The sequence below is a fragment of the Ornithodoros turicata genome, unplaced genomic scaffold (assembly GCF_037126465.1).
Source record: "Ornithodoros turicata isolate Travis unplaced genomic scaffold, ASM3712646v1 ctg00000850.1, whole genome shotgun sequence".
NCBI lineage: Eukaryota > Metazoa > Arthropoda > Arachnida > Ixodida > Argasidae > Ornithodoros > Ornithodoros turicata.
Window position 1 is genome coordinate 675,759 of NW_026999405.1, and position 72,089 is coordinate 747,847.

Below are 72,089 nucleotides of genomic sequence, written 5' to 3' on the forward strand. Positions count from 1 at the left end.
ACCAAGAAATCCGCTCGATATTGCAAATGGAACTGCCCAAAAAAAGTCCCGAAATTGAGGAGGAGGAGGAGGAGGAGTGTCGTTGGGAGGAACCCGAGAGGTCTGTCTGCCTGATTAGGCGGCATGTTTCTCGGGAAGGGAAAGGTGGTGGAGAGGAGGATAGGAAAGGGTGAAGTGGAAGACCGAGCGGAATCCGCTCGGGGGGAGGATAGCTGCGTCCATGGGCCGACTTCAGGGGAACTGTGCCGGCATACGCCTATTACACATCTGAGGGAAACCCAAGAAAAACCCCAGACGGCACAGCCGGCCCGCGGATACGAACCGCGGACCTCCCAGTCTCCAAGCGCACGCGTTACCGCTGCGCCACCGGAGCTGGTCCCGAAATTGAGGCTTCAAAGTTTCGGGTATTCAACGGCGCTCGAAATCAGACGCAGATATTGGGGGCTCCGGCCCCGATGAAGGATAGAAGGTCGAAAAAAAAACAGGGCGGGAAAAAAGGGGCGGAATCATTTTTGTTTGCCGCTTATCAACGTATGGTGGAATGTCACCTGCCTTGTTATCGGCGCGCCTTGTGCTGCACGCCGGTCCGGCGATAAATTGGTCTAGCTTCATGGGGGCAGGAACATGTCCTGCCCTCCGCTCATCTTTGCGACTGATTTGGTGCGCTGTTGAATACCCGAAACTCTGAAGCCTCAACTTCAGGACTTTTTTTTGGGCAGTTCCCTTTGCAATATCGAGCGGATTTCTTGGTGGTTCTGACTAAGTTCGCTACGGGCTCTCTAAAATATATGGTATTTAGGCCATATCGTAAGACTGTTTCGTTAACAGATTTTAATATAGTTATTGCCGGAACAACAGTTGAACGTGTCGACACCATTAAATACCTTGGTGTAATTTTGGACTCCCACTTGCACTGGAAGCCACATATAGAAAATGTATGCACTAAATTATCAAGAGCAAATGGAGCACTGTTCAGAGCACGTCGACTGTTCCCAACTGCTGTCCTGAAAAGTCTGTATTTTGTGCTCATCCAATGTCATTTGCTGTACTGTGTAGAATCGTGGGGGCACACGTATCAATCTTATCTTAAACCGGTTGAGGTCTTGCAGAATAGAGCAGTTCGCATTATATCCAATACATATAACAGACAATCTTATTCATGCATATATAAGACGTTACACATTTTACCTTTCAATTTACTACGCTTTGAGCGAACTGTGTTAATGGTTAATTTTTGTATAATAAATGAGGGAATAATTGATGGTATCAAGTTAGTTTCCGTTACTCGCACAAGCCGTACTGTATTGGAACATCACTTTATTGTACAGTGTTTCTCAAACATATATGGTAAGCGCCTTCTCCAACACCAAGGGGTCATAAAGTGGAATTCCTTGCCCCTTGATGTCGTTGTAGCCAAACACTTCAAATTAGCCGTCCGGAGGTTTCTGTTCGATTCTTATTGAATATATCGTTATAGTGATGTCAGTAAGAAGGATTGATGACATATATCTATATTTTTGTTATTGTGTAATCTTAGCGCTTGTATAAATGTGTTTCCTCAGCCAATCTTTTTTTTCTTAATGTAACTGCCGCGTTTGAATAACTAAACGTTGAAAAATATTATCGGATCGCACTAGCTTGTAGCTATGATCCGACTGGTATATAGTGCCTTACCATGTATATTACGATGTTGTCAGTTCAATAAAAAAATAAAAAAAATTCTGTAAAAAAAAAACAAAAAAAAACGCTAGGTTGACTTGGGAAATTTTGAAGTTCAGTTAAAGAAATTCAATTTCTTCTAATTAAAATCAAATGAAAATATTTTTCCAAGATGCAAATTCAATTGCCACACAAGTGCCGTTTACCCCGTATTTTTCCGTCGCCCCGTTTTTTTATAAAGTCCGAATGACACGTTTTTTGAAACACCCTGTATATGCCGCACTTCTCAATCTCTAACTCCATGTCCCGCAGTGCCCTCCTTCAGGTTAGGTTAGGTTGGGTTAGATTAGGTTAGGGTTCGCTCCTTCTTGCCGTGAAGTACTTCCGACGCCCTTACGGATAAGGGAAGTAGAATAGTGCGACCGAGGTACCTCAGTAATGGAAAACCTGAAACGGTGCACTTCAAACGAATGTCACCTCTCTGGATAATAATTTGAAGCACGCAGATGAAGGATTCATCTCATATCTAAAATGAACATGAAGGAAGATTGCCAGCAATTCTGCTCTTTCTGTTTCTCGAAAGAAAGAAAAACAGCTTCATAAAAAAAATACATCTTAGTGAATTATGAAAATTAGAATGTCGAAATACCTTGCAGATAAGGTTTACCTCCACTCGCATACCGTAAATGCGAAACTCATGTACAGGTAGTCCTATAGTTGTTTTATTTTAAAAATTCTGTATTAAAAAGGGCTACGACCACGAAGTATGCATTTGTGGCACGTTCCCGCCTATTTTGTGTGTGTGTGCGTTTCAGCTTGGACAATTTTTTATAAAAAAAGCCACGAGAGCACGTCATTTTCACAGTTGAGTTCTACGGTCAGGTGCATATCTTTTCCAAGAAAGACTATAACGACTAATAAGGATGACTAATTAATGAAATTCATTAATTAACTCTTTAATTAGGACGTCTTCAACAAAAGCCAGATACCGATATGGGAGACTGCCCTAGTTGAAATCCACACCGCGTTTAAAAATTTTGAAACACACACGTGTATTAAAATATCCATCCCTGAATTTTGACATGCAAATGGGCCGAAACCGAAACCGTGGCAACCACATTTGGGGTGGTGGTCTTCACGGTACGAGATCTGTATACAGGGTGTCCCAGAAAACGTGTCATTGAATTATAATTAAAAAAAACTACGCCACCTAGAATCATGCGGTCAACAGCATTTGTTCTTATTAGGTTTTTGCCACCTCCTAATGTGAATGTCATGTACTCAAAGTTTAATTATGTAAATATTTGCGAACTGAACTCGAAAATTTGCCGAGTAACGGTCACTTTTTTACCCCACCAATATGAAGAGCGTGCCGAATTCACTCAAATTCATGATAATTCACAGTGATATTCACGAGCTATCTCATCGGAAAAAATAGCCGAATATCATGCTTTTCGGATCACCGGACCATAGCGCGCGATGACTTTTTGAGCGCAATCGCCCTCAGTGCGGCGAAAGGAGGTTCCGAAGCCAGCCCACAGAGAGATAGTAGACAAAGTAACAGTTCCTAAAATTGGGAGAGGGAAAGCATTATTCCAGCGAAAGTCGGACATGATAAGCCGTGCCTGTTTTATCTCTTTCTGCGATGTCGGGGAGGGCTGGGTTTCCAACCTCCTTTCGTCGGACTGACAAAGGTTGCGCTGAAAAATTCATCGTGCGCTATTCTGTGCGACCTCCGTAGAGCATGATGTTCGGCTATTTTTTCCGATGGGATAGCTCCTGAATATCGCTGTCAATTATCACTAATTTGACTAAATTAGACACGCTCTTCACATTGGTGGGTGTAAAAAAGTGACCTTCACTAAGCAAATTTCCGACTTACGACGATGTGGTAACATCCACATATATAAAGTTTTAGTCGACGGAGATTTGCTGTTTTTGTACAACCTTCATTCTACATTTCTTTTGTCTCACTTAGCATGCCTGAAGAAATGTTCTGATCTTCATCAAGATGACAGGTCATTGTTCGATCTGCAGCATTATTGTTCCTGTAATCTTTTCACCAACAGAGAATACAAAAGTGAACAAATGGTAAAATATAACTAGCTCGTTAAATTCAAAAGGGAAAGACAAAACTGTTTATACTTCTCTCGTTTATTTTGTTGCAGGTTTTACAACTCTATCAAGTACGTCTAAACATCAGAGGGCAGGAAGTCCTACTCTGTTTCCTAAATCCCTGGACAATAAAAAAGAAAGATATAGTTTGAGTTGTGACAAAACGTTGCTTCTGCTCTTATATTATATTTCAATCAAATGCTATGATGCATTTGTAGTGTACACTGAAGCAAGTTTCAATTTGCAGGGCTGTCAAAATACTTTACAAAACTATTAAAACAAAAAATTACAGTAACAGAGAACTTATGCAATAAATTATTTAGCCATTTTGGAGTACTATGCACACCAATGGTGCATGGTTAACTTTGAACCCAGATCAAGGGTTAATAATACTTGAAGTCAGCCCTCAAGTCCTTCTTTACAAATGTTAGTTGGTGACGTGATAATGAATCAGATACAAGTACTCCGTTTGGCAAAACAGAGTTAAGTGTTAAATCCCAATCTTGGTTCAATTATTAGTTGACAAGGATGCAACCCGAGGCAGGGAAATAAACAACAAACAACAATTTCCTCAGTCCTGTTGTTTATTTCCCTGCCTCGGGTTGCATCCTTGTCATCATGAACCAGCTTGTCTGCGCCCTCTCTCTGTTGTCGATTAGTTGACATCTGGAAACGTGGTCACTAAGAAGTATACTAAAAGGTTATGAACACAGCTCAGCTGAATGACACTGATGAAAATTATCTTACCTACTCCTCACATATACAATTGAGGCATGAGTATAACCTACAAATACATCTATGCCCACAGGTTATTTAACCCTCCAGGAACAAACTAGTAATTATAATATGCTGTGACAGCAAACAAAAAGCAATGAGAAAAGCTTGCAGCAAACAAGAAATGAAAATCTGCTGATAACATTTCTACAGGTCAACGCACTGATGGGAAAGCATCCCTAATAGCATGCCAGTGGGGGTACTTTCTATTGTATTTTCTCGGATCATATCCCTATTGTCAATGGCCGACAGGTGGTATAACGGAATTTCCTGCAGAAATAAGGGTTTTCCGTCCAGTTTGCTGTTCAAGTAGCGCGTGAAGACAACACGGCGCCGCCGTGTATGTTGCCATGCTCTTCGGTTTCTCGGATGTATGTAAAAGACACTTGCAGTACTTCGGTGTCAAGGCACAGTATTTCGAAATATTCGTTAGTTCTGATGCAATCGTCTGTCTGCTTTTCACACGCATTCTCTACCTCTCGGCAGCAAAAACCGTAGTATCCATCCGTAGTATCCGTCGGTTTGCATTTCACACATGAACACCTGCACGACGAAAAACCAGCGCTTGTTTCGGCTTACACAAGTGCTTCTCCCTGATACATGGAAATTTCACAAAGCAGTCCATGTTCACGGCACGGTGAGCTACTGCTGAAGACGAGTGTGACTCCGACTAATCTCTGGACGAGGAATCTTCTGCTGCGAAGAACACACTTTCCAGCACGCTAACGCACGAACAACAGTTCTGTGTGAGCGACAGTTCTCGAATGTGAAATTCATGCGCACTCATGTTCAAGAGGCTCGACATTCTCGACGTAGAAAGTGGTCACAAATGCCCACTGCCATTTTCGTTTTCGCCGGATTAGCGCCCGGAAGTGCGCGTATTACATGCGTCCTCGACAGATGGCGCGGGGTCATGCAATTGTTGACAGACTGCTCGGTTTCCTACTAGGTCCCTGGACATGCAATTATGGAAAATTCGATTACAGAAAAACTACAGCGACTTCAGCGGAGTTCTTTGATATTCGAACTTTTGAAGGGTCAAGCTTTTCGCTGAACATAAAGTTTCGATAGGTTTGTATTCACTTTTCGGTCCCTTTAAAATGGGGGAAGTGGCCCTGGGTTGCAACACAATACTGCGTGCGCCGTGCCAACAGGCAGCCGAATGAAAAGGCAAGCGATGGCGCGCTAGGTCACGTGCGCTAAGATGGCGGCGCCCAGATAACTCTGCTGTAAACAGGTTATATAATAAGTGACACAAAAAAGGCGTGCTCCGAATCTTAAGTGCTAACCCTACCATTCGTGACATTGATTGGCGCAGAGCGTGGAATGCGGTCAAGTTCTGCGGTTACCTCACAGTTCGAGACTGGGAGGTACCCGGGTTCGAATCCCGGTGCCGGCTGTGCTGTCTGGGGTCTGGGGACGCTTTCAGACATATGTCGGGTCAGTTCCTCTACAAGTCGGCCCAGGACGCACATTCCCGTAACGTTGCCCACCTCTGTGAGGCCTTTCACCACCACCACCTGTTATTACAGTGTTGTGGTACGGGCCCTTAAAGGTGAAAGCGGTAAAAAAATCGCACAGCCCCGAATGCGTGTGCTGTGTGCACACCCGCATTGTGCCCGCTCCAACAGTGCATTTCTACGGATAAATAGCAAAACTGCTCGGACGAAACTAGCTCTAGCGTACGCCCTAAACCTAACATCATAAAATTTAAACCTAAAACCTAGGAGCCCTAAAACGATGGCCCAGACCTGCTTGCAATGCCAGTGACAAGTAAGTAGGGTAAGGTGGGGCAAGATGAGACAGAAATCTGCAATTGAATATGAAATTTTTATTTTTCGTGTTTTTCAAGAAAAAAACTAGCAGTAGGCATATTCTCAGGGGTCTAGAACTCCTGACCCGTAAATGGAGAATGGGCTTAACCGATCTAAAATAAGCGCAGAACAAGAAATTCAAAAATGCAGATTGTCTCATCTTGCCCCAGACATCGCGTGGAGCAAGATGAGACACGCCGTGATAATGAGCTATACAAATTGGTTTTTGCGATCCAAGCAGGCAAAGTAAAGCCCGTACGTCCCTACGCAACTCCCTTGAGCCCACCGCCCACATGATATGCACTAAAACCACACAGGAACGGTACTACTATTTTGCACTGCCGTTCTTTGCAAACACGACACCGCAAGTCTGTTGTGTCGCTGGTCGCTCGCTTTTGTGTGCGTTTATGCTATGCTCGAAAAGCCTAGGCAATATGCAAAACAGAAATCTCTGATGAACACGCATAAAGCAACCTAATAGTTGGCTTATCGGTTTCTAAATTACATTAAATTTAAATTGCATTAAATCTATATTACATTACATTGAAATTGCATTAAATTTAAATTACATTGAATTGTCGCTCTTGCCCGTGCACATCATTATTATGAATTATCGGATGAATTATTTTTTTTCTCGAACACCGGGTAACCAGGGCCCATACTTGCATATATCTAGATCAATTAAGGAATAAAGAAATATGATGGAACTTACATTGACGAAATAAGCCTGCGAAACGCTTCTGCACAGATGACAGAAAAAGGAATGCAGAAAATCGCACCTTTTTTTGCCTGTCGTTACACTCCAGGCGGAAGTAACCGATTGTTTTTCTCTTGAACGCAAACAGCAATCCGGACAATTCTCACGTGCAATAAAGCGGACATGCAGAGCCACATATGAGTAAGGTTTCATGCGCATGGAGCAGCGAGTCACTGAGACAGGCGGCGTCGACCAAAAAATGTCGTGTCATGCCCCGTGTCTCATCCTGCCCCCCCCCGCCCCCTCCCCAGTCAATATCTTACACTTTACTTGCCTGCACTCCCAAATTTTATTCCAATGCCGAACCAAAAAGTCATTTTAATGCGATGCTTTATACTGTAGGCAGCAATGATATTTTATTTCTTTTCTAAATTCGCCGGTTGAAAAACGTGAAACCCGCTGCGACAGACTACAACGCCGTCAATGGGCGCGTTAAGCAGGCTCCCGAGCGCCATAATCCGGGTTCTCATGCAGGGCCGGCGATAGGTGTGGGGGGCGAGTAAGGCGACCGGCTTAGTCCCCGCAGTTGCATAGGCCCCGCGCACGAAGCCCTCAACGAGGGATTATTTTTTTAAATATCAAGTATGCACTTAATCGTGTGAAACAGGCCCCTCGATGTGCCTTTGCCTGAGGCACCGCACACCCCTAGCACCGGCTCTGTTCTCAGGGGAACGTATCCTTGGTGTCCTTTGTGCATATTGCGTTTGTGAGGCTATCCGGAGGCCGAGCGCCACAGCCGCTGAGCGCGCGCCACCTATCGAGCTTTCTTCTGTCGTCTGCTTTTAAGTAAACACAGCAGTAGACCATAGCAGTCCTGTGTAATCGTATCACTATTTACCACCGATATCCGATGATTCCGAAAACACAAAGAGCACGAGCGGTTGCAACGTGTTGCAACGCTTGCGCCATTTCGAAATTCAGTACACCGGAACACGCGTCACGCTCCGGAGCTGACCTCGCTCTTTCCCAGAGTTCCCAGAGTTTCTCCGGCTCCGAAGAAGGGGTGCCCAGGGTGCACCCGGGAACGTGCACCGGAAGTCACTCTGGAGGTGTTAAGTGATCCCCTCAAAGAGGGAACGTTCCCGGAGCACGAACCTAACGCGCCCAATGCTCTCCCGACGGGAGGCCGGAAGAAAACAAGAACCTGACGCAACTTCCGTTGATCTCCTGATTGGTTGAGCACGTGCGGAATCCGCCAAAAAGCGTGCACAGCGCGGTCGACGAAAAGCGGCCGCCCCGCGCCGCGCTAGCTTTTCCGCGCACATTCTCCGCATGTGGGTACGCGGCTTAATTATGTAAGGCCGCGTACCCACATGCGGAGAATCTGCGCGGAAACGCGAACGCGGCGCGGAAAACTCTTGCTGCTGTGCGGGAAAAGCCACCTTCGCTTGCCGCTTATTGGCGATGCGCAGTGCACGATTTTTAGCGGCATCCGCACATTATCTGCCAATCAGACGTTGGCGGATGTCGCGTCACACTGTTTTCGTTCCGGTCTCCCATGTGGTCTGGAGCACATTGATGAGCACGTCCTCCTGTTGACGACGCTATCAGCATGGCGTAGCGAAGTGAACGCTTTCCAACGGGCGATTTTATTGCAGAAATCAGATCATACCCGTGCTTGTACGATAAATCAATGCCAACGTACAAGGATACGGTGCGAAAGAGGAGTATTTGGTCCGAAATCGGACTAAAATTTGGCATTAACGGACAGTAAGAAAAATTGTTCTGTGTGGCTGGTGTCAGATGATATAGTTAAAAACGAAAATGTTATAGGAAAGGAGTGTGAAAGGAAATGAAAGAACTGTGTGAAAGGTCGTTGTGTTAAGCATCAAAGAAGCGGTGCTGGAGCACCAAGCTGGAAGGATTAAGATTTAGTGAAAGGCTTAATTGGAGTTTCAGGGAGTATCCCTCAAAGGTAAGAGATACACAACCGTAAACACAGAAAAGAAAACGACACTGCTGACGGGTTTGTGCAGTGCACAACCCAATTATACAGGCTAAGAAATGCATTCATCCAGAAACTCATTGCTGAACTTGTTTCAGCATCACAACAAACATCCCGGAACGTAGCAGGTATGTTAATATGCAGACAGAATTGTCCTTCCTAGACAGAGCAGATAGGAAATGCACAAGAAAGTTTCTTTCACAATTTTGCAATGTACAAATATTCATGCTCTAAATATATAGAGTACCTCTGCCGCATCAAGCTGTTCCAGCCCCAGCACTAGCACAGCAGTGGGAGTTCTCAATTCGATGCGAGTTGGAGATTTTGGATGTTGCCCAGGTTTGCAAAACAAGAACGCATCACGCAGGATTCATATGTGAATGTATTGCACATCACCTTTCACAGAAATGACAATCACTCTTACTACTTTTTTGACACACCTCGAACATAATATGCTTAAATGTTGAGACATGATTCCACAACAAAACAAAAGAGCTGTAGCACTAATCCAACTATTTACATGGCAACCACTGGGGAAGAACATTTGTAAAACGTTGTGTGATTATCCAGGTATGAAGATGAACAGTATGAGAAGGTGTTCGTGCAGCCTGGTGCCGTTCTGCTATCATCACAGGAAGCAAGCGTCGCCGAGTGAGTGTGTTCTTGGGTGCTCGTTATTCACCTGCATGGCCGGAATAATTAGCAATAACAAACAACGTTGGGCTAGTTGGTAAGCATACGACATGGTAGAAAGCGCACAAAGACACGGACTATCAGAAGACGACAACACCATCGCAACTCACAACTCAATTTTAATGTCACCAAAAGACACAATCGGGCACATCGCGACGCCACCTACGGAAGCAAACTCATCCCAAAGAGAGATAAGTGGCCTCCATGCGCTGCTATCAAGGAAGAAAATCTCCCTCTCCGATAATGTTACCGACGACTGACTGACGCACTTAACGCCCATCTTACTGATAGCATAGGCCTCTACTATTTCTCTAGTCAAGGCATGAGATGACACTGCAACAACTACAGTGTCTTGAAAAATCGGGTTGCACCCATATCTACTACAATGCAGCGCAAGATGAACCAGAGGGTACCACCCTCTGGTTCATCTTGCGCTGCATTGTAGTAGATGTGGGTGCAACCCGATTTTCTTCCTTGATAGCAGCGCATGGAGGCCACTTATCTCTGTTTGGGATGACCCTAATTGAGGCTGTTGCTTCCGTAGGGTGGCGTCGCGATGTGCCCGATTGTGTCTTTTGGTCGCATTAAAATTGAGTTGTGAGTTGCGCTGGTGTTGTCGTCTTCTACTAGTCCGTGTCTTTGTGCGCTTTCTACCACGTCGGAATAATTAGTATGCTTGAATCCATATGATGCTTGAATTCGATGCTTGACGCAGGGTGCCTTCAGCTGCACAAAAAAGGCCACAGGAAAGCTGTAGTGCAACAGGCAGGTATGTACAACAAATTGTGCTATACAGTTCCATTTAAATTGCAAGAAATTAATCCACGCCTCAGCGCTTCCAGCAAAGTTTTGCTTGTTCTTACTTCCAGGAACAAGAAATCAAAACCAAGCAACCCAATTGACGAATCTATAGAGACGTTCTTAGATGCCTGTTCTCCTAAACTGCAGAGCATAGAAGCCGACAAAGATGAAAGCTATTACGTCTGTCAGTTTTTAGCTATGCGCCTGCGCGAACTAGACAAATCACAAAGAAGAGAGGCATTCCACAAGATAGAGGAAACCATGTATGAATTGGAGCTCAGGAGTGGCAATTTTTGAGACATACTTATTACGTACTTCTGTCCTCTTTATGTGTCTCAGTGTTCTGCATAAACTAGATCTGTTACAATATCCAAGTGGATAAAGTGGATGTATCTGGTTTGTCAATAAAAATTACCTGGATTTATATGTGGTTATCTTGCCACGGCACTTTCCCCTCTGTTGAAAAGTACAGTGCAAGTCTGTCACGCACTTCTGCAGCTGTCCTGTAATTAGATTAGTTCACGTGTTACACACTCTGATTATTTTGAATTCACTGACCTTTTTGAGTGACAGCCTACTCCTCCGAGGTCGTGCAGCGATACCAGCTGGCTGCCATCCCTTCGCCATGCGCCTTCACGTACATTTCCCATCGAGTCTTCGTAGTCAGTGTATCCTGAAATTGTAACAGCACCCTTGCCCTAGGAAGAATATTTCTTTTAGCTGAAGAAATATATTCGCACCTGGTGGGTTGTACAGCATGGAGGATGCAGGCGATGTCTTTAACACAAAGTTGTGGAGGACGACGCAGGCTTTTATGATACTCTCCACATTTTCCGGCTTTGCCTTAAATGGTCGTCTCAGTATTCTCCAACGACTGGCTAAGATGCCGAAAGAATTCTCTATGAGCCGTCTCGCTCGAGACAGCCGATAGTTGAATGCCTTTTGTTCATAACCACACGCAGCTGAAATGTCAGGGGATGTTGCATTCATCACATCACGTAATCTTTATGCAAAATATGGTGGGACACAGTCTAAGAATGTGTAACCAAAACACATTTTTGTTCGTTGATCTACATACCTCTTCTTGAGTATGGCCTCATTAAAGACGTTGAGAGGGGAAAGGCCTCGTCCCCAACTATACAGTGATGAATTGGCCTAGCCGACCCAACATTCCTTGGTCCAGGGATTACAAATTAATTGTTCTGGAGCACTTGCAACAGCCGTGACCGAGAAAAGATGCCTGCATCGCTTTCACCTCCGAGGTGCCCCATGTCCACATATGTAAAGCTGCAACGAAGAGCAGAGTAGAGACACTTAGCCCATTGAAGAGAAAATTGGGTCCGTTTTTACCGGTACTGCGCATCACAGAGAGCGAGGAGCACGACACTAAATGTCCCCTTGTACACTGTAAACTTTTTCACACCTTTAAAGGTGTGCGCTATGCACATTCAACCTGGTTGCGTAACATTGCATCTCCAGGATGATATTTTACAAAATTCTGAAAGCATTACTAAAGATCAAGTGTCAGTGCAAATCTTGCTTTCATTATGTATTGGATATCGTAGGTACGAGGTATGCATATATGCATCGCTACCGATAATCGAGCACGCGCCAGTGTCTACAATACTGTTCAACAATGTTGAGATGTTGCAAGACTGAATTTTTGGAGGACAGACAACACTCGAGTAAAGAAAAATTGTGCGAAACCGTGCTCCGTTATGATGTTACCAAAATTACACCGAAAAAGGCGTACGCCATGCACGTTATTACACCTTTAAAGGTGTGAAAAGATTTAGAGTGTAGTTATAATTTCTGGAGCCCGAGTTGGCAGGGCTCTCAATCATCACGTGTTTGCCATCTATGCAGCCGATGCAGTTAGCAAAATTCCACCTTCTCTTCATATCCAATGCAATCTGAATGAAGTTGAGTACTAAACTGAAGAATGAATGAGTACTAAAATCAGCATTTCTTGCACAATTCTACATGCATGCATGGTACAATAAATTGATTCATATTACCTGTCTCCACTCTTCAGTTGTTGAGGAAAAAGCAAGGTACTCCCCTTGAAAGCAATTCCATATTGCTTCCCACGTATCACGTACGATCCTGCCAACTGTGGTTCGTCCTACAAGGAAGTTGAACGAGGTGCTTCGGAAAGTGTCTTCGTTGGCGAGGAACCTACATAAAGGACACATCTCATATGCTCTGACAGGACATAACTGTCATGCTCTGTCTTTATGTCGATATATAACCTTGAGTTTGGGGACAAAAGAGACAACCACGCACATGAAACTTAGAAGCAGCACTGGCTTTGAGTTTCGTGTGCATGGTTGTCTCTTGTTGTCCCCAAACTCAGGGTTATTTATCTGCATTGTGCCTCACACCAGCACGCTTGCCTTATCATCATGTCTGTCTTTTCTGTGTCTAAAACCAATTACACAACGTCCCAAACATCCTGATGATATGACTGAAGTTTTCACGGCACACAAACAACGAAACCCCCAAAGTCACCGAGAGTAATTTTCACGTTAGGTGCCTTGCTCCACAATACCACAATAGTCCTACACATCGTGGTTGTCATCATTGCCAAATATTTTATGCTGATTTGTAGAACTCAAACATGCCTGAGAGTCAGCGCCAATCGTTCACTTGCAGGAATCGCTCTCCTCCACCGTGCGTCCATCCGTTCGATGCTGCCTCGAACTAGCCCAGCAAAGTGTCAAATGCAGCAGGCGTCATTCGAAGGAAGCTAGTTGATGTGAAAAGAGAACGCCGTGTTTATAATCACGAGCGCTAGCAACTGAAACTTGTGGAAACCTACGTTCCCACAACCTCGGGGCGTCAGCCCGTCCGTTCCGTGCGCGAAGGAACAACCAGCACAAAAGCAGATTCAAACGAACATACCAGGTTTATTCACCTTCAAACAGTCGAGTAACCAGAGCAACGAGCACTTCTTGGGGTGATTTTACCCCGGCCAAGAATGACCTACAAGGCCAGGCTGCCTGCCTTAAATAAGAAAAAGGTCACGCCCCCGAGTTCGTAGCACGGGATGCCGGCATATCTGCCAGATAAGAAATCTGCCACAATCTTCCCCTCCCCTCCCCCCACTACAAGTCCATGAGGTCATCAAGGAGATCCTTTTCTGGGGCCGGCGGAGGTGGTGGCCCCAGAGGTGGAGGAGGACCCTGTGGTTTAGCAAGTCCGTGAGCCAACCCAGGATCGGCTAGCAACTCTGGCCTAAGCAGTCTGATAGTGGCGAGAGCAGCGTTGACATCATTCGTTGTGCGGGCGGCCTCGGTCCGGGCTTGGTGGAGGGAGCCCCGTCTATGTGTAGTTCGGTGCACCCCGGGGACCAAGCAGACTGGGCACAAAAGCCTTCTTTCTTCTGCCGTCAGTGGCTGAAGCGGGTCGATAGGGTGTCGTTCGGCAAGAGTGTGGCCCAGAAATGGAGCTGGTGTCCGTGCCAAGTCGTCAACCCTTAGTGGTCGGGGCTTGCTGTTCCAGCGCGAGCACGACGCCCAGGTAACGGGCTGTCCGTTGTGAATTATAGTCCAAGTGGCCACAGAGTGACCCTGCGGGGCAGGACCGGAACTGAGACGAGGGTCCCTACGAGAGGCGGAGCGGGAGGCGGAACGGCCAGGAGAGGCACGAGACTCCAGAGTCCTCCACTGTCGACGATGTTGCTGCATCTGCGAGAGAAGAAAGAGGGAAACGGTAAGAAGGCAGCTTCAAACCGTGGGCGCCTGAGAAGGCACCCCCCTAGAACAGACAACGGAAAACTGTGAAACAGAAATCACTAATAAAGCACTAAATCACAAGATGGAGATAGTGGCAGCTACGTGCGCCGCCTGCGGGGACGCAAGTCGTAACGACTGGACACAGGTCCGGGAACGGGATACAGGTCCAGGTCTTGGAGGAAGGGTGGTTGCAAATCGGGCTCCTCTCCGTCAGGATCTCGGAGGTGGTAAGACTTCAAGTCCGAGATGTGAACTGGCCCAGTCTCTTAGCCGGTGTCGCAGCGGCGAAGCCTGTAAGTGAGGCCGGAGGAGCACGCACTTACCTCGAACGGGACATCCCACCTATCTGCAAGTCAAGCTGCAAAGCCTCGTGACGCATCACTTAGCGGGTGAGTCCGTCGAATGACGAGGTCACCAACGCTGTAGGTGAGGTCCCGACGTCCACGGTTTTACTGGTAAGCCTGGTCCAACCTTGCGACGTCCAGGTTCTCCCGAGCCGTCTGAGCTGCAATGTCCAGTCGACTCCAGAGGTCCTCAGCAAACCTTGAATAAGGACACCGGGTAGCACCATCCCGGAGGCCCAGAGCATTCTCCACAGGAAAAGGGGCTCTCGTCCCAAGTTTAGGAACGCCGGGGCGAACCCTGTAAATCTGTTGACCGTCGTCCGTGTAGCGAACGCCAGTTCAGCCAGGCTAAGATCCCAATCACGGTGGTGCTGACTAGTAAAAGCAACCAACATCATTTTCGGGTTCTGATTAACACGTTCGGTAATGTTAGCCTGAGGGTGATACGAGGAAGTCTTCTTATGCTGAATGCCTAAGACAGCGCAAGAATCTGAGAACACCTTACTTGTAAAGTAGGTTGCGTTGTCGGTGATCAGCTGTGCGGGAAACCCGGACCGCCAAAAGGTGTCGAGTAGTCTTTCTCACACTCTCTGGGAAGTCAGCGCCCTGAGAGGAAACTGCTCAATCCATTTCGTGAAATGATCAGTAACCACGAACAAATACTGGTTACCTCTAGGACTACGGGGAAATAGTTCCATCACATCTGCCAGGGTCTATTGCTCTGAACAGGCTGTAAGCGTCCAGGGGGAAACCACCACGAGGTTTTGCTCTCTGGCATACGGGACAAGTACGAACATACTTTGTTACATCCTGCCTCATTCCTGGCCATGTCGCAACACGACACAACTTTTCATAAGTTTTCCTGCCACTGCTGTGACCTGCCAAGGCCGAGTCATGAAAGTAACGTATGAAAGACTTACGCAACTTCCGTGGCACCACGACTCTGAACGGGGATGAAGCGTCGTCCTCATCCGCCTGGGGCATGTATCTGAACAGGATGCCATCCTCGCCCAGCAGATTGAAGTCGTGCCGTCCGTCAGTCGTCCCGGTGTCCGCTAGGCCTTGCTCAGCTATCCACTGCGACACCCGCTGACAAAAGCCGTCCGCTCTCTGAGCGTCTAGGAGCTGCTCTCTGCACACGACCGTGCCCCAAGCCGAAGATACGTCTCGTGCCATTTGTGCTGCTGCCAGAAGTTGAGAAGGCGCCTCGGTGCCTTCCTCTTCTCCTCCGGGCAGTGATTTTGTTTCGTGGATTTCGAAGATGTTCGAGCCATGGACGAACGCCTGAATGAAAGGTAAGCAGACAAACGTATGATGCATGTCAGTGATCAGACGTTTAATAATGTCGCACAACTGTGTGCATGGAGGTACGCCTTGTCCCGTATTACATCACTTGCTGCCGGTTATCAGTCATGATCTGGTTGATGATTCTGCGTGGCCTTACTTGTTGCGTTTTGTTCCGCTATTTGACTCTGTCTGATGTTTAAATCAAGTCGGAATAAAATGACGCTATAGGTTCAATCGACTCGTATGGGTACGACCGTCACTTTAATCCTAATGACATTGCAGGGTATGAACTGCTTACGCTACTCAGCTAAGTTGGAATGGTAGACAAGCTGTCCTATTCCAGCCGAAACTCCATCGTCATTTATGATTGTTTTCACATACTGAAGTCCTCTGGCGAGTCAAAATATCACACCATTTCAAGAACAGACCATCTCCTATAACATATTAAAAATCTGCTGGCGTATTTATTCTTAAACGGGAAAAAACTCTAAAAAAACTAAACGGGAAGAAAAGCATCCGCTCTGTGGGGTACCATAAAATTTTTTCTTTCACTGCTTGCTGTGGATCTTACTCCGCAAACTGACCAGGCGTCAAAACGTGACGTAACAGTCTTTGGAAACCTTTTCTTAAGGTCTCGCGCGCACTTCTCCCACAACAGAAAGTAAAAAAAAAATCTTTATTTCACTTGAAGTAGACGTTATTGCTGCACATACCTGAACAGAAGATATAGGCTCAAAGTAACAGTACCCGCCAGTGTCATGGATGTCTGGATGCCCTGGATGTCATGCCTCATTGTGCTTCACGTGCAGTGATTTCTTCTCCAACCGTATGTCCTCGGCGGTGAGCCCCAACGTATGCACTCTCATCCAGTTTTCTTTCATCCAGAGGAACGGGTGTGCGGGTGTCATAATATCTACATTCAATAGGGGGATGCAAGCTAACCCTAGAGCTGCCTACCTTTTAAACCGTACTGCCACAGACGTCACATTGCCGTTTACCACGGGATGAGGCGAAAAGTGCTACGTGGACAAATTCACGCTTGTAGAGGCAAAGGTTAGCAATTGTATTTCCTGTTGTTCTATTGAGACGCGCTATAAGAGAATTAGTACAGTTTACCAACCAGTTTACCAGTTAGAGTTGATCCAACGCTCGCTTTCCGCATGCCACGAAACACCTCTCGTCAAGATGCTGCATTAATCCACCGAATGCGACTCGATGTGGCCTTTACCGCTCAGTGGCGTTGCCGCTTGAGACAAGTTGACTCTCCCACCTGCTGCCACTGTGGTGCTCTTGAGGATCTGAAGCATATTCTTCTTCATTGCCCCCACTGCCAACCTTCCCGAACCGCACTCTCCGAGTCCCTTAGTCAGTTGGACTCTCGCCCCTTATCCCTATCGAAATTGCTTGGTCCCTGGCCCAATCCAGCCCAGCAACGATCTGCGCTCAAAGCACTTTTGACATTTCTGGACACCATCGGACTTGGCTCGTTATTGTGAACGAGCTCCTTATTTTATTCCCCACCTCCCCAGCAGCAATGGGGTAGAGTATCGCCTCTGGCGATGAACCTCCCCACTCTCCATCTCAAAATAAAGATTGCTTACGGAGATTGCTCTAAATAAACAAGTGGCGAATGGTGTGTACCGTAACTACCGTAACATTCTCATAACTCATGAGTCAGGCAACCAGAAACGACGACGAAGCTGGTACGAAGAGGCGGCTATGTGTACTCGCTGTAGAACTAACAGTAGAAGGCGAACTTCCTTCAAAGTGTGGTAATGGTACAGTGCTGGACAAAAGTTTACGGAACACGCTCCCGCGCATTACCTAAGTTGCCTAGGTTACCTAAGTACATGTCTGAAAGTTCGGACAATCCCATTCGCTGCTATAGCGTGTCACTCGGAGGAAGGAATGCACTGGAACTTTATTCCAGCACTGTACCTTACCATGATCTCACTTGTCTCGCGACGTAAGCCACAATTATTATTACTGTACCTTACAGATGGGATGTGAATGCGCTGACGTTTTTTTTTTTTTTCCCCGCCTGGGAAAATACACACGTGTCGACTTTCAAAATGTTATGAAAGAGGGTGTTGTCCACAAAGGCACATTTATTTTACTTCCTAGAAGACTCCATGACAGGCAAGCCTGAGGGATGGGCAAAGACATATAAACAAAGCACAACACGATGGCTGAAAAGCCTCAAACGCTCAAAAGCTTTTAAGCCATAGTGTTGTGTTTTGTTTATGTGTTTTTAACAATTGCACAGGCTTCCCTGTCATGGAGTTTATCCACCAGCTGGCCTGCATCTACGCCATTCTGTCTGTTCCTAGAAGACCTCCAGCTAACGAATGAACTGCAGCAGAGTATTGTGACGGTTTTTGTTTTTCTGTTTGAAGGAAAAAAAAAACACCTGTAGATTTTGATACGTTATGTGGGAGAGGATCTGTCCTACAAATGGCGCGACTTCTGTCACTTCCTAGACGCCCTCAGGTATGCGGAAATACTATCTGAAAAGTGTCATCTTCAATTTTTTTTCGTGAAGCGAACCTCCATATAGTAGTTTATGAACATAAATAATATCCGGCTCCTGAAATAATTCTAAATTGCCATAAAATTATCGTAAACTTGACCAATGCGCTCCGTTCTTAAGCTCCTATACGACATCACAGGATTTATTCTCGTTCCGGTCTTCGGGAAGCTAGATGGACCCTTTCCCTCTAACACCGAACAAAGACAGCGCAGAAATGCCGTCTGTATGCGTCAGAAGGGATGAATGGCGCGGAATGGATAACACTTTTTCATGTTTGGGCCAAGTTCGAGGAGGCCCCCATTGCTCAAGAAAGCAAAGTCCCGAGGAAAAACGTTTATATCCTACACTCTTAAAAATGAACTTCACCACATAGCACGCTCCTAGACAACCACCATCCCGAATTACAACGTTCTCGCCCCTGATTTGTTGAAAACGGGAGGAGGAGCCTATTTTGTGTCGTGCATAATGGCACAAAATACGCTCCTCCTCCCGTTTTCAACAAATCTAGGGCGAGAACGTTGTCATTCGGGGTGATGGTTGGCTAGGAGCATGCTATGTGGTGAAGTTCATTTTTAAGAGTTTACATGCACACCCATAAGTACGAATTACGCATACAATTTGCAATGTAAAGGATAAATGAAATGTATATATACATTGTATATATCTTGAAAAGTTGGAGTTGGGCCGGACGGCTACGTAATTATAGTTGAAATAAATGGGAGACAGAAGACGAAAGTAGGGGAAGTAACAAAAAAGGGTTTAGTAAAACTTAGAAATTATAAAAGTTAGGGAGGATGTCAACGTTACGCGGAAGCTCCGCCTTCTTCGTCACGAAATAGATAATGGCCACATAGCTCGTGGCCACATTTAGCTATTTCGTCCCGAAGAAGGCGGAGCTTCCGCCGTAACGTAGACATCCTCCCTAACTTTTATAATTTTTAAGTTTTACTAAACTCTTTTTTGTTACTTCCTCTACTTTCGTCTTCTGTCTCCCATTTATGTCAACTACATTGTATATATATATATACATATATTATATACTTATATATATACGTACAATACAATATTCGCATGCATTTTTGTCAGCGAAATATAAGATGGTCGAGCTGCGCCTCTGGATTGTTTCGGCTGGAACGGCTCAGCTGCTCTTTCGGTTGAGTATTCGCAAACACAACGTTCGTCAAGTACGTGTGTGGTAGAGCGTACAATCTTATCGCGAGATTCAGACAGCAAAGGTGAAAGGAACGAGAGGAATTTCTGCAGGTGCGCGATATAGTTTTGCTTACTGTTCGGAGTCGAATTTGTCAGCTATTTAAGTGAAAACTACAGCTGCTCCGATGAAAGTTTAAAGCAAATATAATGTGGAATAGCCACCATGTTTTAGGACACCATCATATAGAACTTGGATTTGTCATGACATGCATCAGCGTCATCTTCTCAGTTATTCTCAGTATACTTCAGTTCTTCATACTTTTCTGCTCTTCAGCACTGCTAAAACCTGGATGGTGGCGACCTTCTACGTTCGCCCGCAAAAATTGAAAGCCCGCCCCGGATTGGCGGTCAGGCGTCACGCGACACTGAACTACGCGTAACGCATTTGTCACAGGTTGCTAATCACTATTACAATCTGTTTTGAAGAATAAAAGCCACTCTTGGAAATTGCGGTGTAAACATTTGTAACGTGTGAGAGCCGTTCTGGAATATCTGCGCGATGTGCGCCACCTGTCGGCGTTCCTCTCTCTTCGCGTCGTCTGCTCCTCTGTCATTAACGATCACGGAGTGAGTAGAGTGACCAGAAGATGGAAGTCGTGAAAGCCGCTTGGTATCATTTCTGTGTGCAAAACCTCGCATTCAGGAGATTTCTATGGATGTCCCATTTACGTTCTAGTGTTCCGGGATCAGGGGCGGATCCAGGATTTCTCTGAGGAGGGGCTGCAGCCATGGACAGCATACTATAGACACGCGATCTAGGGTCAATTAAACACTATGTGAAGGCAGAAATTGAGGAGGGGGTCAGGACCTCTGGAACCCCCTTCTAGATCCGCCCTTGTCCGGGATGCATAGCCGAGCCCCTTCGTCGATGAAGCGCACGTTGCAGCTGCACTCTAAAAACAGAACTTCACCGCATAGCACGTAGTGCGCCAATCATTGTCGCGAACGATAGGGTCATCGCTTCTGATTCGAGGAGGGGGGGGGGCGTACGCCTTTTTGTGGCAATTACCATATAGCCAATTTCCCACAAAAAGGCGTATGCCACTCTCTCTCCTTGAATCAGAAGCGATAACGCTATCATTCGTGGTAGTGGTTGGCTATGCAGTGTGCTATGCGGTGAAGCTCTGTATTTAGAGTGTGGTCACGACCTGCCAAATAACATAACTAGCCTACACTCTTAAAAATGAACTTCACCACATAGCACGCTCCTAGCCAACCATCACCCCGAATGACAACGTTCTCGCCCTCGATTTGTTGAAAACGGGAGGCGGAGCCTATTTTGTGCCATTATGCACGGCACAAAATAGGCTCCTTCTCCCTGTTTTCAACGAATCAGGGGCGAGAACGTTGTCATTCGGGGTGATGGTTGGCTAGGAGCGTGCTATGTGGTGAAGTTCATTTCTAAGCGTGTAGTTGTTCGAGATCGCAATAGATCGCCCGCGCCGTCGCCTCACGAATGCAGCATCTTGGGGTCCACAAATTTTGCTTGGCGCAGCAGTTTATTAAAATTAGAATGCCCAAAGATATACTCAATGTACAGCAGAGCTATTACGTATCTGAAGCGCCGAAACTTTCAGAAAATCACACAATTTTCATAGGGTGTATTCGCATGACGTCAAACGAAAGCGCTTGGCCGCAATCGTGGTGGCCACTTTTACAGAGCAGCTGCCGAGATTATCTAAGGTTTGCTCGAAAACGAAGCCTAGAATTCTAGAATTGTGTGTTGAAATCCAGTCGCGTCCATCCCCTTCTTTTATCCCGAAGACATATCGTCATTGTCGTTCTCACGTTTTCTTTTGCTAAAACTATGGTTGCCGCATGGAAAAATCGCGCAGTTTGTCATCTTCCAATACACTCTTAAAAATGAACTTCACCACATAGCACGCTCCTAGCCAACCATCATCCCGAATGACAACGTTCTCGCCCTTGATTTGATGAAAACGAGAGGCGGAGCCTATTTTGTGCCATTATGTACGGCACAACATAGGCTCCGCCTCTCGTTTTCAACAAATCGGGGGCGAGAACGTTATCAATCGGGATGATGGTTGGCTAGGAGCATGCCACATTACAACGTGACGTAGGTGAATACACTCAATAGGTTCGCCATTCACTTTACAGTCCTTCAAGTGACCGTGAGTGAAACAAAGAAGTTCACTCTTTCAGATGCTTTCGTTGTGGAAACTGGCGAATCTACCGAGAGCCTTAAAGAAACGCTAAACTGCAAAGATCCCGGCAAATGTAAGATTCCGCATCAACACAAAAGAAACGCCAGTCATTGCTTGTGTTCGTTCGTGACTTTTGAGCGAAGGATGCCCCCCCCCCGCCCTCCATCTCAAGAAGCCCGATAATGCGAAGGGGCATCGGATTGGTCCTCTCAAACAATGTCCTGCGAAGATTGGACAAATCGCACGCGGAGGGGAGGCCTATTAGAAGGGTCTCCTCACTGTTGGTTGGCCTTCTTAAGAAGGGGAAAAGCGTAAAATGCAAATTTCGGCATTTTTCATTCCGGCGAGGGATGTAGGTTGTTGGTCACCCGAGAGTAAACGAACATATTGCCACCCAGCAGCTAACTCACTGATTCATTTCAGGAGAGCCAAAATTCCGGGATAATTCGTCGCGGTCAGTTATGAAACCCTAGTGCCGGTTTACTCCGCGTTCATGTCAACGCCGAATCCGACGCGAAATAGTGAAGTTCTTCTTGTGCAGTTTGATGTAATGCATGGCAACAGCAGACGACTGACGTTGAGTGTATTCCGGAATTCCCTCTTTGGAAGCCGGAAAACACGTCACTCGGACAAGGCTAATCAGTGAACGCCCTTCTGCGCGGGCAAGTCCAGTCAGGGAGCAGCTGCAGGGGCGTCCGACCGACAGACGTGAAGGACGGCGTCTGCTGGACACGGAGTGCGAGACCGTATTCTCACTCAGCCCTGGGGGATATCCCTGTGCTTCGAGGAACTCTTCCATTGATTTGGCAATGCCACTCCCTCACTGTGCGTACAGGAAGCGCTGTCAAAGCTACTGTCCCTGGAAGGATCCCTCAGGGCTGACTGCGAATATACGACAGTCTGTGAAATGTTGTTTCTTGTTAGAGTCGAACATGTCCGCACAGCAAGGAGCAATGCCGCGTTCCTTGTAGCATGGTCGCGTCTTAACTCACAATGGGGACCAAAAGTCGGCGTATTTACCGAGGACTTCTTACTTAATATATCTCGGTGCGAACGCGAAGTAGACGACCTCGGAGACAATCGCCTGCGCTGTGCTGCCATTCGTGTGCCCTGCTGGCGTCATATTGGTGTTACGATCGCTGTGGCTTCCTTAGCCGCAGAGGAAGTGCGAATCTTTAAAACACGTTTATTTAATATGTAAGCTGTTTTCGGAAGACAAACCTGGCCAAGTTGACTGTAAAGGGACGAGCGAACATTACCTTATAGGTATGACACACACGTTTTCGGATGCGATTCCAAAGTGCAAAAATTGTCTATTCGCGGAATGAAAGATGCATTTTGCATATGCATATCCAGAGGAACCTCCTGTTTTGAACAGGTCAGAAAGACAGAGCCATATCATTCTGAACGACCTCAGACGATGTTATACGGTCAAGTACTTTTCTGCGCAGGTATACCAACCATTTCCCGCACAGTCTTACGATTTGCGGGTAGAAATGCAGTGTCGCTGTAGGTTGCGGGTAAACTCAGTGCAGTGCGGGTAATCCTGCTTTATGGTAAAGCAGGCTTAGTCGTGTATGGCTGTGGCTATGGTTAGGGCTATGGCTATGGCGTCTATGGCTATGGCAGGGTTCAAATCGCTGCGTGAATGCCTAGGTGTTTTTTTCTGTCTGTCAAAGATCACTGTTGGCAAAGCCCCTGTGAAGTCAGCCCAGGGCTTCTAATCTCTTTTCCCGCAGACACGTTAATTTGAAAGCAAATACCAAAACACGGGGAGGTACGATTCATAAGGACCTCAAACTTCGTGATGACGCTTCAGTTCTCACATGAATTATCCCAAAATAAGGCGAGCAATGGAGAAATGTCAATTGTGAATGACATCATGCAGCTCGTATGCGAAAGACACAAATGTCGAAGAGCCTGTAGTTGCCGAAGATGATTTATTGAAGTTCGAACGTGGTGTCGCCATACAGGGCTCCCGTCAATAGCATTGGTGCTCACCTGGAGGTTCTGAGGTCTCTCGAAGGCTCAGGACCAAAGTCGCTATGTTACAGGACCTTCCGGATGTGCACAGTGCAAGTTTAACACGTCTTGGCCTTCGACACTTGTGAAGAAACTGTTCTTTCACGTACCACAACCCGTTACCAACTGGAAGGTACGTGGACGAGAGAATGTTCAAAAAAGGGGCTCATTATTACGTAACGACGACACCAGTACAAGGCTTCATCACACTGATTTAAATAGAATGGGCGTCTTCTAGTAAAACCAATGTGACGAAGGAATGCTGTTGTTTGAGCCTTGGATTGGTGTCGTCCATACGTAATAATTGAAGATTTACACGTAAGGTAAGGCCGCCCATATTTGTGTGGCTACGAGTTGCACGTGCCACAGGGTAAGACTGCGGATCATTTCGATCACCTGGGGTTCTTTTGACGTGCGCCGGAAATCTCTGTGCTGGAAGCAATGTTTCCATCTCCCATATTGCTACCGTTGTCGGTAAGGATTGAACCCGCGATGTAGTCCCCAGCAGGCCAACACGTTACCGACTGAGCTACCCGGGACGGCTATGTTGTCCTCTCTCCCATCTTGGTTTTGTGCACAGAATCAGGCATGCGCATCATGAAGGCTATTGTACCATTGCTTTGTAACTGTGCGCTCGATTGCTAAAAAAAACTGCAACTATATTTATCCTAATTATTCGTTCCTTCAAGGTATTTATCGTACTCAGATACTAGAATTTGTACCCTGTATTTCAATAATTCGTTTACAAAATATCCAGCCCATCTACGTAAGCACATAAGCATGCTTACGTTCATCCTTGTGCACACCTTTGTCTGTTTTTATTCCATCTGCGTATACTACGTAATTAGAATATTATACCATCAGTCGTACCTGTACCAACCAGAGGTTCTGCCGTTATGCGGCTTTCCCACATGCCGCCTTCCATCCAGGTGGCGTTTAAAAAAGTGGCCCCGAAATTTATTATGTTGGTGGTCACCAGGGATACTTGTTTCAATGGGGACTCCCAACATAGAAGGGTGAAATATAGCTTTCCATAGTATCGAATAATATCGACGTGTCATAGGCCAGACAAATCAAAATTTGGTGGAGGATTCGCATAGGGTACCCCCGCGTCGCGGAATGGACTGAACATCCCTTACAGTCTCGCTCAAGAGGTCGAGGGTAAAGTCGCTATATAAGGTTCTACTTGAGGGCTTTCAAAAGCGCATCCGTACCACAAACCTCTCTCACGCCCTACAAGTGTGTCACGACTATTCTATTAGTGCAACGCTTGTAGTTTCTGGAGCCGCCCCAAAGAAAGGACAAAAGAAACAAGGAATTTAATGTGCGTGCTGCGTTCGCTGCTTCTTCGACAAAGCTGAGGGTACCGTAATTTGAAATCATCGCAAAAAAAATGTACAAAATGCAGGTATACCTCCCTATGTTCCCGACAGCTGAGCGTTCGAGTGCCGACCGAAGAAAGTGGCTTACTTCATCCTATGGGGGATACGGCCGCCAATGCATCGAGGTAGGGAAAGCACGGGCAGACGAGAAAATGGACGACACAGACATCGCTGACGCATCTGAGCTGTGTCTCTGCCGTACGTCCTCCATTTTGGCCAAGTCGAGGCTATCCCCATCATGCGGCAGTCAGCTTGGAGCCACCATAGACCAGCTGCCCTGCGTCTGCGCTATTTCATCTGAATACCAGTCTAGCAGATCCGTCACACCGCAAGAAGATTGGCAACTTATTTGTGGTACATAAGTAGCGCGAGAAAAATTTCGTACCAACTTATTCAAATGTGCCATCCTCAGGGAGGGCAGGTCGAAATCCACACCCGTTCTATTGGGAAGGGGATGGAGAGATCAGCCCCGCATTTTCGCAATAGCACAGCGGAGAGCGTGCAATCAGCGCTTTTGTTTCGGTTAAAACCAAATTCCTGAAAACCCCCATGTTCGTCTTTCATCTTTTTGCTTCTTGATGAGGAAAGCATGATTGCGCTACCTCCTCGGAAATTCCTGTGGTCTGCGCCAAAAACTCAGCTGGGACGTCAGATGCCCCCACGGGAACCGTGGCCACAGCAGCGTTTACGGCAGACTGCTAAGGTGGGAGGTAGGGTGGGCCTACCGACACGAACAAACGATGATTCCTGGACTTCCCATGTTGGTTCATAGGGTTTAGGTCCTTTTCTCACCTAGAGCTACACAGGGTGTCCCAGGAAACGTGTCATTGAATTCTAATTTTAAAAAACTACGCTACCTATACGCTACGACCTTATGCGGTCAACGGCATTTGTTCTTACCAGGTTTTTGCCACCTCCTGATGTGCATGTCATGTAACGTTAGTATAATTATGTAAATTTTTCCGAAGTGAACTCGGAAATTTGCCAAGTGTTACTTTTTTACCCTATCAATATAAAGATCGTGCCCAAATTGCTCAAATCCATGATAATTCACGGTGATATTCAGGGTGTATCCTATCGTTAAAAATAGCCAAAAATCATGCGAAAACGCGCGAGGACCTTTTGAACGCAATCGCTGTCAGTCCGACAAAAGGAGGTTGGAAACCCAGCCCACACAGTGATAGTAGAAAAAGCGACAGTTCCTGAAATTGGAAGAGGGAAGGTATGGTCCCAGCCGAAGCCGGACGTGATAAACTATGTCTGTGTTATCTGTTTCTACCATGCCGGTGTGGGCTGGGTTTCCAACCTCCTTTCGTTGGACTGACAATAGAGTTTTAGCAGACCGTTGATAACGTGGCTTGCGTCGAACCGTATCAACCGGAACGAATCAGTGGAGAAGATTCTGAGTCACGCACCACTGCGATTGGTTCCGATAGGCACGATAACTTTATCAACAACATACTGAAACTCATTAATGATGTCGCGCGCTATCCTCTGCGAGCTCCGTAGAGCAGGATTGTCGGCATTTTTTTCCGATACGATATTTCCTCAATATTCCTGTCAATTATCATTAATTTGAGTAAATTCGGCACGCCCTTCACATTGGTGGGGTAAAAAAGTGACCTTGGCAAACTTCCGAGTTCAGTTAGAAAAAATTTACATAATCAAACTTAGGTTACATGACTTATAATTAAAATTAAATTCTACATAATTAAACTTAGGTTACATCAGGAGGCAGCAAAGACCTAGTAAGAACAAATGCCGTTGACCGCATGATTCTATGTGGCGTAGTCTTTTTTATTAAAATTCAATTACACGTTTTCTGGGACACCCTGTGTATACATCGTATGCATGCCAGCAGGAATGCTAAATGATACGCAGACGACGAATGTACAGTGCTGGACAAAAGTTTACAGAACACGCTCCAGCGCATTCCTTCTTCAGTGTGACACACTAGCAGCTAATGGTACCGTACGGACTTGCAAACAGGTGAGTGGCTTACCTAGGCACATGCCCGTAAGTCCGTACGGCCCCACTCGCCGTTAGCGTCTCACCCTGAGGAACGAATGCGCTGGAGCGTGTTCTGTAAACTGTTGTCTAGCACTGTACAAAGAGCAAGAGAAGGGATTTATTTGTAAATAACCTATATGGTTGTTACAGTACAGGGGATGTCTTCATTTTAGCTCCTGACGAACGAAAAACTTCCGCTGCAACATAGACAGTCTACTTAAACTTTTAACTCAGCTGTAAATAAACAACCCCTTCTCTTGCCATTTGTAGCTTCTGCTGGTCGGTTCACGTGTAATCCAGTATAAACTGACTATTCCCACATCTTTCTGCTTTGAAACGAACACTTTCCTTTTTCTTTTTTGTTGTTTTTTCGCTTGGCGGCTTCTCATTTTTCCTCTTGTTCTATTAGGCTAGCGCGACCTTGCAATCAACAACAACTGCGTACCGGCGTAGAGCCGCAGACGCAAGTTGTGATCGTCTACATGCAATGCCGGCTTGAAGCGGGAGTCATCGCTTAAATAATACCAACTTCGCCCGCGTGGCGGCGACACCGTAGCTGAAAGTTGCGGATTCCTTTACTTCTGTTTGCATCAGCAGGGAGACTCAAAATTTTTGAACAGACAAAACTACAAGGCAAAGAAAATGACCAAGGAAGGTACAAAAAAAAAGGAAATGAAGCAACAAGCAGCTGACAACACAAATTATCAGACAACTGCTTCAAGGCCGTGTAGATTACGACAGAAAGGGCACAGACTGGATGGGCAGGCGTACCTTATTTTGCACCTTGTCCTCGTTTCCTTGCCTTGTCGGTTCAATAAATCATTTGTCTAGTTTCAGCTGTTCGTGTCCTGTTGTGAGCTTCAGCACGTCATCCACAAGGACATGATACACCAGCTTGCCTGCGCGTATGCAGTTTTATCCTTTAAACCGACAACTCAGAACCTTAGTTACTTAAACAGACGTCTAGGTTACAAGTGCAATACCCAAGAGACGTGCCTACTGACATGAGCATCCTGATGCTCAGTCAGTAGCGCATTGGTAAATCCCTGAGGACTTCCTGGTACGTCGTATTAATGGCGCCAGTTTTCGTGCACGTCCTGTTAAGGGTATGTTACTACGCTACTTCGCTCGCACCAGTGGACCGATAGCGCAATAGGCATAACTACTAAGAATCTCGGGAAACTATGAAACACCCTGAAGAAGCAGTCATGGGCCACAAACAGTTTCCTCTTTATGACAATGCCTCAAGCGATTCAACCATCGTGGTAATGTTCAGTCACTTCTTCCTCATTTGTTTCCGTCTGTTCGTCCGCTGTGCCTTGCTCGTCGACGTTCCTTCTACAATCCATCTCTCCAGTTGCCCCCCTGACGATTGTTTCCGCTTCTTTCCTCGCCGTCGATCTCGTGATGACCGTCTTGCCCTGAATGGTCCGCTTGGTGACGGCCTTCAGGCGACGTGCACAGGCGAGTGTCTTGTCCTGGGTCGGTTTTGTACTGGGATCGCTCGGTGGCGCGCTGGACTGTTCCTGAAAGGACTCTGTGCACTTTTGTGTCTCGGCTACCCGACGTTTTGCCGATCCTTCTACCCGTCGTGAGAAATTGGTGTCGTTGTCGAGAGATTCTTCGTCGTGCCGCCGTTCCACTCCAATGATGACCTCATTTGTTTCGTCACGGTCGAAGTTGTGGTATCCTGGTGAGCGAATGGTCGAAGGACACCTGTGTGGTAATTGAGGATACATAAGTTTTCCTGTTTTCGTCGTAACCCATGGAATACAATAAAAAAAAGGGCAATGACCCAAGCACATAGCCTGGAATCTATAATTAAATTTCTTTTCGCGGGATCAAAGATGTTGTTACTAACACAAAAGGCTTATCCATTGCGTCATTTATGAGCTCAAGGAAACCGAATTTACGCTTTTCCCCTCATTCTCGAGGAGGAAGACTACCATTGGTCTCCTAGAACCCAAACCTCACGAGAAATTGTTTGAGGAGACCAATCGGAGGCCTCTCCACATTGTCGCGCTTCGTGGCGAGGAGAGGACGAGGGGAAGTATACAAAGGCTGGCTATCATAATGGGATATCCTTGGTACTAAAAATCACACCAACGCGTGGACGAGCACGTCCATCAGATGCCCCAAACTTATCGCGAACCATTGTCAAATGACAGAAGCCTCGATATTGTGTCCTACAATTGAACCTCTGTATGCAATAAGGGGATAAGCCGAAAAATCCCAAACGAGGAAAGGGGCCTGATCTGTTTGCCCGTCCCATTGACATACATGCATTTCTCGTTTCTTACCCTCCTCTAGCGGGCCAATAAATTGCAATACGGCCCCAAATTTTCTTTGGCAGGTACATACTGGTGTGTAGATGTCATTGTAGCAAAAAGAAGATAAGTTGACTTATCCCCTGATTGCATACAGAGGCTCAATTATCCAGTGCGATTTTCCAGTGTTTATTTAACGCATAACAAACAAGACAAATTTCGAAGAGCAAATAAAAGCTTTCAAAATCGGCGAATAAAACGATCTAGGCGACTTTGATTCGTGTGCCGTTTAAATCGCAACGTGAAAACTAAAATCACGACAAAGAAAACGCTTGATGGATGAGCGCCAGGATTGCCCGCTAAAATGATGGTTGTCCAAGACCACACTCTTAAAACAGAACTTCACCGCATAGCACGCTCCCGGCCGACCATCATCTCGAATGACATCGCTCTCTCCCCTAATTTGCTGAAAACGGAAGGCGTACGCCATTTTTGTGACAATATATGTATTGCATAAGTGTCACAAAAAAGGCGTACGCCCCCCGTTTCCATCAAATCAGGGCAGATAACGATATCATTCGAGATGATGGTTGGCAAGGAGCGCGCTATGCGGTGAAGTTCATTTTTAAGAGTGCAGGCTCCACCACAACATCGCAATTTCGGCAACCAATTAAAAATTTTTAGAGGGACATATCACGCGCGTTTTATGTTGCGGTGTATTTGCGAGCAAGATCTTACATGACAGAGTACGTACGCTGCTTGTTTGTTGCTTTACGGTAACTTTAAAGAGGTTCGGACACTCCACACCGCACGAATATGCATGACATTCTCAGGTAAACATAAACAAGGCGCCATCACAACTTCTGGTGCCAACTTCTGGTGGAAGATTTCCGGTCCTTCCGCGACTAAAGACGCTCGGAACCAGCCACCATGCAGAATGATATCTTTCACTTCCCTGATTTGTTGAAAATGGGAGACGTACGCCTCTTTGTGGCAATTTGAATTGCCGTAAAAAGGCGGATACGGCCCCCTGTTTCCTCAAATCAGAAGCCATAACTGTATCAACCAGCCTAGTGGTTGGCGCAGAGCGTGTTTGCTGCGAAACCGGATGTCGTTTCGGCAACGAACCGGAAGTGGTGCAGAAAGGCATGTATACAGGGGGCAACCACCCAACTCATACCAAGACAACTCATGCCAGAACAACTCATACCAGGACAACTCATACCAGGACAGCTCATACCGAGACAACTCATACCACCAACTACATATGCCAACTTTTTCTCTTTTTTGCGGGAAGAGGGCTTGCTTTTGGGATAAGCTATTCAAACTCAAAACTCACGCCACGCCCGGAAATGCCATCAGGAAAAAAAAGAGAGAGAGAGAGAGAGAGACAGACTTCGCTGATTCTGCAGGAAATACTCAGATGACATTTACCGAAGCACACTGAACTGCACTACAGTGGTTATTGAAGATCGGGAATTTTGAAATGAAATCAAATCAAAATTGTCCCACATTTTCGTCGTATGGAATACGTCTGAGTTTGTGTATGTGTGTGTTTACTGAGTACATCTGGCTGGTCACAAGGCAACCAAGGCACAAGACAAGGCAACCAGCTAGCCGGTGATGTTAATGAATTTTCTTATGATAGGAGGCTTATCCCTCGATGACCTTAATTGTGGCTAGGCCGAGAAGCCGTTCGTGAAGAATCGGACCAATTTACTCGACGTGGAAGCTGTTGCTTAGTTCTTCCCACCGTTCTACTAAAGTTCTACCAGTGTGCATGACCATCATGAACAACGGGTTGCTAGTCCTTGACTGGCGCCTGACGCCCCAACGCATCGCGAAAACAACGCCTGGAGAAACGTGTCGGTGAACACCTTGCGATAGCATTGTAAAGGGCTGCAAAACGGATTGAGCCCAATGACCACGTATTAGTGTTTTAGTGTCCCGTGCGACAATGAAAATGTGGGAGATTCTCGATTTGGCTTCTTTAGAGATAAAGTCCCCATTTCTTATTCCAATTGCAGAGTGCTTTAACTATTTTTCAGTGTCCGTCGGCAACTGTCATCTGTAGGACTGCTATATTTCCTTCAGTATAACTGCACATTATACGACATTTTTTCCTGATATGGCCTTTGAGTTGGGTGAGGTATGAGTTGTCCAGGTATGAGTTGTCCTGGTATGAGCTGGGGTAGAGCCGACGACGAAGACTAGAACTTCAAGAACAACGGCAGAACCATACTTTGTGCACTTGCACACTGCCTAGCTTACGCACGACGAGCGACCGACATCGCATCCCGAACAGACGAAAGAGAATAGCAAAGGGAGACGATAAGACGTGCTCAAGACGGCATTACATGTTGCCGCCGCGTGGCGCCACCGGACCGTAACATTGCGAGTCGTCAGCGCTATTTGACATTGCTGTACTGATGCTACCTTGTTGATCTTACTACACCTCACAGAACACACAGTTGTGGCATGCAATAAAGTAACAAGTAGGAGTAAAGTAAAAAGTGGTGGTCATGCACAACATGACAGTGTAGACAGATGATAAAGGGGACAGAATAGTAGGAGGAAAGCTACTTCTATGAGGACAATCGCTGTTCACCCTAGATAGTTGCCTACCACGCGGGACCGTAATCTGAACACAATGGCGAAAATGTTTGCAGGATGGTCACACGTACGTACTTACACAAGAGCGGAATAAGTTCAGATTTCCGTCTGTCTTTCGTCACTAAACCAAGGGGATGAAACTCGCGAGTTGACTTGCGGACTAAAGTGAGGCGCTGCGAGCTTTTCGCGTCATCAAACGTCATGAAACGTCACAATTTTTACGTCGAGTCGCGAGTTCTCAACCGTCACGAGTCCATTGGCTCCTGAGGCCGCTCCCCCGGTATGCGAGCGCTCATTGGTTGGTTTGAAATTATGAACTTTCCTTGGCGCGCTCAAGCCGGCGACACCGTGTCGGCGGTGCCGGAGCTACTCGCCGCAAAGTTTCGAAATGTGTTGGGTGCAGCAGGGACGCAAGCAAAGCATTTATGCCGGTACCGCGTTGAATGGTTTTTAGTGTCCTTCCCTAACATGTTGTCGATACCGACTCTGAAAAACTCGGTGCCTCATGGATACTTCTGCAAGTCAATTGAGTGGTAGAAAAGTGGAAGGCAGGTCCGCTTCGCTTGCTTGGTGCGACAACGATTCAAGAAGGACGAATACTGTGTTTTTCCGCTACTCACTCCATGACAGGTAAGTCAGTTGCTATTCAATTTTGCCGCTTAGCATAACATAGCGCCGTACCTGTGGCATATACGCAGCATTTTGACAGGTAGAATTATTGGTTTTCACGTTTCTGAACCCTATCTTTCGTGTTCAGGTATAAGCACGCAACTCATATCTGCTTCAGAATAGCATCTGCATGGATACAGTAGAATGGATAAGACACTCCACTGGATGGATGCAGTGGTTGGATCATAATCTTTCGGCATAGCAGCTTCACAATTTCCTTTGTGACGGGTCAACCAGGCGCCTATACACAAGCAGCAAAGGGATATGGACACGTTCTCTGTCATGCTGGATCTGTGAATGTGCGTGTCTGTGCAGCCAACATAGTGTTGTTCTACTGTGAAATCTTCCACGTGAGACATCAGCTATCAGTGAATGCAAAGTTGCTTCGGCATATCATTCGAACTTCAGAAACAATGTTCATATCATGTTCGTGTTTTGCACAGCTACAGCAGACTTCATATTTGTGCTTTGGAAATACCTATCTCGAAAAATAAAGCACCTTGTGTAACAGAAACAGCCAACGCTTCCGCATTTTGTTATTTATTTCACTCGACGCGAACGGAGATCCACAACCACCCAGAACTGCCCAGAACCGCCAAAGCGGGGGAGAGGGAGAGAACAGATGGGAAAGGGAAAGCCTCGCCAGCGTCACAGGTCACCAAGGGAGACAAAAAAAGCAAAGCAAAAACTACTCAACCGACGTCCAACGATTGGCCGAACGCTTGAGGTCACGTGAGTTTTTCCCAACAATAGAATTATACTACACGTTCATTGCCCTGACTAAACCACGATCGTCCCCAAGGAAAAGTGCGACCTCTAATACAGAAATCAGCGCTGTTTTAGGCACTCTGTGCATCGAAGGATCCGTTGTTTACCTTTATGAAGGGCGTATATGGTTTCTCCGGCCAATCAGTAGCGTCCTAGAAACGTCACCGTGACGTCTTGCGCATTGACCTCGTGCACTTCCGGAACATATATTGTTAAATTCGTGATTTACGTACTCTTCCTTCGCAAAAGTCTTTGAATGTATATATTCCCGATGAGGCATACTCAAAGGTTGTGACATATCAGTAATTAGCGCAGCCGTTAATTTTCATAATGATCTTTATTATTGGTGATAATAGGTTGACAGCGTAATTGCAAAGTTGTAGAACACCCCGCAAGAATAGATCACAGCGCTTTTGTCGTGCTCCAGTAAAAAATATTCAAAAATGCAAAATGTTCGAGCACTGCGCGGGTTTTGCGGCCACTTTCCCCTCTCCCCTTCTCGGTGTCAACTTTTCTTTGCACAACTGATATCACGCTGTTCCTGAAATCATGGAACAGCCCGCTTTGTCCCCAGGAGTGGTTGTAAGGGGAAATAGTCATGCCGTTTCTCAATTTACGTTATCGCGAAAACGGTGCCTTTCATTTTGTTCTCTCGATTATCTGGTTTGACCTGCTCAGCACCTCACCCCGCGATTTCATCTGGTACAAAATCACGCAATAGAACTACCAATCCGTAACTTCCAAAAACCACGCAAATAAAAAACAAAATCGCTGATTCCGCTGCTGGATAAGTGCGTACGTTTCACCAGGTTTGACAAAACAAAAAATAATGGTATGGACCAGGACGCTAAGAATCGGGGGTGCGCCATGCTTTCATGAACAGCCTTATTCAGTTGAGAAAGGATGACAGCGAGAGAGCGATAGGGAAAAGGGCCCGCAGAACTCGCGCAACGGTCGAAAATAGTGCAATTTCGCATATTTTTTAATAGCGCACAGAAAAGCGCTGCGGTTTCGATTCTAGCCGACTGGACTCCTCAGGGTTGTGCTCTACAACTCTGCAAATTGCGCGGTCAACCTAGATTCACTTATTATGAAGATTAATTATGACAGGTGATTAACGGCTGCACTAATTACTGATACACAACCACCTATGAGTAAGCCCCATTGGGAATGGATATATTCAGCGACTTTTCGGAAAGAAAAACAAATCGCGAATTTAATAAAATTCTGGTAAGTCTTACGTAACGCTCTCTGCATACAGGGTGTTTGCTCTAACGTGTCCAGAAATTATATTTGAAGCGAGCGATAAAAGAAAAGCAAGTGTTACTTTTCCGCTACATGAATAGGAAACAGGTACTGCTTCACTAGTAGCACCTGTTTCTTAGTCAAATAGCTGAAAAGAGCGCTCGCTTCTCTTTTATCGCTCGCTTTAAATAAGATTTCTGGACACGTTAGAGCAAACACCCTGTATAAAGCCGACTGTTTGCAGGGATATCTCCAGGATTTACATCTCGTGTGTAGGTGCGCCACATGCAATGCCCCTAGCGGGAGAGGTGCGCATTTCTTTGGGGAATCGTAATAGACGATTATGTGTCTCACTGCCATGCTGACCGTAGCGAACGTTGACATTCCGCGCGGTAAAATTTTAGACACACACGCATAAAGTATTTAATTTGTTTTATAAATGTTATTCACTTCAAAGGCGTATACAACAAATAAAAGTTAAATACGGTGATGTAGAAAAATGACGTCCTAAATCATCAAGTGAACGTTCCCTTGGCCTAAACTTACAAGCTCATAAGGCCTACCAGCATGGCATACCCCTGCGAAGACGCCGTCCGTGGCTGTCTCTCCCTCGCGGCCAACTTCAGAATGCCTCTGGCAGCAACAATATTTGAAGTGTTCGAAGGGAACAAAATGCACTTATGTGCCCCTATTTATCAATACTGTTATTGTGTGCACCTTACACGTACAAGGCTGTCAGAACAGGCACGGAGATGTAAAACAACGCGGATCGCGATATACGAATGAAATCAATTGAATGTGAACAGTCATGTACCTTTAGTAGCTTTTTTTTTTTTGCGTAATCCAATTGATTAGATAAGATTGGTTTGCTAAACGGGCTGCTGGTTCGTCCATCAGACGCAAGGCCCAAAATCGCACAAGGCGTAAAGGAAAGTGACTGCTACTTCATGTTCTGATCCGCGTCAATATATCATCACGTATGCATGTCGTACCCGTGTTTATATCCGCACATGTGCTGCATCTGCGTACGATACTGTCATGCAACAATTTGTTTCGTATTCGAAAGCGGACGAACGCGGAGTCGCTTCCTCATTGGTTTCCTCAAACGATGTGCCCGATAATTGCGGAAGATGGTTTGAAGGGATCACTGAGAGGGCGCTGCGCACCGTTACCCTTCCTGAGAAAAGGGGAACTGCGAAAGCGTAACCTACGGCTGCGTTACGTTCTAAATTACGAAAGAATTAACCGATGACTCCCGTTCCTTTTGTGTCGGTGTCAAGGTAACGGAATTTTTCAATCCGCGAAGAGATATTTTCGTACTTGTCTGCCCCTTTGAAAGCTATACGACGCTCCGCTCGATGAAGTTTCCCGCGTGGCATCAACACGTTGTCCATAGTCCAGTAAAAGCCACATCTGCAATCTGTCGGCGATTGAGCACACTCACACTTTAATGGGCCTTGTTTACTAGCGTAACGCAACATCATAGCGTTGACAGGTATCTCTATTATTACTGTTATTAAAAAGGGCTCTGGAGGGATTGGTGTCTATGGGTCTCAAATGTTACTGCGATCAGGTATATTCTGTACGCAATGCTCATTAGTTCGTATACCCACGTATTGCAAAGCAGGCAGATGTACAATTGCGCGCTATTTTTCGCTGAGCGCCGACTGTGAGGTATCTAGAACGAGGAGTACCACGTCAAAATGACGAAACATCCCTCTGCCAAAGAAGATGACGTATGGATTTGTAACAAGAATTGTACCGTTTGAAATCGTATTTTTGTCAGAAAGAACGTTGTAGAACATACAGTACAAGAGTCACAATCACACGGCAGCGCTATTATAACAGTCCCAACACTGCTCTGGTGTACACGCATCTGCGATCTAATCTGTACTGCTCCGCTCTGCACTTTTAAAAATGAACTTTACCACATAGCACGCTCCTAGCCAACCATCATTCCGGGTGATATCGTTCCCTTCCTTGATTTATTGAAAACGGGAGGCGTACGCCTTTTTGTGACACTTATGCAGAAATGTTAATTGTCACAAAAAGGGCGTACGTCCCCCGTTTTCCACAAATCATGTGAGAGAACGATGTCACTCGAGATGATGGTTGGCTTGGAGCGTGCTATGTGGTGAAGTTCATTTTTAAGAGTGTGGCTGCCGCTACTGCAGAATATGCGCTCCTAAAAATGAACTTCACCGCATAGCCAATCGAATGACATCGTCACCTCCGATGATTTGCTGAGAAGGGGAGTTGTTCGCCTTTTTGCGACACTTATACACTGCATAAATGCCACACCAACAACTTTATTTGACGATGATGACTTTCATCACCAGCTCTGCCCCACTACTGGCGGTGAATCGGAATAATATGAGAGTCATCACAGTAAGGACCGAAGTACATTAGAAGTACTTTTAAGGCAGATCGTTGGTGAGCTGGATGTACCTACGGGCTTAGGGAAAAGGCTCCCATTTTCGACAAATCAGAGGACAGAACGACTTGGTTCGGGTTGACGGTTGGCTAGGAATGTGTTATGCGGTTAAGTTCATTTTAGGAATGTACGTTCGGGCGAGGTGTATCTCTACGCGTCGCGGCCATGTCGGAACTTCCCTCGTACGATGTCACCTCGACAAAGAAATGCGTGAAGGGGACGATTCCGTTCTATATTTTCTTCGACAATCGGGTACGCTGGAAGTGAGGTACCTTTCACCTTTCAAGGAGGGGAACCCGAGGCAGGGATGAAGAGACCATACAAGAAATTCTCAAACACAGCAAAAACTTTAATGCATCTGTGCCATATCCAAATACTTCCGGAGAGGAGGAACAGGAAGTAACTCTCCGGAGGTTTTTGGATATATAGGGCACAGATGCATTAAAGTTTTTGCTGTGTTTGAGAATTTCTAGTGTCGTCGTCTTCATCCCCTGTCTCGGGTTCCCCTCCTTGATCATGCACCAGCTTGTCAGCGCTTTGTCTCTTCTATCGAGGTACCTTTGACGTTTTTCTCTGCTTCAGAGGAAGGAAAGGTGAACCTCCAAATTAGCAGCTTTATTCAAGTTTTAGTTACAAAGGACGAACCCCTTGCGTCACAGTCTTTCATACCGCGAACATAAATTTTTGCAGTCTACTGGACTTTTAGCGCCTAACAGCGCTTTTACGAGTCGGATATAACTGAAGTATCTCGAAGAATATCCCAGACGGAAGCAAGTGAGTTTGATGGCTTTCATGCCCATGTCAACATCACACAAGAATCATAATTCTGTGCATCTCCCCCGTATACTGAAAATACGCAACCACTAGAACTGGCATTCTTTCGTGGGACGGCAAACTCAAAGAATGGATATACTAAAGCACCGTGACTCGTGCAACGTTGTAGCGAATGAGGCAATTAAACATAATTGGACAAGACCCACCACAAGCCTCACAACGTATATTTCAATTGAATGATGGCAGATGAAGAAAATGCACCAGAGGGGGGATTGGAGCCCACACTCTGATTTCCTCTCAGAGATGAAACCAATTACGCCATGCTGGCTACACTATCTTCAACGTACCAAGCCACACTGGAAACACGGCACACCATGAGAACAAACGTGAAGATTGCGAGCTGATTTTTTTTCTTGTTTCTTTTTATTTTTTCATTTTTTTCCTCGTTCGTCTCGTGATTGTTGCTTTGCAATGTGTCGATACAGTCAACATCAGTTGCGAGCTAGCAGTCCCTCCCTCTGTTCGAATTCTTGCCCTTGTCTCTCGCTGCTTATAGCGAATTCCACTGGTCGTTCTGGTGCACCGTAGAGCAGTGTAACACCCTCGCCACAATGAGGGGCGCTCTCCGCCAGTGCAACTACACTAATCCGCCCAGCGGAACATCCGAGAGGGTTTCAGTGCAGCGGCGCTGCCCCAAACAATCTTCAACGCCACCTATGTTGGCAGCTGTGCCGTTGACCAGGCAGGCAACATTGGTCAACCGCGAAAACCGAAACCGAGAACAGCATGGACGGTGTGTATCAACTGTGCTTGGATAATGACGAAGCGCAGCGTTTGCTTTTTTCAATGTGCAGCACAAATGGTAATTTGAAATAGCTGCATTCTCTACTTTTCGATATCTGTAGCGTTATGTAGCGTATGTTATGTAGCGATATCTGTATAGCGTTATGTAGCTAGTTTTGCGTCCTGTCTCATTCGAGCACTAGGAACACGATGATACGTCATACATAGAGTTCGTTGTATATGTTGTTCAAATACGCCGATCCTCCTTCGCTACTACTACAGCTATCTCTGCTGCTGTCACTGCTTTCGGAATCCTCAACGAGACCGAAAACCACTTCCATTTCGTCCGCCATGTTCATTCGAAAGAGGAGGAGGGACCGTCCGGAAGCGGGCGCACTCCCGTGTTCCGGTCTCCACCGCCGATTTTCTCCGTGCAGGCAGAGTTGCACTGGTGTTGCACTCGCCCGGTGTAGTCGCCCCGTAACGACCAGCGGAATGCGATGCGCTTTGCATTGAAACGACCAGTGGAACACGCGCGCGCTGGCCAGTGCAGGTTTTTCTGCACTAGAACGACCAGTGGAATTCGCTATTAGTTGATATGCACACCCACTCACCTTCAACACACTACTTGTCCTTTTTTTTTCATAGTCCCATTTCATAGTCCCGTTAGACAGCTGAGGCGAGCCAATCAAAATGAGCAATATTTACGGCAATTTTGGGGCTCCCAGGGGCTTCGCCTGACCTGCCCTGAGGGCCATGGGGAAACTTGACTCGATCTAAACCGTCCCAATCCCAGCGCACCTCCCTCCCTCCCCGGAAGAGTCACGATGCTACAGTATAGCCCAAGGAAGTGATATCTGAGAGTACTTCACCTGCTCGGTGCTGCTTTGCAGTCCGGAAACACAGAGTCATGCCGTCCAAGCAACACTGTGGATAAGGACGTCTTGCTTTCCAATGGAACGGATGCATTGTCGATGGCTACCTTCAGTGTGGGGTCTTCCACGGGCATTACGTTTGCTATATCGTCGACCTTCGAGCTCTCGCCTTTCCTCATCGTCGCCATTCTTCGCGGTCCCCAGAATTTTGCGATACCTAATAACACATGCCTTCAGCAGTGCACAGCCACCGGTGCCCCAGTGCTCTGCACGGGCTTGATGCGATATCATCGTCGTCTTTATTTTCATACAGCTGTCGGTGATCTGCGTTACAAAAGTCGTTCAACTGGAGGACTGCATCATTGATGTATAGTCAGAGATCCGCGCAGCTCTAGCTCTGGAAACCGGTACTTTACCGGCGTCTCTATTTCTTTACAAAGTACAGCTGGTATTCCCGCGCTAACCAAAAGCGCGGTCTTCCTATTTCACGACATCGTGCTTTCTTATTGAGCTCAGAGACACACTACAAGATATCTCGATAAAAATCGGCAGGCGATCATTTAGAATTCGACCCTTACATGGGATCGAGGTTGTCGAATGTGCAACAACTCAGGGAAAAGAGGCGCTGACGCCAGGAATCGAACCTGGGTCTTCTGATTTCCGGTCAGATATGCTACCATCGAGGTTGTCTCAGGCGACTGCGCGCCAGGCGTTCTCCAAGCACTGGTCAGGTGAAGACATTCGGAAATGCTAAAAGCCACATCTAATGACTGAAACAGCATCAAAAGGACAACGTAGCGGACACTAACAAGCTGCACTGCCGTTTTTGAGAGCCTGTCTGTGTAATCTCTGGTCATGCATTGCCTGTAGCTAGTACTTCGATAACAATCGGTTTATGGTTACAGCTTCAACCTGCGGCTACCGGTCGCTCAGAATCATACTCGACTACCTACCTATGCAATCTAACTGTCCATGTATTACTGTGAATTAACATGGATCAGACCCATTATACTCCGGAGATTCGTTCGTTATACGACGTCGTTGAATTCGCGATCGCCGCGGGTAGCGGATAAAATGCGGGTGTACCCACAATGCGGCCGTGGGTAATGTGTGTATACTCGCATTACCCGCACTCCATGACCAACTAAGTGATCCCTCTCTGTCACACGTGAGCTCAGCAGTGCTCTATGTCGTTGGCCGTATAAATCCATGTGCCAGACCGCAGCAAGCAAGTGCTCTGGCGGGTGAGTTCGATTATTGATGCAGACATACATGGCTTTCTGTTGAATTGCAGTTTTATTGGCATACGATTGAAGCCGTCCGAGACACGTAGCCAACTCTCAGAATTTCCATTGTTTTAAAATAGAAACAGCGGTATAGTGGACGAGAAACGTGATTTCGAGGAACGAAGCTACGGTGGCGTCGAATGAAAACATTCTTCACATCAAAAGGTTCACTTGTGTGTACGATATCTATCAAGTCTCCATGATGTTATGTTACAAGAGCAATTCGGACATCACATAAAACGGACACGTGCTGCTGAAGGCATGGTGGCGAGGGGGGAAATCGAACGCCCTGCGCAGGAAGAATGAGCTGTACTTTACATACCTACGGTACTTACAAAACAATAATTCATTAGTTATAGTTCCAGGAAATTGTAATTCAGTCGGATATTCAATCCCCAACACCGATGTCAATAACGAACAGAAGGAACGCATCCACTGATTTGGGGTAAGGCTGGTGAATCGTGCCCGCATCGTCATCTTCATCACCCAGAGGGTGAACAAAAAAACGGGGGTTCGAGCTGGGGGCCGAGCGCGTGTATACCGCTCACTTCCCCGTGCGGGTCCCAATGCGGGAATGCGGGTATACAGACAGCACTGCGGGTGCTGGTCGCCCAGATTAAATTCTTGCGGGTGCGGGTCACACACGCGTGGGTACTGTGCGGGTGCGGGTCCAAGTTTGCTTACCCGCACTCGCCTCTAGTTCTGCTTCCACCGTCCTTCACGAGGACCTGCATGTGTCAATGAGTGTGCGGACGATAAGGACCAAGATGAGGAAACTTGTGTCAGGCGCTCGTGAGGTCATTACCATATCAACTTTTCGCTCACCAATCTCCCGAGTGCTTGAACTCTTCACACCTACACAGAGACACAGATGGGAGAGTGTCATCCTATTTGGGAAGGAGCGACAAGCGAGGTGTGTCGGGTTAAGTAGGTGATGATGTTATGAGGAGACGCTGCTCAAATGAACAAACCCTAATGAGTGCTCTATGGGGAGAAAAACACGTTGTACGTTAAAGGGACTCGTAAATCCATAGAGAACATTTATGTTCTTCTGAATGTTTGTAACTTGAATACATTGTAAATTCAGAATCAGTATATCAGAAGGGTAAGCAGCAGAAGTTACTTGAAGGCTTCATGCTGAAACGTGTGTGCGCAATACACTTGGGCTGTGGTGGGAGACATCGTTGGTTTAATCATACAGGCAGGACAATTGCGGTCACATAGAACATGGAGCAGTGGCAGCATCCTGAAAACGACACATTTTCTCGTTATACACTCTTAAAAATGAACTTCACCGCATAGCACGCTCCTAGCCAACCATTATCTCGAATGATATCGTTATCTGCCCTGATTTGTTGAAAACGGGAGGCGTACGCCTTTTCTGTGACACTTATGCTGTTCATAATTGTCACAGAAAAGGCGTACGCCTCCCGTTTTCAACGAATCAGGGCAAATAACGATATCATTCGAGATAATGGTTGGCTAGGTGCGTGCTATGTGGTGAAGCTCATTTTTAAGAGTCTATATGAGTAGTCAAAAACAGACCGCTATACCTTCCCACATGTCTGGTTTTGTCGTTTGTAGGAATCGCTAATAGGGGCACAGCACTGGTTGGTCACATGTAAGCCACCACGCGAGAGGTGCCGATATCCCGATTACGCGATCAAAACCAAAAAGTCTAGAACCATGCACACTTCCCCATGCAAATACATAAGCCCACCGCGAGATACCATACAATGCCCATGAATCCACGTACAGAGTGATGTGAAATTATGTGTATGAATGAAAAAAGATGCCAACATACCTGTAACGCGGTGTCTCATAACTTTACTTCGATTTTCTGGCAGCTACCATGGTGTGCAATGCACCAGTTGCGTTTCGCTATTCCCATTGCTGCTCATTTCGCAAGCCGTCATGCAATTCCACGTGACCTCCAATTGATCAGTGAAAATTACACACGTCATGGACATTTATGTTCATCTCAGCACTAATCACGTTTTGAATGCTATAGAAGGAGAGATAATCTTCCTTTTATGTTTTGATATCTTGCTGCTTTGCTACTTTGGCTTCGGATGGTGTCTAGCAACGTTGGGTATCTCGTCTTTATGTGAACGAGCAGTTGCGGTTTACGGAGTGTTTTTCTATCGATTTTTGGTGCTATAACGTGCGAATTAGCGGACTTTAGCGTGCTCATTATTTTCCGTCGTTGTATTTCGAGCAGCGCGTGTTGTTCTGGTGAAAATTTAGTTGAATGAATCGTCACAGTCCCAACGTATATGGCGGTGTTGACCAAGGCCAAGTCAACCAAGCATTCTGGTGAGCTATGCTTTCGTAGACTGTCTCGCTTAGCATTTTGCTATCCACACATAGTTACATTTTCATACGAGTAATTTCACTGAATCAAAACAGCCGAAATGCCTGTAATAGATGTAGCTCGGTATGTGTTAGTAGGTTTGTGCCGTTTGTAGTTCGTTGCGCGTTTATATAGAAACAACAAATTTATTCGAAATTAAGACGTCACCGTTACCGACGAGATACCGATAATGCCGCACCGTACAGCAGCATTTATTATTGTGAGCCATATTTTATTTCTTAATATTTGTCATATTTGTTCAAAAATAAAAGTACAAGTCGGCGTACTTGAATTGACGTCCTTGAATTGCTTACGGCGAACATCTGCAAATGCTGTGCTTACGTGCCTTCGCGCATCATACTAGGCGCAAAAGCATATCTGATTAGAAAAATATTTCAAGAGGAAGTCATTTAAATACATTGTCATTTATAGCTATTTCTCCGTTCCAGTCATGTTATGCGGCTACACGAAAGATTCCGAAAAAAAAAAAAAACATGGCTAATTTGATGTTGCTGCCTAAGGAGTCCTGGCCGAAGAGGTGAGCTGTTAAGATTGCAAACGTTATCACGCGGTTCTGTTGGGAAGTGAGAAATTGTGTAGCAGTGCACGAATCTTACTTCGTGCAATACTTTCATAACAAAGGAATGAGAAAACGAAAGTCGTGCGTCCATCATTTCATGAATTGTAACGTATCACTATTTCATATTCACATGTTTCCACTAACTGAATGAACTAATGCAACTAAATTCATCTCATGGGCATGCTCTGTGTTTACCTGGAAGTCACATTTTTAAGGCTTGTCAGTTTTTTCTCTACATGAAGATTTATGTTAGCCTTGTATGAAATAGCAGACACGTATCAACACGTATGCAGCTTGTGCACATTAAAACCATCCATGTGGAGTCAAATGCCTGGTTTTTCTTTAAATGTTGTAGCCTATTCACGGTTGCTCTTTGCTTCTTGCAGGTCTGTTCATTCCAGAAGCAAGAACTGTACCATTGTAAGGCAAGTGGAAATAAACTGACGTCAACTGAGAAAGGTGTTCTTTCTGGGCCAGTGCCTGTAGGATGACTCCAAAAAACGTCACAACAAAGGGAATGCTCATCTAGCTCTCCACATGCATACTACTAGCCGTATAAAAATTAAAAACGATTGCTCCTTTTATAACATTAAAAATTAAGTAGGAGGTACTAGAAATAGATTTACAGTTACAGTTAGGGGTCAACAGTTCGGCAGTCAGCGCTGCCTTCAACAGGACTAAACTTGAAAATATAGGTGACAAGGGCTTATATACAAGGGAGAGGGGAAAGGGAGAGGAGAACAGTACACGTGGAGCGGCGTTGGTGATGTTCCAGGAGCATTGTTGCTGGTCGTCCATTGAACACTCGCAGGAGCGTTGGCTGTCTCCCTGGTCGTCCGATTAACCTGAAACGACAAAAGGAGACGGCAGAAAGTACGGAAGAGGGTCGGGGGATTTGGTCTATGAGCTAAGGCTGCGAACTGTAGACAATATGCCGGGATCCTCGTTTATCGTGGACTGGAATTCCAGTCCACGTCAAGTCAATTAAGTCCATTCCAGTCAAGTTGAAATCAATGAATATGTAGTATCTGCAAAGCTACTAGAATAAGAATTAGGCTGGGTTCACGTTGGCAGAGCGTTTAATGACCAGCTCTCCGGGAACAGCTGCTGATCAGCTGTCGGCCAGCTGACGAATGCAAACAGCAGTTCACGAGCCTCGCTCCGTCATAGCTCGGTCGTCGTCGTTGTCTACATCATTCCTCCCTCCTAAGGCTGTGAACCTGTAACGGGCAGGAGGTCTTCTTTGACGGATAGGGTATCTCCGCGGAGGCTCTGCTGTTGAGTTTCCAGGTGGCTGTTGTGGGAAGACGACGTCGAGTGCGGGAGGCGCAGACGAAGCCTGGGGTCTCAAGTTGATGTCCATGGTCAGGCTCAAGGGAATCGTCCCAGGTTCCCGTGGACGACCTGAACACAGAGAAGCATTAGGCGACCCGACATCTGACGACACTCTACCCTTCAAGTGGTCAGCATGAACGCGGCGCCGTTTTCTGCCATCCAGTTGAACAGCATATACAACGTTGCCTTCACGACTGATGATCACACCTTTGACCCAATGATGTTTACGGGTTGGATCTTTCACCCAAACCTTATCCATAGTGACAAAACTTCTTGTCACCCTTTTTGGAGAGGAGTGCGAAGACTGTCCTGAGTAGTCCTGTGTGGACGGGCGAACTAAATCTAGCTTGAACCTGAAAGGTCTCTTGTTAAGCAAGTCGCAAGGTGTTTTTCCGGTGGAGATGTGAGGTGAAGATCTGTACTTAGACAGAAACGTTCCTAGAGGGTCTTCCTCCCTTCCACATTTAGCGCGACGCAAGGCCTGCTTCATTGACCTGACGAAATTCTCCGCCTGTCCGTTTGATTTCGGGTGGTAGGGCGGTGTTAAGATGTGGCGGACCCCATAAGTCCCCAGGAATGACTTGAACTCCAAACTGGTAAACTGTGGCCCGTTGTCAGTAACCAACTGTTCAGGAAGGCCTTGACGCAGGAAAATTTCGCGAAAAGCGTTAATAGTGTCAATCGCGGTTACTCGACGCATTTTGATTATTTCCGGCCACTTACTGTACGCATCTATGACAATCAAGTAGTTGTCCTTCTCGTACTCTGCAAAGTCTGCGTGGAGTCTACTCCATGGGTGTTCCGGACGTTCCCAACGATGCAAAGGTACAGGCTTGGGATCGTCTCCGATGGAAGCACAGGACTCGCACGTTTTGACTGTAGCTTCTATGTCCTTATCTATTCCTGGCCACCAAACGAAAGATCTGGCAAGCATCTTCATTTTCGTTTGGCCTAGGTGTCCCTCATGAAGTACGTCCAAAATGCATTTGCGAAACTTGGTGGGAATGACTGTGCGCATTCCAAGCAAAATGCAACCGTGAGAAATAGAGAACTCACTCTGACGCTGAACATAGGCACGAAGTTCTGGCATGTCGACTGCAGCTGAATCGCCCTCTAGCAAGCGACGCTGAACTTCAGCTAGCACTGCGTCTTTCCTAGTCTCTTCTGCAATAGAAGTCGCCGTAACAGGTAAAACTGACATGACTTCTAACGAGACTACATTGACGTCTTCAAATTCAACAATGTTGTCACTGGATATTTGTCGTTGGAAATCATGATCCGGTCCAACGGCCAGCCTAGATAGTCCATCGGCGTTTCCCATTAGTTGTGTTGGTTTATACTGGATATCGTAGACGTGACCCATCATGATTAAAGCCCAACGTTGTAACCTGTTAGCTGCAGTAACCGGGATACCCTTCTTCGGACCAAAAATGGTGGTGAGGGGTTTATGATCTGTAAACAACGTGAACTTCCTTCCCCAGAGGTATTGGTGGAACTTTTTTAAACCGAAGATGATGGCTAGAGCTTCTTTCTCTATTTGAGCATAGTTCTTCTCAGCTACCGACAGAGTTTTCGACGCATGTGCAATAGGTTTTTCCTTCCCGTCAATCTTATGATAGATGACAGCACCCAGACCTTCTGAAGATGCATCAGCTGCTAAATAGATCGGTCTCTTGGGATCAAAATGGGTCAAGGCGTCGACGGCTGTCAACCGCTGTTTAAGTCCATCAAAAGCGTCTATGCATTCCTCAGACCAGCACCAAGGCTTGTTTTTACGAAGCAACTTGTTTAGTGGTGCGGATAAATCTGCCAATCCTGGTATAAACTTACTGTAGTGCTGCACCATGCCAAGAAATGCTCTCAGTTCTGAAACGTTGGTCGGCTCTGGCATGTTCAGAACTGCAGATACCTTCTTCGGTGAGGGGGAGAATCCGGTAGCCGACACCACTTGTCCAAGGTATTCTACCTCTTCTTGCAAGAAGGCGCATTTCTCCTCCTTCAGAACGAAACCATACTCTTGCAGCCTTAGAAAAACGGTCTCCAGATTTTTCTTGTGCTCATTATCGTCACAGCCAGTCACAATAATATCATCCAGGTAGCAGGCAACATGGTCTAAACCTGCTGTTATTTGCTCCATAGTACGCTGAAAGATCGCTGGGGCAGAAGCAATTCCAAACGGCATACGATTAAATTGAAACAAGCCTCTGTGCGTAGTAATCACCAACACTTTCTTAGCCTCTTCGTCTAATTCCATTTGCAGGTAGGCTTCGAAAAGGTCCAGCTTGGAAAATTTCTGGCCACCATTCAGCTTAGCAAAAAGTTCTTCTGGCCTCGGAAGTGGGTACTGTGTAACATCCAACTGTGGATTAACCGACACACTAAAATCTCCACACACTCTTACTGCTCCGTTCGGTTTCGGCACGACCACAATTGGTGTCGTCCAATCCGAGTATTCAATTGGCGTGAGCACTCCGTTCCTGACCTGCCTATCCAAATCCTCCTCAACCTGTGAACGTAAGGCGAATGGTATAGGTCTCGGTTTAAAGAACTTGGGCGTTGCATCAGCTTTCAACTGCACGTGAACCTTAATCTTCTGGCACCTACCAAGTTCCTTCCTGAACAAGTCCTTATGCGACTGTAGAACAGTGGCAAAGGAACCCGGCAAGGAATCCACGGCTCCTACAAACAGCCCATTGAGATCGACTCCCAGCGTTTCGATCCACTCTCTTCCAAGGAGATTTGTGTGGGTAGATTCAGTAACTACTATCTCTAGTCGATGACTGCGTCCTTGATACGACACGTCAACTTGCCCTTGTCCCTTGAGAGCAATGCGATTCTGGTTGAATCCTTGCAAACTGTACTTGGGGTGACTAAGCTCAGGCTTCCCAAGTTTTAACCACGACTGGTGATCGAGCAGCGTGTGCTTTGATCCTGTGTCAACTTGTAGCTCTATATCTTGTCCTAAAATAGTGCAAAGAACGAACTTGCCATCTCTTTCCTCCGAGAGGAGTACGTTCGTGACGGATTTTACTTTTGACTTCGCGGCCTTCGATCTACTCTTACACATCTTGGCAATATGGCCTCTCTTCTTGCAGAAACGACATTCTTCTAGCTTAAATCGACACGTGTTTTCGGCGTGATTAAAATTTCCACATCGGAAACATCTGATTGCTTTCGCCATCCTGATTGCCATCCTCGTCGCCAGTGTAGTATCTGCAAAGCTACTAGAATAAGAATTAGGCTGGGTTCACGTTGGCAGAGCGTTTAATGACCAGCTCTCCGGGAACAGCTGCTGATCAGCTGTCGGCCAGCTGACGAATGCAAACAGCAGTTCACGAGCCTCGCTCCGTCATAGCTCGGTCGTCGTCGTTGTCTACATCAGAATATCCTGGTGTAGTATCCACAATAAGAAGCCTTGTTACCTAGACATCGATATCCCACTTCGCCTTTCTTGCCTTTCAGTTCCCTGTCTAAGCAGCACCCACCCTGCTCTGAAATTTCCCGATAAGCCAGAAAACGACCCACGGGTGACGACCTCACTCCTCAGAGAAAATTCCTGAAGCTGACGACCGCCAAGTGGCGCACCTGTACCAGCCCTGACGTCACTCCTAACACTTTAGTCCTGTCGAAACGTCAACCCTTCTTTTAAAAGTTTCATGTTATATTACGATCTTTCTGTTAGATTACCCACTAAATAAACTAATTCCTGCAGTCTGTCGTCCCCGTCTTATTCTTTTACTGTATATACAGGGTGTTTGCTGTAATGTGTCCAGAAATTTTATTTAAAGCGAGTGATAAAACAGAAACGAGCGCTACTTTTCAGCTACTTGACTAAGAAAGAGGTGCTACTAGAGAAGCAGCACCTGTTTCTTGCTGAAGTCGAAGAAAAGTACGACTTGCTTTTCTTTTATCGCGCTTTAAATATAATTTCTGGACACATTAGAGCAAACACACTATATATACAGGGTGTTTCAAAAAATGTATCATTCGGACTTTATAAAAAAAAACGGGGCGACGGAAAAATACGGAGTAAACGGCATTTGTGTGGCAACTAAATTTGGTACCTTGCCAAAATATTTTCATTTTATTTTAATTAAAAGAAATTGAATTTCATTAAATTAAACTCCAAAATTTCCCAAGTCAACCTCAGGTTTTTTTTTACAAAATTAGGGAGCCCGTAGCGAACTTAGTCAGATCCACCAAAAAATCCGCTCGATATTGCAAATGGAACTGCCCAAAAAAAGTCCCGAAATTGAGGTTTCAAAGTTTCGGGCATTCAACGGCGCACCAAATCAGTCGCAAAGATGTGCGGAGAGGAGGACAACAAGTCACTGAACCTTTTCAGCGACTTCCATCTTTCATCATTGGGAACACTAGTTTATTTAATAGGGATAAATTAAAAGTTAAATGAAAAAGGGTCGAAGTTACGACAGGGGCACGTGTCGGGTGGCCAGTGGTGGGTGTCTTCGTCAGGACAAAAGATGCACAGCTGTTATAGAATGCTTAAAGGGACTATCGCATCCGGAGGCATGGGTAGGAAATGGTTACGAGAATGCTTGGCATCATTCGACAATCGATGTCACCGATTTTCACTGCTCAGAAATGTTTGTGTATTAAATAAACGAGCTTTTTCGATCAGCGAAACCTCCGATGACATCATTGTGACGTAGAAGCCAACAGGACCAATGCGAGGGCGGCGCGCCGCCGGCGCCGTTCCCCCATTTTCTCTCGGAGACATCGTCTGCTTTGGAGATGGCGTCGTGCATGGCTACGTGTATGAAACAACATATTTCTTCGAAAGCGCTGTGAATGTCGCTCAGTGGTGAAATTTCAACATGTCGTTGAGTTCGGGAACGCGTCGTGGTGTTCCTAACGGCAAAAAATCGTCTGGGGCGAACCCAGAAATGACATTTCAGGAACCCAAGGACAGGGACGCCAAACGAAAGTTGGAAGCAGCAATCGCCGGCAGGCTTCTTGTTGTGGCAGAAGGATTGCACGTTCGGCACGTTTGTTCCTCCCAGTTTGCCGACGAAGCGTACGTGGAGGCGGACCTATTGCAATCCCGTATGGGAGTGTCAGCGAAATGCAAGAGGCTAAAGCCCTATGCTGTGCCCACGTTGTTCCATGAGCAAATGGACACCACCGACGTACCGGATGAGCAGGTAAGCATTTGTTTCCAGATGTTGTTTCCGAATGTACATCGGAATATGTATAAACCGCGGCCGGCAATGATGTACCAGACCCCCTTAGGCCCCACTAGCACCTCACGTAATTTTTTGACGGCATCCCTCTAACTTTTCCGGTTGCAATATTCAAAAGATTATCAAATTATCTATTTATCAATTAAAGTTTAAGAAAAAGTTTATCCCATCTTTCTTTGCTCATGTAACACAGCATGCACTCACCATCATTTTTGTGAGCAAGAGAGAGCCAATGAGGCAGCTTTCCAACAGAATAGCCCCATTCGGCATTATACTTTTATGCATCATATTGTCCAACATCAGGTGCTCAATTTCTATCTCAGGTGGAGAGAAGCAGCTTGATGGTAATGGTACAAGCAATCTGCTTCAGGTGGTGAGTATCACAAGCTTCTATTCATTAGGAAAGTTTAATATCTGTGTTCTACAGTGAGTCTGAGTACAGTGAGTACATTCTGAGTCAGAGTGAACGTTCATGTTGTGAAACCGGCAGCTCATGCGGAGTATCAGCCTCTACGAGTGATATATATTGCTCACATACTGTGAAGGCTTGATGTTGTTATATAGCGAATTTTTATTTTTAGGTTCTAGTAGTGAGGCTTCCCCCTGCGTCACACACTGAATGAGCCAGAGAAACTAAAGTAAAAAACAGACCCTTTCCAGGGCCACCACATGTTTTATGCAGAGACAAACACTGCGTTATGAACCCTCCAATATGCACATTATTGTTTTTGGTCCAGCTGCAAACACTTTTCTGAATTGTGTTTGTGATTCTGATGAACTTTTTTAAAATGCAATTTTAGTAACTGGCTATGAACGGCGTCTAATGAACTATATATGCACACCTGTGACTTTTAGTACAATTCCAGTTACAGTGCACAGAGGACATTCCAAGGGTTCAAGAATATGGTGGTATTGGGCTTTGATATGTGCATGATAGTAAGTTTTTTCTTGTTTCAGCACATCAAGCTTCACATCTGCACTGCTCGTATATTGTATAGAAGGAAAGACCCTGTTACCACCCTGTCAACATGAACCTAAATGCCAGCTCTCCGCCCAGCAACTGGAAAGATAGCACGGAGGAGGGAAATAAAATCTACTGGCATAATGTAATCAGCTTTTGTTTGACACATTTAATATTTGTATCATGTTCACAAAGCTTCCATGTACACAGGAGGAGATAAAACTGTGGTAATACACACATTGGCACTAACCTCTATCCTCCATTTAGAAATGAAGCGTAAATCCATGCTCAGGGCAAAACGCACCAGTTTCTTTTTTTTTTTCCCGACATAGGTGCAAAACGTGGTACAAAAGAAACCTCTCCATGGTGAAGCTGAAAGGTGGTATTCAAAATATGCATTACACAAGTACCACTGCTTGTCCTCGTCGTGTGATAACCTTGGTTTGTACTCCAGAATGATTTGCAATGAAAATTATTTACACATTCCGCTGTACTTGCAATATCTGACTACAAGTATCCACTGCTTGTGAGACATGCTTCTTGAACTGTTACAAAGGGTTAAAACTTTCGAAACGGTCAGTGCATGCACATATGACTAACACTATGACCAGCATAACGGCTCACTAATTTGTGACTTCACAATGCAACATTTCTTCACCACATATGGTTATGAAAAGCAGGAACCATCGATAATGTTTTGATAGTGTACACAGTTACGTCTTCTCAATAGGAAACTAGCTTTTATGAACATACAAAAACAACAATGACAATAGCGATAAGTCCTACAATGGATATGCCTGGTCTGCATACAGTGACCCACTTGACACTTATGTGGCTCGTATGATCCACTATATGAAATTGATGGGTACAGCGTCCTGATCCTGCGCACAGGACATCCTGGTATCCGCCTTCGGTTTCTTATGCCAAGGTACCCATAAATCCAGCTTGTGAAGAAACAATACGCAGTGAAGCGGAGGCGCCTGTGTAAAACAATAATAAAGAAGAAAAGTAATTATTTATTTGACTAAGAGCAGTAAAGTTTTAGTAAAGCATTATCCATGTGCTCGGAATGAAATGGGAATGAAATCAAGCCATTTACGACGTATGAGAAGTGTTTTGACACTGTACCTACTGCAAGTCGCTCAAAAATACGCGGCGGTCATCACGACAAAAGATGGGTGCGTCAACCAGCGAGCTCCCTCCGCAGACAAACGCCATTGAGGAGCAGGTGATCGGCGATACAACTATCCCTGCAATTGCCGAGGCAACCGACACCCTGTGTTCGTCAGGTTCCACTGGAGTACAGCGAGTGCAGAGGCATCTGTCATTTCCAAGTGGACAAATGTCAAAATGTCCGGCAGTGCACAATCATCATGAGCGATCGGATATGATAGGCTTACCTGAAAGTGTCGTCGCCACCGGACGGTTCGTTTTCACTGCCTGCACTCTCACTTGCGGCAGGGTCAAGTGGCAGATGGTCTGTGGAGTAAGGGTCGTAATCTAACACAATTTCTTCAACGCTGTAATCCCCAGAATCGCTTGGAAGCGACGCGACGTCACTTTCGTATTACGACGATTCCGACATTACGCTTGGTGTCTGCTGGCCGCCTCGCATCCAGATGCCCCGCGGCCCCACCGATCAGCTGTGCGGGAAGAAGCGCTCTCATTGGCGCTGTTGAGCGTGACGTTATCAAGGCGTTGTGGAGAGACGGTGGAGAGGGACCTCATTATGCGTCGTCTGCTCTCTCGATGTATTTCATTAGATTGCTCAGCACATACGCCACCTATTCACTTGGGGTTTTCGCGGCCCTTGTCAGATGTCACTGAGAAATATTGTGGTACTGAAGTTTCGGAATCGACCGAGATGGATGCGATAGTCCCTTTAAATCAATTTTTAAGCAATCTGTAACCGCTGTCTTGTGGTTTTATTTGGTTTCTGGGCTAAGAGTTGAGAAAATCGACGTGAGCTTCTTCGTCTTTGGTGTGCTTGCTTACTGTTTGTTTTTTTTTGTTTTTTTTTTTACATCTTCTGCGATGTCGACGGAGTCCATTAAAGCTTTTTTTTTTTTTTCAGAGCAGTGCTGCCAGTCATTCTTTTTCTGAGTGGAAGCTTAGGTTTTCACAACAAGCTGTGCATCTTTCGTCCTGAAGAAGACAGTGCCACTGTCGCAACGTCGACGCTTTTTTTATTTAACTTTCAATTTTCGCCATATTAAATAAACTAGTGTTCTTAACTTCCCTAACATCTGTTGTCGACATCTTTTTCTTTCCACGGCCCTAAGGGCACCCTTCATGGCTTATAGCCTGCTGAATGTGTACTTGGCTACAACATCAGGTGGCTATGCAGGTTGTAATACACATTTTGACTCTTGCCCGTGATGAGACATCTTCGACCGTAATGACTACCTTGGCCGTATTGAGACTTTCGACCGTCATGAAACATCGGCCGTAATAAGACTTCGGTCGTAATGAGATACAATCTTTTGTACCGAACATGGACAGATTTCTCCGCGACATCATATGTATCCTTTGACAATTTCGTCCGACGTAAGAATAAAACGGAGCCGCACAAACTTCAGCGAACTTGTTCTTATCGGTGCGTCGCAATCCAGGTTAATCAGCTGCATTTATAACCCACCAGGAAGTTGTCCAGAGCTGAGGAAAACAGAGAGCCAGAACGCTCTATTTCAAGTCTCCTGAACTCGAGGAGTCTTTGCTCGAATTCACTCGCGAGATCACTAAGCGTGCGGATGAACCGGTCTGTTGCTGATGGCATTGAATGTACAGCTTGGGACAAAAGTTTACGGAACACGTCACTGGCATATTTCTTCATCGGAGAGGTTTACTGCTAGATATCTGGAAGAGATCGAAAAAGAAACGGGTGACTGGCTATTCTATCCATCCCTAAGTATGTGTGTATCCGCTCCTGTTTGCTGCTAGGGGATCGCACCAATGGAGAACTGCGTGTCAACGGTGCTCTGTGAACTTTTGTCCCAAGCTGAACCAATATTACAAATTGGCCATTTCGATTTTCGGTTTCATCGGTAACTCTCAACCCTCAATCATATGATTAGATGTTGGAAGTTCGACGATCCCCGTCTGTCTTTGCGTTACTTTTGTCATCTTTGCTGTTGTCGTGTACGAAATGGCTCTGTTCGTGTCTTATGTGGAGAGTAGGCTACAGGAAGGTTAGGGCAAGATTACCACAGTTCCGATAACTAACCAACGCAAGATAAACTTCACGAGTACAGGGCTCTGTCATAACGGCACGACCGTTCGTGAGGCTTGGGCCGATTTCTCTTTTCTCTCTCTCTCTCTGTAGAAACCTGACACATTGCCCATTCCGAAGACGACGACCAATGGCTCCATCGCGTGATCCTTTTCTTCTCTTTACTGTTCTACCATTAAACGGGTTCATACCTAAGGCTCTCTGTCCTGTCTTCCACATTGGTGCCGTGAACGAGAAGGCAACAGGGCTGTCATCATCGATCGTCCCTCACTCAGGTATGGACCGCTCACACTTGATCAAACGACGCAAAGTCCTCCGAACGCAAGCCACTACGGTCGTCAACGAGCTCCAGCAGCTCATCGCTACCGATCCCCTCACTGATCGCTATGACATTGACGAGAACTGTTCACGCCTTCGCGAAATCGACGATGCGTTACGCGAAGTCGACAATGCCCTCGCACCCCTTTTTACTGAAGAGGAATCTGAACAAGAATACGATAAACAGTTCGAGTACGAAGATAAGATTCGGAGAACCCTCTTTCGTGCCAACGTTTTCTTGACGGCAAACTACTCCCCATCACGGGCGCCTCCAGCTGCTCATACAGTTAATTCCTCTCAGAATACCAACGAAGCTCCTGCCATTCCTCCGCGTCGAACCCTTCGCCTTCCTACGCTTGATCTCGTCAAATTCGATGGACAGAAAGGCAAATGGCAGCAATTCTGGACTCGTTTCGAATCTATCGTTCATCACAATGTCACTCTCGCCGACGGCGATAAGATGAACTACTTGATGGCTGCCTTGGAAGGTCCCGCTGCAAACGCAATTAGTGGCTTACAAATAACGGCAGCGACGTATAACACAGCCATCAGTCTTCTCCGTGATCGCTTTGGGACCGACTCTGCTCTTATCGAAGATCACCTGAAAAGTCTTGCAGACGTCGAACCTGTCAAATCAAGCCGACAGGTCCCACAACTTCGTAGTCTGTACGACTCTGTTCAAGCGCACCGTCGTGGACTGGAATGCCTAGGCGTTAGCATTAAATCTTATTCTGTGATGCTATATCCTATTCTACTGCGCGCGATCCCTACGGACCTCGCCTTACAATTTAAACGCGTTCTCGGCGAAAACACGGACACGGATCAGTCCACGGGGGATACGGATCAGTCGTCGCCACAGGACTTCCACACGAAAGCGCTTTCAAAGCTCTTAACGTTTCTGGGAAATGAGATAACTTACCGAGAGCAGGTCCACCATCACACGTTCCAAGCTCCTTCTGGAAATGGTGGTTTAAGGTTCGGATTTCAATCCCGATTCAAACAAAGCTCTCGTGATCCTTTGACGACTCTGCAGAGCACCACCAGACGCGAGAAGTGTATCTTCTGCAGTAGCTTGGCGCACCTTACCTCCGACTGTACCGTGAGCAAACCTCTTCAAGACAAGAAACGGATGCTAGCCGCTGAACGTAGATGCTACCGCTGTACCAAGCCGAACCACTCGGCTAAACTCTGCAGAGGCACCCCAAAATGTAAAACTTGCTCTGGTAGGCACGTATCCAGCATGTGTGACCCCTCATACCGTCCTCGTCCTAATGAAGCCACTCAGACCGTTAACTTGAAGGCTACAGTAGTCCCGTCCAAACACAGAGTGCTTCTTCAGACCGCAACTGCACGCTGCCGAGGATCCACCATTGCCCTGCACGCGCGACTAGTCCTCGATGGCGGCAGCCAGCGAACGTTCATCTCGACCGGACTGTCCAATGCACTGCGCTGCAAGCATCTTCATACCGAAACTATCTCGATAGGATCCTTCGGGCACGCTGTGAGTCGCCCCCAGCCAGTCAACGTCGTCGAGCTTCATATACTCGGCAATTCATCGATAGAAGCACAAACCATCACTGCGCTGGTAGTCGAGCGAATCTGTTCGCAGGTTCTTGACGCTCCGTCAACGGAAATAACGGAAAAAATGAAGACGTATGGACTTGTGCTCGCTGATACTACCGCTCCAGACGATCCTGCCCCAATCAGCCTGTTGATCGGCGCCGACCACTATTGGGATTTCGCCATCGGTCGAACGCACCACCTACACCAAGGAGTACAAGCCGTTGAGACCACTCTCGGCTGGACGCTACAGGGACCCTATTCGCCAGCATATTCAGTCAAGACGACTAGTTGTCACCAAATCGCTGTGCTCAACACTGTATCCCAATGCTCAGGAGAGCTCCACACACTACTGGATCGTATATGGACCTTGGACAGTATCGGCATCTCGGCGACCGAAACACAGAAAGACAGTCACGTACTGGAAGAATTTGAAGATTCCATTAAGCTGGAGAATGGACAATATGTGGTGTCGCTACCATGGCGCGCAAACGTCTCCATGGAACCTAACCGACAAACAGCAGAGCGACGTTTGACGCAAGTCACCAGGAGACTGTTGAAGTCTCCCGATCTAGCCGCCACGTACGACACCGCCATACGCGAATACCTACTCTCTGGTGTGGCAGAACGAGTATCGCATGATGCCCACAAAAACGACCAAGCTCATATTTACTATATGCCTCATCATGCCGTAATTCGGGAGGACAGGATAACAACCAAGGTCCGGATCGTGTTTGATGCCTCTTCGCATGACGACTTCACACGATCGCTGAACGACAACCTCGATCCCGGACCGAACCTCAACCCGAGCATACTCAGCCTACTCCTGAACTTCCGCCTCCATCCTATTGCGTTAGTTGCCGACGTCCAAAAGGCTTTCCTTCAAATCGCCATTCGCCAGGAAGACCGTGATGCGCTCCGCTTCCTATGGTACTCTACACCACCAACGTCGGATCAGCCATTGCCTGACGTCGAGACATGGCGCATGACAAGGGTGACGTTCGGGACAGCTCCCAGCACATTTCTCCTAGCAGCAACATTACGTCACCATCTCCGTTGTGTTGCGGAAGAACACCCCGCAGCCGTCGAGCAACTGACAGACGCCATCTATGTAGACGACGTCATAACGGGTGCAGTTAACGAAGAGGATGCCTGTCAGACGTGTCGAGAACTTCAGGACATCTTCGCCAAGGCATCCATGACATTGCAGAAATGGGGTTCCAACAGCGCAAAACTCCGTGACATCTTCAAGAACGAGCCGAACGCCATTCTGATCAACAACACTACCAAAGTACTAGGAGTGACATGGGATCAAGAGAAGGACGTATTGTCACTGCCGATTAAGTCCCTGTCGCAAGAGCACAACCAGAACCCGGTATCCAAAAGGAAGGCACTAACGCTTGTAGCCGAAATCTACGACCCTCTAGGTCTCGTCATACCGTGCACAGTAACCGGCAAAATTCTTCTACAGGAAACCTGGAAACGTCAACTCGCATGGGACGACAACTTACCGGAAGACCTACTGACGAAATGGCAGGCATGGCACACCGACCTGCAACGTCTGAACGACATTCAACTGCCACGCTGCTACACACCAGGTGCATCTATCACAAACGGCGCCGAGCTCCACTTCTTCTCGGATGCAAGTCCTCTTGCCTATGGAACCGTTGCCTACATGCGTATCGTGAACGACACAGGTATAGTTACCACACACTTGCTCACTTCAAAGTCCCGGCTGGCTCCTCTCAAAACCTGGTCATCATCAAAGAACCTGGCGTCAACAGACTTTTATGGAAGTTGGGGTTAGTCGAACGTACGCTTCCAGGCTCTGACGGTAGAGTCAGAGTGTGCCTGTTACGAACCCCTGAGCAAAAGCTCATAAGACGCGCCATCCAGCACATATACAAGCTCGAGTCCTCAGGGCACCACGACACCTCGCCCGGGGGCAGGCTGTAGAAACCTGACACATTGCCCATTCCGAAGACGACGACCAATGGCTCCATCGCGTGATCCTTTTCTTCTCTTTACTGTTCTACCATTAAACGGGCTCATACCTAAGGCTCTCTGTCCTGTCTTCCACACTCTCACTCGGTGGCCACACGGGAGGCATAGCAACACTAGAGTCACTAAATAGAGAGCACACTCTAAATATTTTCACACCTTTAAAGGTGTAACAGCGTGCATGGAGCACGCCTTTTTAGGTGTAATTTTGGTAACATCATAATGGAGCACGATTTCGCACAAATTATCTTTACTCGAGTGTTGTCTGTCCTCCAAAAATTCAGTCTCGCAACATCTCAACATTGTTCAACAGTATTGCAGACACTTGCGCGTGCTCGATTATCGATAGCGATGCATATATGCATTAGCTCGTACCTGCGATATCCAAGACATAATGAAAGCAAGATTTGCACTGACACTTGATCTTTAGTAATGCTTTCCAAATTTTGTAAAATATCATCCTGGAGATGCAATGTTACGCAACCAGATTGAATGTGCATAGCGCACACCTTTAAAGGTGTGAAAAAGTTTGCAGTGCAGAGTAGCGACACTGAGCCACGCCGGAGAGCGAGACCGCCATCTTGGGTCCGGCGCGGCTGCGTCGCCTAGCAACGGGACGCCAATCTCCCCCTTCTCCGCCGGAGAACAACGTGCAGTCTAGCCAGCTCACAACCGAGGAAACCGGTTTTGGATGGAGGGGAGCTCAACATGGACGGCGCGTTCTTGGAAGAAGAAACCACGTGACACGATCGGCCCAATCGAGGACACGGAACGGCGGCTCCGGCGCGGAAAAGTAATGCGATACTCTGTACCCTTATTTAGTGACTCTAAGCAACACCAGGCGGGCCGCATGCAGCCCGCGAGCCACCATTTCGGCGCTCCTGACGTAACCCCAAATGAAGAAGTAACATGGCGTGAGATCGAGGATCGGGGAGACCACTCCATATACGCATTTTAGGGAGCATCAGCGCATCCACTGGAGTAAGCGCCGGCTCCCGTGAGAAGGTGCCCCACATGCATGAAGATGTAGATTTCTTTCCGCATGCGCAGTGCCTCGATCTCTGGCAAGAACTCACGCTGGAGCATAGTAGGGTGTCTCTCTCCAGTGATGGTGTCGCGGAAAAGGGGACCAACAATCCCTTGCCTCCACATCCCGCCCGACAGACCGATCTTTCGGGACTGCACAATGCATTGCAACGCCCAATCTGGATTGTTTGCGAACCAGTATCGGCAGTTATGGCGGTTTACGTGGCCACTAAGATGAAAGTTCGCCTCGTCGCTAAACAAAATAAACTCGAGAGTGAGCTGAGCTATCAGCAATGCACCGCAGCCCTCTGCTGCAGAACTACATACAGCGATCGCAATCTCCTGACCCCAGTTCGTGAAGCATTTCAAGTTTTTACGGAGAGAGAGAACAGTCTTTGAGTTTGAGCCCTGGCTGTTGACATGTCAGGACGGTCTTCGAACGTGCACAATACGGTGTTGGCGAGTTCGTCTGTTCGTTTTGTGTTGGGGTGATCATGCTTCTTGTTCCTTACAGAGCCTTCCTCGGTGAAACGCTTTGTCCACTTTCTTATGATGTGTACCGGCCTCGGTGGCTCAGTTGGTAGCGTGTTCGCCTTCTGATCCCGAGATCGCGGGTTCGAACCCGGCCGAGGACGCCAGCAACTTGGTGGCAGGGTACAAGTTGCTTAGACACGCCGTCTTCCGCGAGGGACGTTAACTACGGGGTGCCGTGTGATGAGCTTTCATCGCACGTTAAAGAACCCTCAGGTGGGCAAAAGCAATCCACAGACCGACCGCTGTGGCGTCGCTCATGATCTCAGTTGTCTCGCGACGTAAACACCCAATTATTGATATTCTTATGATGTGGTCCGAGGGCACAGGGTGGTTCTACATCGCCGTCAGTTTCTTTTTTTTTTTTTTTCAGCAATTCTTAGCTTTGTGTACCTGAGCACTACGTATATGCTCTATCGGACAGTTAGGGGAGGGAATATGTTTATTAAAGATAAAGAGAGGGGGAAAGGTCAGACAGGCCAAGGCCGACTTGCTATTGCCAAAAGCGAAAAAAAAAGAAAGAAAGAGAAAAAGAAAAAAAAGAAGCAGAAAAGAGGGGACGATGGGGTGGCTGACGGGGTGGCTCAAAGGCTCTCAAGGTGGGGTGGCTGATGGGGTGGCTCAAGGCTCAAAGGCTGCTGAGCAGCCCAGTGTCCTTCAGGTAACACAGGAGGGCTCGGGTGACTGCCCACTGTCTGGAGTGCCGGACAGGTCCCAGCAGCGTCGCCATGGAAAGTTCCCTGTGGCCTAGGGAAGTGAGATTTGTGGCGAGGACGGCTCGGGGGCCGGCGTACCGCTTGCAGTGCAACAAAAGATGGCATATGTCGGCGACTGCAGCACATCAGGGACACATCTGGGACGTCCGTCTATCTATCTTTGAGAGGAGCAGCGGGGTCAGGGCAACATCGAGGCGTAGGCGATGGAGGATCGACTCCTCCTGTCGCGACAGCCGCTGGGAGAGGATGAGTGTCAGGCAGGCCGATGGAGTGAGAGGAATGGTGGTGGTCATTGTGGTGGCAGCTGCCCCGTGCGCGCCTCTCGCCGCAGCGTCAGCGCGGGTATTTCCCGGCAGGCCGATGTGGCTGGGGACCCATTGAAGCCACACGCTGTGGCCGGAGGCGGTGAGACCCCTATTGAAAAATCCTACGAACTTTCTTACAAGATTAGAGCTTTCTTTTAGGAATTCTCACAGAGGATGTGGATCCCTACAGACATTCTTACAGAGAACATATTTTCTCACACAAAATCCTTTAAATGAACTTCTGATGGTGCATCTTAAGAGAAATTTCAAGGATGGTTTTTGTGAGAAGAGATGCAGAGCTCTGTAAGATCTCTCACGGCTTCTAAGATCTGCAAGAGAACCCTTTCTAATAGAATTTCTCACAGCAACCCCATCTGAGTCATGTGACAGACTGGCGCCGTGTTGCTCTCTCTACTAGTACTCTCTACTGTGTTTCACTCTCTCAGACTGGCGCCGTGCCTCAACGAAAGATGATCTAGTAGACCGTGGCGTTCGTGGTGTTCGTGGTTTGACCGTTTGGCGCCGCCATTCAAACACATGTAGTGAACGGTGCAGGAGTCTGCTACGAATACTCAATATGCGTCCACGTAAACTACATCGAAGACGGCATGGAAGCGATACTTCACGCAAGTTTATTACGGAATCTGAGACAACGACATAGGAAGGCCTCAACAAGAACATTAAACTGGCGTTTTGGCATGCTGAGGATAGCAGCGTGGCTGGAACCGGGCAGAAGTAAAAATGCGTGGAGGTAAGCTCAGTTATCTCATTCAACGTGGTGACTGCTCCTCAGGAGTACGCATTTCTAGAAGGCATTGCATTTGTGTAATTGCGTCTTGTAGAGGTTTACAGCTTTTTCTACTTTTGTGCAGAAACCGAGAGTGATCTTATTACGACTGGAAGAAAATATACCCATACCTCGTGTTTTGAAGTGCGAAAATTTATTTCAGTAGACCAGTTCCTCCCATTGTTTCGACTGGCCGCCGAATCCGTCCATGCATCGCGTCAACTGTAGTCAGTTTCATGGTGCTGTTTGCGTGAGGTGTTCGGTCTAACGTCCAAAATTTTAAAATGATTGAGGTATCTAAACTAACGGTAAGGGTACGGTGATATCGGAAGTACTGTACTGAAGCTTCTAAAATTGTGTATTTAGAATATTGTTGATCTCCCACTAGAGAAAATTATATCTCCCCCAGCAAACCATCAAATATCGTATTTGTTTACTAGTTGTAGTATCCTCCACGCCTCTTCATTTTTTGGTAGGGGTGGCAGATGGGGAAAGTACGACAAACACTTACGAATTATACAGAATGACATTTCTTGTCTTGCAATTTATGTGATGTGCATGGTCTTTATGAATTCATGCTGTATTTGTTTTGGTCTTGCTCGATTGTGTATTTGTATTGCACCTTTTTTACAACTTTCTTGCTCTGCAAGTCAAATTATGCTTTATGCTCTTAGACAATCGCGTTTGTATGGTGACCCAAAATGTATGACTACTCTGGATGCATGACTACTATGCATCTTTATTTGAAGACGATTTTTTTCTGTTTTTACGGACTTAAAAGGACTCTGACCAGAAGTTCGACAAATATTTCGTTTGCATCTATTACGAAGGTATAATATGCCTCCAAGCCACACGCGAAATATTTTGGCTGTGCGCGGAGGCAAAGTTTGCCAAACAGGGAGCTGAAAACCGGCTTCGCTTTTCCCCCTCAACTCGCGCAATCGGGGCCGAAATCTAGCCTCTTTGCAGTGGACATCCGCCAATTTCCGTGTGCGTGACGAAATCACGAGGGCCACGTTTCATTGGGCGCCCGGACCGGAAGTTCTGTTGTTAGTGAGTTTGTGAGAGCGCCGGCATCCGTCCGGAAAGCGATCTTCAATATGGACGTCGAAGGCAGAAATGCGGAGACTTCGAGCCCGGAACTTCTTTCTGACCTTTCTGCGATCGAGACATCGAGAAGAAAATTCTGCGTGCTGAACAGCTTGGTAGGCTTTCGAAACGTCGCCGATGCCGCGAATGCGAGACGAAGTTAGAGCTCTACGAGCATCAGTTACAGATGAAGCAAACAGCATGAGTCGCCTGTCTTCAGGTAAGCGATGAGCTTTTTAACGCACACTGTGATCGAACATGTAAACGTTCTCAGAAATTTCATGTTCTGATATCTAATGCGCACTTGCTGTTCATGGTGCCGGTGTGGCTGGTGTGTCATAATGCCGAAGGAGATCGAATGCTTGTGCTGCAAGGAGCTCGAAAACACTGCCGAATGACTGCAGTATGAGTGCATTACAACCCACAAAGATTTCCAACTTCTATTCTTCAATATGACTGTCCTGAAGGTCGCATATTGAACTCCGTGGGCAGCGCGAACCTATGAGCGACTGTATTCACAAGTAAGTCACATGTGTCCTTGTCGAACGACGTTAAAATTTGGGCGCCAAAAACTGGTTTGGTCGTGCAATAGAGTCGTTAAAAACTCCAGTACAGGGCGCAGCACATAAAAAGGCTATACAGTACACGACTCTGAACTGGAGAAAACCAATATAGGCAATTTTGTAATTGTCAGTGTGCTGTGTCCTGAGTCACGTTTTTATGTATTGCCCTGTGCATAAGGTTTTAGCGTAGGTTTTTAGCGATATTGAGTGTTCTTGATTGTCGATTCAGTGAAAAGTAAAATAATTTTGGGTTCTAAAAGAACACAGCATGTGTAGTAATGTACAAGGTGTGGGCAGGTAAGCTGCAGTTACTCTCAGGTACATGTAGAAATGACAATGCACACACACTGTACTGTAACCGGCTACCTATTTGCCTAAACTATATTTTATGTACATCTGTGTAGACGATGCAGATACACTGCGTATCGCCAGTTTGCAAGGTGAGTATGGCACAAGCTTGGAAAAACAAGATCATGGTCATCCCAGCCTGTGCAGTGAAGAGGGTCTGGCAAGCCTTTCCCACAGAAAATGCCACAGGCTTCAAGTACCCAAGGTCCTAACTGGGGGTACCTCTTCGCACAGCTCGTCTATCACATTTAAAATAATTCAGCATCTGTATTTAGGATGATCTATAGCTCTCAGGATGATGCATGGTTCATGAGTTCAACATGTTGTGTTGAAACACAACACTAGTCCTTTTTAATGAGCCTTGCGGAACGATAGATGAGCACTCCTTTCGTGACATTGTGTACCATTGCTGCAGTGAACAATTTCTTGAGCAAGACTGATGAACGAACAAAAAATAGAGTCTTGTCTTCCAAATATGTGTGTTCCTTGTAACTTCCGTATTTGTTAAGTGACCCATGTTGATGTCCCCCCTCATGTAATGCCTGCAATGGCCTTTGAGATATATTCATAAATAAATAAATATCAAAACCGGAAAAAGATATAACACGTATCCTCTCTTTGTGTGAATGATACATAGACATTCTCAGAAGATTTGTACATAGTCACACTTTGCCTCATTTTGCATAAAGCCTAGTTCCACCTCTTACATCATCTCCACATCTTCAATCTCCAAAGCAGTACAAGGCTAAAGTAATCAGCTACTACATAAAAAGAAGGAGGGGAGGAACACAAATGCTGACACATCTAAAATTCGAAGAAACCCTGGTACTTTCACGGGGCTACTCACGGCTCAGTGCTGGATCAGATCCCGATGGAAAACAGCTTTTCTGAGCCTCAGTGATAGATTCCTTTGATTGCACTGACTGTGAGGCACATCTCATTGGCTTGGTGGCAAGTGGGCTTGCGTCTGATAGTAAGATTTGGAAGAAAGGGAGCAAGGAACATCGCTCTACGGTCTTAAGGAGGATATCAACGTTACCTGTCAAGGTACAGCATTTCATGTTGCTTTCAGTAAGTACAACACTCCTCATAGCAGTTACCATTCGTGTTGGGAAAGCATGCTGAATTTAGCTCAGGTAGTGCATCCAGAACTGTGAATCGGGTTCATAGAGAGCACCTGGTGAGAGGGACAGCAACAGTGTCCAGTAAAGACTCTCCAGGAATTTTGTGCAGGTTTGGGGGTCACACCTTTTAATAGTGTTGATGGAAAACAGGGTGTGTGAAACACTGACTTCTGGTAGATGAATTCTTGTTATTTATGACCAGGTACCCATGTTCTAGTAATCTAGAAAAAGCCTTGGCTCTCTTGGAGGAAATTACTAATGAATCTGAGTGTCTTTTGTGGAAAGAGGTTGTAACTGCCTTTCTATCCACCCTTCTTAGTTGCCCTAGCAAAAGCAAATATGTAATACTGTACACCATATCTGATGCTAGCACACTAATTGCTTTGAGTGTTCTCAGGCTTCTGAAATGGAGCTACCTCGTACATACGCTGTGCCATGTCGGCAAGAACATAAATCAGACTGCCTTTACTTTTTAAATTGGCCCTTCAGTGCTTCATGTGACTGCAAGAATGGCACCCCCAAAACAATAGGCAACAAGAATGATTTCTGCAATGTATTGAGCTTTGTAAAACAACAACTTTATTTGAAAATATATTCCAAAAGCCGGGTGACAACCTCATAATGTAGCGTCCTTTACTGCAAACACCGCTGAACACAACGAATAAAAACAGAGCGTAAACGTTTTGTCGCCTATCCGGGAAGCATCATCAGTACAACAGAGGCCAAAGATGAGCACATCAGCCTATCTAAGAGGGAATCTTACACATCCGATAGGGGGCCACGGTATGTATTACAGGCTGAAGCATCACGCCTGATAAAGCAGGATTCTAAGAACTTTCTAGGGCCCCATCGCTAGTCATGAGCAAAGATTACTGCACCATCAAAATATATGTCCCTTAGAACAGCAGTGGTAGACTGATTCGGTCCTCTTTAGTTAAGCTAAGCATTAGTAGCCCTGGCAACTGGCTCTTTTAGTCTTGTCCCAAGTCTTTTGTCTATCTCGCCAATGTAGGTTGCATCACATTGTATGCACTCAACTTGATATGCACAGTCAAAATGCCTGATGGGCACAGTGCCCTCCAAATAGCGTATGAAATACGTTGGATGAAAGGAATGCGGACCACCGATTTGACTCCTTTGATGTTGTTTTTGATTGTTCTCTGTTGGAGGGATGATGCCACCTGGATAGGCAATTAAACATTTACTCTCTTTATTCTTGATTGTTGTGTTAAGCCAGTGTTCTGAGTAAAGCATTTTACATTATGAACTTTGTTTGAATGATGATTAGTGGCGAGCTTCATACCCTGGGCCACTACTCTAACAATTGCTTGTGGTAGTGTGGCGAAATGGAATAACGAGCCTTGTAGACAATTTACTTGGCAATATATTTATTTATCTCTCATAGGTTGAAGAACCCAGTGTGGTGTTACATAATGGAGGGGCACGTAATTATACAAGACCGATCACCAAAAGGCCTTGCTTTTGACTAGATTAAAATGTGAAGCGATTGTAATATAACAAATGCTGCATGGTGGCGATATGATAGGTTCTCCTTACGAGTTGTCGCCGCAGTTACGGTTAGTTGAGAAACTGCATATCCAGGTAGCAGGATCAAATTTTAATTAGGCTACTTTGGCCAACACGCGAGCGTAGAGCACAGTGTCAAAAGCCCTTACAAAATAAAAAGAATACTACATCTACGTGGACCCAGAAATCAAGACAGTTTGAAATGCTGTGAACGAATGCCACTACGTTAGTTGTGCATGAATACCCTTTTCTAAAGCCATGCTGGAATTTAAAAAAAGAAATCGACATGGTAGTACATGATGTACTCCATTAGTTTACAGGGAACCCTAAAAAGTGGAGCTGGTTAATAGATAGAAGGAGCATAGTTGTCACCTCTTCTGAAGACAGGAATAAGCTTGAGACCTATGTCCTCGACTAAAGAACCTTTGACACAGATTAACGTATCTTCATTCCAGCTCTTTCACTTTCAGATGTTCATCTCTGTTGAGTGGTCTGTCATTCTTGTAATAGAGATTGGAATTGAAATGCAGGTGCATAAGGGATGCTCTGAAAGAAAAGTGTTTGGTTTTAGTCCTCTTAATGTTTCTGAAAACGAAAACAAACTTCACTGTGACTATTCTTCTGAAATTAGCAATTCCAGGATGACAGCAAAAAAATATATCTTGCCATATCATTATATCCACCTGGCACTTCAATTGAATAATGGCAGTTGAAGATGACGATGATTCAATTTAATGACGCATAAGCAACTCGGGCTATAGTGCGCCAAAACCATGGTAAAACTGTGAGTTGTTAAATATCAGACGATTATACTAAAATAATATACTTTGTTGGTTGGTAAATTGAGATATAGACAAAAACATGATATGATAAAAATAAGCAATTGAAGAAAAGGCAATTGTTGGCTTTGTGTGACTGATGTCGAGTTTGTCACAGTACGTGTTGAATAATAATGTACGCTGATACGCTGTAGCATATAAAGTACAATCATACACACGCTCAATATGTGGTGGATATGTGAAACCAATATACACATACTTACATTTCAAACTTTCTTGAAAAAGGCAGTGTAAGTCTGTCGGATTTGCCAGACTCTATACAAAGCCAGTAAGCACAGTGTGGAATGACTGATTCATCTTTTGAAGGCAGAGGTGCAGCTACCACGACGCTTCGTCATCTCAATGCTTCGGAGCGGCATAGCCTAGTAAGAAGCCATCAGAAGGATCTCATAACGATAACTTGGTCGAAAAAGTGGAGGGTTCTGTGGGATATGTAAGAAAGCATACGCGTTACACAACAGCTACGAGAATGATCGACTGCACCTGCATGGTTTTCAGTACGTAGACTTGGAACTGAAAAATAAATGTGCTAACCTTGTTGATACTACTTTTCCGTCAGGACCACACGAGAGCACATTTGGTTTTTTTAGTTGAAGGTATCATCAGGCCCCTATGCTCCTTTGAGATGCAGCAGACAGAAGTTCGCTGAGGCGAGTGACTGCCGTTGCGGTTCGTCGCTTCGCAGCAGATCAAGAACAGTACACCGCAACGATAGGTGAAACGTTCAGAATATGGTGACCAACTCCAACACCAACCCAATGACCCGAACAAAGACGATGAACCGGGAGTCACACAAGTTCGCAAGCTCTGCATACGGCATCCATTACAGCTGACCGGATACGGAAGCATATATCGAACGCCGTGTACAGATTGAAAAGAAAATCGTAGAAACTGTTGCAGGTGATAAATGCAGGGTATATTTTTCTTTTTGAGGCTCTGTAACAAAAACATATTAACGTAGAAATGCCATTTCATGAAGGAAATTAACAGATATTGCGTGACCACGTGACGCGTTTGAGCCAATTGTGGGTGTTGCGAGTGGCCCCCGTGTTGACGTCATCTTGATGGTGGGCCGGGGTGGATATTCTATATAAGCGTATGTTTTCTCGGTTTGACGCTAGGCGTGCTGCACTCGGATGAAGTCGAATGTTTAAAATTCGAGTTTAGAGAAACCGTGGGGTTTTAATGCGTGAATTTTCGCATGTGGAGTCCTTGTTGGGTGCTTTATCGACTACAAGTACGAAAGAGCTCCCACAGTTTCTGGTCAGAGTCCCTTTAAGACATTCTGCTTTCGGAACCTTCTGCATGCTGAACATTCTGTACCAAACGTAAGAACGTATAAACACCATGTAGATGTGTTTACGGTCTTACGTTTGGAACAGAAGGCGCAGACTACGGAAGGTGCATAAAGCAGAATGTGTTAGGTCCATAAAAAGAGCATGAAAATTAAAGCAGCGTTCGTTATTCTCATATTGGAATTGTATATGACTCGCAATAATGATCTCTTCACGGCGATATGCCTTATCATAACTAAAACAGCTTATCCCGCGCAGTAGTCACCATTACCTGCGAGTATAAATTAATACTCCGACTGAACTGAGCGTGTGTATCACAATTGGGGTTTTCTGGCCCAGATTATGATTTTTATTGCACCATATGCCAGTATTCTAAAATGTGTGCTCCTTCATCCAATTTCCGCACACACATGCTTTGCCTGCTTTTCCAAACAAGAGCATATGTAGCATCGTAATGTCACAATTGACATTATGACGTTCTTACTTTCTTTTCTTTTTTCTTTCAGATGCATATAAACGATATCTTAATGAGAGGCCCTCAGATCCACCGAAGGCTACAAGGCTGAGTTCTTTTGTTCTGCACATGCGATTTTTTTTTCGAACGATTTAAATAAAGAGTAAACAGATTGCACAGATTGTCACTTGGTGTAGAACATCGTTTCTTTACTGTCTCCTGCAAAGCTTATAAGAACATTTGGATTGAGTCTTGTGAGAAACAAGCTATAAGAAGGTCTATGAGAAACCCTTAAGAGAAACTTTATGAGATCTCATAGAGATCCGATGGGAAATTCTATGAGAAAACCTGTAAGAATTTGGGAAATAATCCCATAGAATTTCTCTTAGGATTCTGTAAGATGTTTCTTGTGAGAATTCCTGTAGGATTTTTCAATAGGGACGGCTGTATGTCGTGAGGGCCAGGGAGCAGATGTCTCTGACGATCTTGGAGCGAGGAGAAGATAATATTCGCAGCGCCGCCTTGCTGTCCGCAAGCACAGTCCAGTTGGTTGGGGGCCTCGTTGATATAAGTTTCAGGGCTTCATTGATGGCGACGAGCTCTGTTTCGGTGGAGGATGTGTCGTGAGGAAGCTTGAGCGCGTAGTTAGTTGGCGCATTGTACGTAAGGTGAATGCTGTGGAAACGCTGGATATACAGGAAGAGCCAGCAAATGAGTACACAGTAAACAACGAGAGGACAGTGAACGATGAAAGGAGAAAATTGCACCTTGAATCACCCGACGAGATTTGCAGACGATTGCTATGAAGAGAAAATCGTCTGCTTGGGTGCTTGCTGGCTGGCTTCATTCTCATAATAGGCGATTTCAGATATTGCCCTTGTGCTCCGTACGGGGGCCCTCCGTCGCCCAAGTCACGCGCATCGCGCAATGCGTCGTGGGAAATGGTTTACATTCGTGCTTGCTGCGTGTTGCTCGAAGTTGCGGGAGTTCCCCTAGAAGTCGGCCCAGGACGCACATTTCCCCAGGGCGTCAGTCGTGACGTTGCCCACATACGTGAGGCCGACAACGGCAAGCCCTTTCACCATCACCACCACCACTGTGGGAGGTGAAGGAGAAACAAAACCGAAACCGTTTGCGCTCTTCTTCTCTCTGACTCATGAAAACTAAATCCCAAGGTGCAGCGGGGCTTTCGCAACACGGCGCTCTCTGGTAGGGCCATCCATGCTATTTCTGAAATCGTCTATTCGGCTTCGCGGTTTTACCTTTCGTATTGAATTTTTTTTCTATGTACGGAATCGCTTTATACAGCAGCAGCATCAAGTTCGACACACTCCGTCGCTTTCAATGCTGTGCGCAACGCCCTTTCCCATTATGGCGCCATCAAGATGGAAGGAGCCGAAACACAGGTACGGGCTATAGAAAATATTCAGGAGCGACGGCTTTTTATTTTTCTTTTCACGAATTTTTCGCTGTAGGTCGAATGGACTGTTGACTGTACTGACAAAAAAATTATAGTGCATGACGCACGCTCCGTGCTGTGCGGGGTGCTACGATAGAAACCAAATTTCTCAAGCGTTGCCATCATTTTTCGAGAAAGATTTCTTGGTAATCACTATCAGTAATCTGTCTCAGATTCCCGACAAGTGACGGTGGCATGACGTTGGAGAGTTTTACCCGGTTTATGTTGTTGGAAGCGCCGCACCGTGCCTGGCAACCAGCACAATATCAATTGTAGGTCATGGTCCGGAGGAAACCTGGCGCGGCTACGTCGCATGTAAAGCGTGTGGTCAATTCAATCGCAGAAGAAAAAAAGACTCAGAGAGCAGCGAAGTGTACTGATAAGACGCGATTTGCTCTGGCGGAGGGCAGATGGCATTCTACTGGAGACGTAAACCAGAACGACACCGCCTTGACACTACGACGCAATTTGCTCTCTCAATGTAATTCGCCGTCATTCGTGTACCTAACTAAGGACAACGTTCTCGTCCTCTCACGGCATCTCCCGAAATCTCACGTTTGCTCCAATATACGCAGCCTTATCCTCGTCGTACAAGAGCAAGGCGTCGGACTAGCCTTACGTGCTGTGTAGCTCGTCTTACGAACCGCTCGTGCAAATTCCAGAAGTTCCTGCTTTTAGGGCATGTGACGAGCCAAACCAAAACACAATAAACGGCAGAACGCCAATGTTCACTGGTAGTAGCTGTTCACGGGCTTCATGTCAACCGCCTGAGCGTATCGTTATCACTACCACCACCAACTGTATGTAACTGATAAGTTATAACGTGCAGCTGCTCAACTCCAGTGTTCCCACACAACAAAGCTGCTCCGCAGAGGGAAGGAAAACTTCTCGTCGGGACCAATATTGTCTAATTATGCATCAATATCCCTAAAATATGTTGTGCCTGCTACAAGCGAGAAATGAAACCTGCACAAGGTTTTTTCTGTCTTCTGGTGATCGCAGACAATGCATATCGAGGAGCACTCAGGTGAACCCCAAAAAGTGTTTCTTTTCCGACTGTTTATGGAAACATGATTGCGCAGCTATAATAGACCGCAGAGCGAAAATGCTTTGCATGGTGACTCCTGTTTCACAGGTGAGGCATGGTTTCGAGTCAGTTAAGTTTCACCTCATTGCTTCATTAATGAATCCGTACAATGTACTTAGTTCACAGTACAACTTCTCTCCGTTGCGGGTATCGGTATGGATCGAGTGCGGATGCGGATGTCGGTACTACACGCTGATCAGACGCATATGTGTTCTTGAAATGGAAAACGCTCCCGTTTGGCCGATCACGCATCCACTCCACTCCACCCCGACTCCACACTCGAGTGAGACATGAACGGGCAGTGATGCACTTACGCGGTGCGTCATTATTGTTTACCTGCGTAGCCAGATGCGTACCGCATACAGTTCGATCGAGCACAACCCTTGCAGTACGTGCGCCTTTCGAATGGACGTACTTGGTTGCCATGACAACCGTGCCGA

The 72,089-nt window shown here is 46.2% G+C and overlaps 3 protein-coding genes and 1 long non-coding RNA gene across 4 annotated transcripts; 1 reads left to right on the top strand and 3 right to left on the bottom strand.

Annotated features, from left to right (window-relative positions):
- Positions 1-10,979: 10,979 nt before the first annotated feature.
- Positions 10,980-11,767, bottom strand: LOC135375300 (uncharacterized). Its single transcript, XM_064608038.1, has 4 exons — positions 11,637-11,767; positions 11,299-11,520; positions 11,117-11,231; positions 10,980-11,061 (listed from the first exon to the last, which is right to left on the bottom strand). The coding sequence occupies exons 1-4, from the start codon at positions 11,656-11,658 to the stop codon at positions 10,980-10,982; spliced, it is 441 nt and encodes a 146-aa protein (XP_064464108.1). The 5' UTR covers positions 11,659-11,767.
- Positions 11,768-28,453: 16,686 nt separating this feature from the next.
- On the bottom strand, positions 28,454-39,958 carry LOC135375279 (uncharacterized). The gene is made up of 2 exons (XM_064608021.1): positions 39,673-39,958; positions 28,454-28,963 (listed from the first exon to the last, which is right to left on the bottom strand). Exons 1-2 carry the CDS (start codon positions 39,861-39,863, stop codon positions 28,501-28,503), a joined length of 654 nt encoding a protein of 217 aa, XP_064464091.1. The 5' UTR covers positions 39,864-39,958; the 3' UTR covers positions 28,454-28,500.
- A 10,879-nt stretch (positions 39,959-50,837) lies between these two features.
- LOC135375280 (uncharacterized) lies at positions 50,838-53,171 on the bottom strand. The gene is made up of 3 exons (XR_010417202.1): positions 52,792-53,171; positions 52,520-52,712; positions 50,838-52,371 (listed from the first exon to the last, which is right to left on the bottom strand). It is a non-coding gene; the product is annotated as an uncharacterized LOC135375280 (long non-coding RNA).
- A 2,227-nt stretch (positions 53,172-55,398) lies between these two features.
- Positions 55,399-58,305, top strand: LOC135375301 (uncharacterized). The gene has a single exon (XM_064608039.1). It carries the CDS (start codon positions 55,399-55,401, stop codon positions 58,303-58,305), a length of 2,907 nt encoding a protein of 968 aa, XP_064464109.1.
- Positions 58,306-72,089: the final 13,784 nt, after the last annotated feature.

Bases quoted from the DNA above. Each gene is read 5' to 3' on its own strand.
- LOC135375279 (XM_064608021.1), bottom strand. From the start codon at position 39,863: ATGGCGACGATGAGGAAAGGCGAGAGCTCGAAGGTCGACGATATAGCA. The intron at 28,964-39,672 runs GTGAAGTACTCT...ATTACCACACAG, and splicing joins TGCAAAGCAGCACCGAGCAG to GTGTCCTTCGACCATTCGCT.
- LOC135375300 (XM_064608038.1), bottom strand. From the start codon at position 11,658: ATGAGGCCATACTCAAGAAGAG. The intron at 11,521-11,636 runs GTATGTAGATCA...CTGACATTTCAG, and splicing joins GAGGCCATACTCAAGAAGAG to CTGCGTGTGGTTATGAACAA. The intron at 11,232-11,298 runs GTGCGAATATAT...TTACAATTTCAG, and splicing joins CATGCTGTACAACCCACCAG to GATACACTGACTACGAAGAC.
- LOC135375301 (XM_064608039.1), top strand. From the start codon at position 55,399: ATGAACTACTTGATGGCTGCCTTGGAAGGTCCCGCTGCAAACGCAATT.